The sequence below is a fragment of the Anolis sagrei genome, chromosome 6, assembly GCF_037176765.1.
Source record: "Anolis sagrei isolate rAnoSag1 chromosome 6, rAnoSag1.mat, whole genome shotgun sequence".
NCBI classification, from domain to species: domain Eukaryota; kingdom Metazoa; phylum Chordata; class Lepidosauria; order Squamata; family Dactyloidae; genus Anolis; species Anolis sagrei.
Window position 1 is genome coordinate 67648782 of NC_090026.1, and position 72089 is coordinate 67720870.

The 72089-nt window shown below is 39.7% G+C and overlaps 1 protein-coding gene across 2 annotated transcripts; it reads left to right on the forward strand.

Annotated features, from left to right (window-relative positions):
• Window positions 1-13920: 13920 nt before the first annotated feature.
• Window positions 13921-35975, forward strand: INHBA (inhibin subunit beta A). 2 transcript variants are annotated; one of them, XM_060781586.2, is made up of 3 exons: window positions 13921-14006; window positions 16091-16606; window positions 30531-35975. In XM_060781586.2, the coding sequence occupies exons 2-3, from the start codon at window positions 16219-16221 to the stop codon at window positions 31409-31411; spliced, it is 1269 nt and encodes a 422-aa protein (XP_060637569.1). In that variant the 5' UTR covers window positions 13921-14006; window positions 16091-16218; the 3' UTR covers window positions 31412-35975. The 2 variants fall into 2 exon arrangements, with proteins under 2 accessions (XP_060637569.1, XP_060637568.1); XM_060781585.2 differs by lacking the exon at window positions 13921-14006 and having other exon boundaries at window positions 15858-16606.
• Window positions 35976-72089: the final 36114 nt, after the last annotated feature.

The following is a 72089-nucleotide window of genomic DNA, read 5'->3' on the forward strand; positions in this document are numbered from 1 at the left end:
CATCAGGTGCTCTGCTATGGCTGACTTCTCTGGTTGGAGTAGTTTGCAGTGCCTTTCATGTTTCTTGATGCGTGTCTGGGCGCTGCGTTTGGTGGTCCCTATGTAGACTTGTCCACAGCTGCATGGTACACGGTAGACTCCTGCAGAGGTGAGAGGATCCCTCTTGTCCTTTGCTGAACGTAGCATTTGTTGGATTTTCTTGGTGGGTCTGTAAGTGGTTTGTATGTTGTGTTTCCTCATCAGTTTCCCTATGCGGCCAGTGGTTCCCTTGATGTATGGCAAGAACACTTTTCCTACATCCCGGCCATGAAAGCCTTCGACAATACATTAAACCCCGAAGCCCAAAAAGTCTGTTACATTTATTTATGGTACTTTTCCAGGTGTCAGAAAGGTAGTTTTTCCACTAGCAATGATAAAGAACAGCAAAGTGACAGTCATTTTATATAAAGTTCCCCTGGAAAATCATAGAACAAATGGACATGTGCCAAATTCCTTAACCAAACATCTTTGGTCTTTGGAAAAGTTTGTATGTAGATCTGAATATGAACTTTACAACTGTCCTCTATATTTGTTATGGGCAGTACAAAACACCTGGATCTGAAATATTCCCAAACTGCAGAGGAATTTGATTCTCCATTCAGATCTCCAACTCATGAATCCTCTCTAGTTCCTGTTAATGATGCTTTAGAGACACACAGTACAGAAATCTAGTTTAGCAAACGTTTTCAGATCCTTTTCTCTCTCCTAGAAATCCTCTTAGCATTTCTTGCTTCACTGAGCAAATTCCATTATGTGCATTCAGTCATATTGGCTTGCTTGGGCTAAAATGAGAATTCCAGATACTAATATGTGTTCCTGTATTTTCTGAATCCATTGGCTTTGTTGAAGCCCAGAATTCTAACCATTGTTACATTGATCAGAGGGCATAATAGTTTATTGATGCACGGATATGGACACACACACACACATATATATAGTCAGCTATATTTTTCTATTTGTTTGATGGAGTAAATCATGAGGATATAAAAAAAATCCACTGATGTGTTGAAGCTTCACATTCAACTTCTTGACATACTGATAGGGCTATAATACTGCATTTCAAAATTATGAATAAATATTGGAATTTACAGTTGCAAAATATTGACAGATATGTGTCTAATACAACTAATAAAAGAAGAAAATGGGGGTGGGCAGTGGGGGGGGGGCGGAGTGCCAACAATAATATCTCAGAACTTTGAAATCAACTATTATTCCATGCTAATTCACATAACAGTCATGGTTAGGTCCAGTCGGAATCTTCATAATTCGGAATAAATTCAGAAAAATTACCTTTTTGAAGTGATTTTGAACTTTTTTAGGAAACCGGAAGTCCCTTTGCCTTTCCGATGCTAGTCTCACCATTTTTCTTCCGACTCAGGAAGTGAGTCAGAAATTATTCTGGTTCCTGGCCTTGGCTCAAGCCAGAGAAGCCAGTTTTAATCTGGGAAAGGCTGAATTTGCTCTCTTTGCTTTCCCTGCTTCTGCCTCAAGCCAGAGAAGTCAGTTTTAAACCAGGGAAGGCTGAATTTTTTCCCTTTGCTTTTTCCACCTCTGCCTCAAGCCAGAGAAGCCATTTTTAAACCAGGGAAGGCTGAATTTCCTCCCTTTGCTTTCCCCATTTCTGCCTCAAGCCAGAGAAGCCATTTTTAAACCAGGGAAGGCTGAATTTCCTCCCTTTGCTTCCCCGCTTCTGCCTCAAGCCAGAGAAGCCAGTTTTAAACCAGGGAATGCTGAATTTCCTCCCTTTGCTTTCCCCGCTTCTGCCTCAAGCCAGAGAAGCCATTTTTAAACCAGGGAAGGCTGAATTTCCTCCCTTTGCTTTCCCCATTTCTGCCTCAAGCCAGAGAAGCCAGTTTTAAACCAGGGAAGGCTGAATTTCCTCCCTTTGCTTTCCCCGCTTCTGCCTCAAGCCAGAGAAGCCATTTTTAAACTAGGGAAGGCTGAATTTCCTCCCTTTGCTTCCCCGCTTCTGCCTCAAGCCAGAGAAGCCAGTTTTAAACCAGGGAAGGCTGAATTTCCTCCCTTTGCTTTCCCCGCTTCTGCCTCAAGCCAGAGAAGCCAGTTTTAAACCAGGGAAGGCTCGATTTCCTCCCTTTGCTTTCCCCGCTTCTGCCTCAAGCCAGAGAAGCCAGTTTTAAACCAGAGAAGGAAGGAATATCCTCTGTTTGCTTTTCCCCGCTCCTGTAGTAAAACAACTACTTCCAAAGTAAAGACCACCCAATGAAACAGGAAGTAACACTTTCAAACCATTAATGAAATGATTTGGAAGTCTTGGAAGTTTCAAAAAGTTTTGAACATTTTTTTCTGTGAAAATCGGAATTGGCTTTAGAATCCAACCACCCCTACATCCGAAATGAGTTTTGAACTAATTTTTTGGATCAAACAAGCCTAATAACTGTTGCTGTTCAAAGACAACAAACAAATAGATACTTTCAAAATTCCATGTGTAAATTGAGTGTATGAGAAATAGATAAGTCCTTAGATGGAGAAAAGAACACAAAACCACCAAGTTTTGTCCAATTAGTGTTTTTCTGTGTTCACATACTTTTTAAAGCTTATAACTCTATTTTCTGAAAGTGGAAGTTTTCAATATAGTTAATCCCATCCTTGGAAGCTAAAATCATCTATGTCTTCCATTTTCTAATGATCTCTAGTCTGGCTGCTTTAGGAATAATACTATAAAACATTTTGTGCAAGTTTTATATTAGGACTTTCAGAAACATTAATGGACTTCAGAGTGATTTAGCAATTTGCCTTTATCTAACCTAAAATATATAGTACCTCAGTCCAGACACAGACAACTTAGGGGCCATAAGACTTCAAGGATAACATGGTGCAGATTTCTGCATTCCCACTCAGCATTTCATGGAAGCCTCCTTATTGATCCTTTTTAGAGATGCCATGTGCATACTGCTTTCATTATTCTGTCTGAATATCCATTTGTATGGTGGAGAGATATCAAAGAACCAGTAATTATGCCACTTGAGACATCTATCAGCATGTTGTACATTTTGAAATTTGGCCTTTGCTAACATTCTGGGACTTCTGTACAAAAGGTTTCAAAAATAGTGACCCGGGCGGTCCTTGTTTCTACAAATCTCTGGCAAAGTTGGTAATTTGGTGATATCTGAAGCCATGAAATACTCTGTGTTACAGATACTTGAGCATGAAATAAGTCTAACATTCTATATAGCCCTTTGTCCTTCTGCTACCCTAAAATGTACAATAAAAGAGCAAGAAAAGAGGGACAAGGTGAAGCTTTTGGCCATATTATACAGGCAGTAATGGTTTACTGATTCAGAGATTTTTAAATTGACACTTTTTCTTTATTTTGATGGAGGTACTGTACTTTACCACATGATCGTTGCACTCCCTTTGGGGGGGGGGGTCACCTGCCTGAGCAGTTGAATCATCGAAGTGTAGCCATGGAGGGAAGAGGTGGGTGGGCTGGTGAGTTCACTTGTCACTCTTGGCAGAATCTGGCCAGCAACTTACACCACTCACAAAGTTCTCTTTGGAACTGGTTTTATTACTCAGATTTCCATGGTCCAAGAAAAAAGTCACTAATGGCATTCTCGTCCCAACCCCCCTGTTTTCTACTATCCGCACTACCCTGCCCCAGTCCCTTATCAAAATGTTCCCATGAGAAATGCATCCAGATGCATCTTCCACCAGCTGCTCCTGCTGGCCTCAATATGTCATGAAGATGATTTCTGGTGAACTTCTGAAATATCAGATATTAGCTCCTGACATCACCTGCTTGCCTGTCTCTCCCCTCTGAGTTACAGAACCTCTGTAGCTTGGAAGGGAGAGACTGACAGGCAGGCAAATTGGCCAAGACAATCCGCTGTAGCTCAGGGTTGAGAGGTGTTCAGGTGAACATGCCTGCCTGCCCACCTTTCCCCTTCATCACTATGAGCTGGCCCCGTTGCTCCGAGAAGACAGGTATATGGGTGGGTGAAATCTCACTCGCTTACGAGACTGCCTCCTTTGCATAACATTCACACCAGGGCCGTAGCCAGAAAAAAATTTCGGGAGGGGTTGAAATTTTCGGGGGGAGGGGGGTTTGAATTTTTTTGGGGGGGGGTTGAAAGTTTTCGGAGGGGGGGTCGAAACCTGCCTTCTACCTCATGCTGAAGCAAAGAGCACAGCAGGGGCAGAGCAGCCTTCAGTAGCCTGCAGCTTCGTCCCTGTCAACCACCTCCACCAAGTCTGGCCTCCTTAATGAGAGCATTCAACACCCCCCCCCCCCAACTTGGTTGCTTCACTACATCGGCTATTGATACAAGTAATGACAGTGTGAATAAATTGTCAATATTTGCCTGAGATAGTGCTTGCAGTAGTGGAGGGACTCTTAATTATTTGCATCTCATAGACTTAGCATGGGGATTTGGTTAGCCAGTTAAAATTCATGAGTAAACCAGTTTTTTAAAAAAATCTGAAACATTTCAGGGGGGGGGGGTTGGACCACTTTGACCAGAGACCACTTTGACCAGGGACTACTTTGACCATGGACTTCTTTGACCAGGGACCAGTTGATGAGGGACTACTTTGACCAGGGTTCAACCCCCCCCCCCCCCTTGCTACAGGCCTGATTCACACCCATGACTTATGTCTAATGTGAGGAATCCTAATAAACCAAAACAATGCCAGAAAATGTTTTTTTTTTTGGCCTGGCATTTTTATTTTATTTTAGTTGCTATAAAGAAATTATCATCTTGGACCTCCTCTTCCTTGGCCATGTCCTCTGCCTCTCCCACACCCTCTTCCAGCAACTGCTTCCTTTTTTTTGGATTTGACTTTTGGTTCAACATCCACCAAAAGGGTGTCCAGTGGCAAGCTGTCTGGCAGAATGAAAAAAAATATTTTTAAGTCTGATGCCTTAAACCCAGGTCTTATTGAAGGATGTAAAGGGAAAGGATGCCAGAAAGAGTTGTTTCTTAAGTTTGATGCCTTAACCCAGGTCTAGTTGAAGGATATGAGGAGAAGCAATCCCAGAAAAAGTGGTTTCTTAAGACGGATGCCCTAAAAATGTCAGAAAGGGGAGCCTGGGAAGTTCCCCCATTGTTGCCAATGGGCCGGGTCTTCCTGGAGCAAAAACAGATCTTTGCTCATTCAAATTCGGGATGCTCCCAAAAATTGATTTGGGGGGTGGGGACTGAATTTGGGACACAAAAAATGGAATGGAGCTTAACTGAATGCACATCCCTACATGTATACATAACTAGGAAACTTGGTTTTTGAAAAAGAATAATTATTGTTATTGATTGCCAAATTTATCCTAGGTAACTGATTGCTTATTATTATTATTATTATTATTATTATTATTATTATTATTATTATATAAAATCCTTAAGAAAAAAGAAAATGGTTTGATTTGAGGGGAAAAAACAGTAATAATATCTGCCAAAAAATGTCATGTTGTCACAAGTAACAAGTAGACATGCATTACATGAAAAAGCATATAATGGCTGTTATTCTTCTTTTGCTAAACGAATGATGCCATGCTTCATTATTCCAAAATCAAAGTGAATTTTTCTGTGCAGAAAATGCTGCTTTCTAGATCACCATTAGATGATGATGATACTACTACTACTGCTAGCACTGATATGATGTGAGCTTTGCATGAAATATGTTCTGAATGACAAATATTATTCTGAATCCAGTATTCTCATCACTGGTCTTCCTGACAGTCAAGACACAGGTTTCTGACCATTTTAAAATATGTTTGAATATTCTTTCAATCTCTATTGTGATCATACACATAAATTAGATGTAAGTATTCTGTTACTTGATTCACACATTTTGTTGGTGTTATCTAAAGAGCTTTTTAAGCCTTTAAATGATAAAGGGTGCATTATCAGATACTGTAAAAGAACAGTCTCACAGGAAATAGGCAAATCTCACCAGTACAATGTGATCATTAGTCATGGCTTCTAGGCATTTTTGAAGGAAATGTTAGTTTGAGCATTTTCTATTCTCTGGAGTTTTTTAAAGGGAAGAGAACAAGCAGAGTACGCTAATTTGTTTCCCCTTTATGAGAACAATACTGTTAAGACAAATTCCTTAAGTTCTTTATATTTTAACCATGAATCATATAGAACTCTATATAATTTATGAACTTTTTATTTCAAAAAGTCCTTTTCTAAAATGTCCCCTTGGAGTTGCAAATTGCATTTGTGTCATTCCATCTAAATGGAATATGCCATCTCTCATGTTGCTTGATTTACATCTCTCAACTTTTCTTTCCCTCTGAAAAGAAAACAATATATAGAAACTGGAATGCAAAAAATATGAGATGGGTCTAGATCAGTGGTTTGCAACCTGGGGTCCTCAGATGTTTTTGGCCTACAACCCCAGAAATCCCAGCCAGTTTACCAGCTGTTAGGATTTCTGGGAGTTGAAGGCTAAAAACATCTGGGGACCCCAGGTTGAGAACTACTGGTCTAGATCTACCTTCTGGAGAGAAAGGTTCTTGTGATGTAAAATGCCTTTTCCTGGTTTTGAGGGATCCCTCCCCCCCCCCCACTGTATCTCCTCTGTTCAACCTGATGCCTTCTCCTTCTCTGCAATGGGCCACAGGAGCTGTCATGGGTCATCAACAACAATAACAAACCTTTATTTATATACCGCTCTATCTCCCCGAGGGGACTCAGAGCAGTTTCCAAGTAACATCATCAATACATACAGAGTAAACAACATAAACATAAAATTAACAAAGCAATATAAGCATTAAAAATCACAATAGCACATATATATTTAAAATAATCCTGCCTGTTCAAGTCAATATAAAAAGGCTGGGCCAAGGCTAGTGCAATTTCTAGAGGCCCCGGAAAATTACATGCAATGCTATAGCAGGCAACAACAATAATAGATATAGTACATGGCTGTTCATTTCTGGGGCCTAATAGGAGGAAGTGACCTGGATAAGTGGTAGAAAAAGATATGGGGCTGAGCTGTTGTTGTTGTTCATTCGTTCAGTCGTCTCCGACTCTTCGTGACCTCATGGACCAGCCCACGCCAGAGCTCCCTGTCAGCCGTCACCACTCCCAGCTCCTTCAAGGTCAGTCCAGTCACTTCAAGGATGCCATCCATCCATCTTGCCCTTGGTCGGCCCCTCTTCCTTTTGCCTTCCACTTTCCCCAGCATTATTGTCTTCTCTAGGCTTTGCTGTCTCCTCATGATGTGGCCAAAGTACTTCAACTTTGTCTCTAGTATCCTTCCCTCCAATGAGCAGTCGGGCTTTATTTCCTGGAGGATGGACTGGTTGGATCTTTTCGCAGTCCAAGGCACTCTCAGCTAGTCATTCTCAAAGGCTTGTTTAAACCACCAGGTCTTCAAGCTCTTACAAAAGGAGGGGAGGGATGGGGCCTGTCTTATTTCTCTAGGAAGGGCATTCCAGAGGCGGGGGGCCACCACTGAGAAGGCACTCTCTCTTGTCCTCACCAGCTGTGCTTGTGATGGTGGTGGGAGCGAGAAGAGAGCCTCCCCGGAAGATCTTAAAGTTCACTCCAGATCATAGAGGGAGATGCAATTGCGAAGATAGGTGGGGACTGAACCGTTTAGGGCTTTATAGGTCATAACCTGCATCTTGAATTTGGCTCGTGTGCTGGATCTAACACTATATCAGGTTTCTAGAACTAAAATTACTTTCTCTAGATCCCCTGTTCTTTCATTGTCAGTGGTAACGTTGAATGAATTTATATTTTAGAATAAATTATCTCACAAGACTGAAGTGGGAATAAAGGAAGAAAATCATCACATGTGTTCCCAGGGACACTTTTGGAGAATTGAGACTCGTGCGCCAACTGCGACCGTACCTCGCGAAGGCTGATATGACCGGGGTGGTCCATGCCTTGGTCACCTCCAGATTGGACTACTGCAATGCGCTCTACGTGTTCCAACTGGTCCAACGGGCAGCGGCCAGGATGTTAACTGGGGCCCCTTACAGAGAGAGGTCAACCCTCCTGTTCAAGGAGTTCCACTGGCTGCCGTTTATTTTCCGAGCCCAATTTAAGGTGCAGGTGCTTACCTACAAAGCCCTGAATGGTTTGGGACCATCCTACCTGCGTGACCGCATCTCCATCTACGAACCCACGTGTTCACTTTGGTCATCTGGAGAGGCCTTGTTCGTGATCCCACCTGCGTCGCAAGCGCATTTGGTGGGGACACGAGACAGGGCCTTTTCTGTGGTGGCCCCCGACTCTGGAACACCCTCCCCAAAGATCTTAGACAGGCCCCTACATTGGCAGTCTTCAGAAAGAACTTGAAGACCTAGCTGTTGTGATGTGCCTTCCCAGATTAGGAAATTTCCAATACCAAGTCCCATAAGCACTTTACTAGAACTAAGATTGCTGCACACTACACACTGCACTTGCCCTATAATCCTACATACCTCCTGTCACATCAGCACTTTTAATCCTGTACCCATTACTCTGGCCCGGCCCAGTTTTATTGTGTCTTAGTGTATTGTTTATTGCTTGTTGTTTATATTGCTTTAATTGTTTTTAATTTGCTTTAGGTTTTGTATTGTTATATTGTGTGTTGAGGCCTTGGCCTTTGTAAGCCACATTGAGTCCTTCGGGAGATGCTAGCGGGGTACAAATAAAGTTTAATAATAATAATAATAATAATAATAATTAATATAAATGCAGATGAAGCAGTGAGAAAATTAAAATTGAAATTATTGAAATTTACAAAGCAACATTATTATTGGTAACTGGAAGACTATTTGTTGGTATATTCACAGTTCTGTTCCTGTTGAAGAACAGATGTGACTCATGAGAACCCCTGGATTTGGGGTTTCATCCAGCTACATATGGTTTCAATGTCTGTTCACCAATATTTATATGATAGAATCTCAACTGTATTAAATGAGCAGTGTTATCTGAATTTCTGGGCTGCCAAACAAATATCCACCATCAATCAGCTTACCTTTTCTGATTCAAAGAGGTAAAAATAGAGTCAGCTCATTAGTATGGTTTGGCAAAGCTTATTGGCAGCTGATGTGAAGGCTTGTTTAAATGGGTCCTTCCAGCTCATTGCCAGCAGGTGCTGCTGTAGGTACAGGAGAAAAAGACAATGAAATCCATGAGGGAAAGATGATGAGGGAAGGACGGGGGTGGAAAGGAAAAAATTGGAGAGAGAGCGAGCACGATAGAGATCGAGATCGAGAAAGAGGGAGAGAAAAGTGAACATGAAAAAATTAGTCATCAGATTTAGCACTCATTAGACATTTGGAAAAGCTGCATTCCAGCTCCCCGAGGGAATAAAAAGCATACTCTGAAACAAATAACAAAGCTCTTCCCCACCATTTATTTCTCTCCAAAAACATCACTTATCTTGTCCCTGGGATTGCCTGAAAAAATGCAGAATATTACAACTATAATCCTGGAAGCTATCCAAATAGCTTAAAGCCCTGGCACAGGGCAGACACAACCAGTTCACAAACCAGTTTCTGAAATTCGAACTGCAAAATTTCTAAAGTTAGTGCCAGATATAGGAAGATAGCTCAAGAAAGAAGTGAACGAGAAAGTAAGCTCTTTGGTTTAATTGTTCAACTTCCCATGTGTAAATTAGTTAGACTATCAGATGGTCGATGCTCCAAGGCTGCAATTGTATATTTTGACAATGGACCTCACAACATGGGCAATTGAAACATCCCAGGATGCTTCTGCCTCAGTTCACCAATGGAGACCCATGCCATCCATCAAACAATGTACAGCGATTTCAGGTCGGGCTCCATGGGCAAACTAGCATGGCAGCATGGTGGGATGTTGCCACCACCAACATGAAGGTCACCCCATGTTCCATACGGAACAACGGGGCTTGGGTGGAGTGGCAACATTTCCCCAGGTGGGATGAGGAAATGTCACCTGGCAGCCTGGGCACTGGGATTGCCACGCTGCCACCAAGATTTGCCATGGAGGCTGGTGAATCATGCTGCTGGACCTCATCCATGTGATGAGGTACTATTGCTACCACAATTGGGGGGGGGGGGGCAGCAGGGCAGACTTGCTCTCCAAAAGATTCTAAGTGATGATGAATGGTAAAAAATTTAACAAAAGCAGATGAAGTTCTCCCATTGCCTACCAATAAGATGTCACCACATAGTATTTATGATGGAAAGATTCTTGCTACAAAAATTAGACAGTTTTTTAAAAAAAATATTTACTTTATTTTATCCTGCCTTGCTTCTGATTTGGGACTGCGGATAGCTAACAATAAACATAAACAATGCAAATTGAAACAATATAAATGCATGGAAATATAACTATGAAAACTGAAGGGAAAAAACATTTGTGTCATTAAAACCATCAGATATTAAAATATCAAAATGCATTAAAACTCAACTCCCACCCCAAAATTTCTATCGCACCATCCTTACCAGCCCACACTATCCACACTAGTTGATCATTTGACCTTACATAAATACAGGTTGGGTATCCTTCACCTAAAATTTTTGATTTTTATTTTGGATTTATTTTTGGATTTTTGAATATTTGCATATACATCATGAGAGACCTTGGAGATGAGGACCCAAGTCTAAACATAAAATTCTTTTCTGTTTCATAGACACCTTATTCACATAGCTTATATTTAATAATTTTGTGCATGAAACAAAATTTGTGTACATTGAAAAATAAAAAAACTGAAGTGTCACTATATCGGCCATCCATTCAGCCAGTTTGGGATATAAGCCTAAATAATTAACATTGTAGTGAATGGAACCAGACTTAAGTCCTTGATATCTTCTATAGAATGTTTTCTGAATTGCTTGACAATTCGCTGAAATTATTACCAACGGCTGACAACTTGCGGTATCCCTTGTACTGCAAAATCCCACAGAAGCTTTCTTGGTATGATATATGAATGTCTGGCCGAGGTAGTGGTGGCGCAAGCAGGTTGGTCAACCTTGTGTGAAGATAAAGGAACGCAAAGTATGATCTTTGTTGTTGATTGTACAGTCTTCAGGGGACCCAGGTTTATTTATCTCTACTCCCTCAAATTTATCAGGTAGTTTAGGTATAAAAATACAGAAAAAATAACATTTTTTTTTACAAAAATCATTTTCCATCAATTTCCTTGAAAGTATGTTCCCTTTAAGATTTTCACTTGAAGTCATTTGTTCCAAACAAAAGTAGCAAAAATGCAATTTACCAAGCACTAATAGTGTAGATAGGAATATGAATTGCCCTGTCATTCATATATGCTCCTGTCTCCTATTCAGACATAACACCTGGAGTACCTAATGATCTTCTGATTCCAGTTTCAGGATACCCACTTCTCCTATATAATTCATGGGGATTTGTGTGAAGTTTGTTATATGCATAAGTATCTTAAGCCATTAAAAGGAAAACCAAGGCAACTATATGTTTCTCATTAGCCCCCAAATTACCCATCATGCTAAATTGAAGATTTAACCTCTCCATCTCAACCCACCACTACTGCTATCTTCTTTAAACAGGAGTCTGTGATGCTCAAACCAGTGGTTCTCAACCTGTGGGTCTCCAGATGTTTTGGCCTTCAACTCTCAGAAATCCTAACAGCTGGTAAACTGGCTGAGATTTCTGAGAGTTAGGTCAAAAAACCTGGGGACCCACAGGCTGAGAACCACTGCTCTAAGTACTCCTTACTATTTTGATGTTAATCAAGAGATGTTGCCTCCTCATTTATATCCAGTTTAATTCCCTTTGAGTATGTATGTTCTCTATTTATATTCCAGCTTCCTATTATTTAAGATGAAATAACCATTGCAGCTGCGAACGACTACAATAGTATAGCACATCATTGTACAGGAATAAAGTAACAAAAAAAGTAAAATAGGAAGCAATGAGTATTACAACCACAAATCAGATTCACAAATCAGATGCTAGGTTAGTCATGATTAATTCTCTGCTGATTTCAAAGCTTCCAATCTAAGTAACATTAAGTCCAGGTCAATCTCTTAAAAACAGTAGACACTGACTGCCACCCAGTCAGGCATGTAGCCGGGGGGGGGGGGGCTTGGGCGTCTTCAGCCTCCCCCCCCCGAAATTCTCATGGTGGTCCGCGAGAAGGCCTTACTGGTACATTATTTAAACTGTTATGTTTATTCATATCATGATCTGATCACCATGTTCAATATATCCCATATGCATGGGGGTATTGGGTAACGATACAAAAGGTTTGCTAAGGTAGACCCTCTTTCACTCAGACTCAGCCCCCCCCCCCCGAATCAAACTTAGCTCCCCCCGAAACAAAATCCTGGCTACGGGCCTGCACTTAGTGCACACTTCTTTAGAACTAAATCCATGATCTTGTAATGCCTTCTCAGATCGTTGCATTCAATGGGACTTACTTCTGGGCAAATCACACAGCACTGCAATCAAAACCACAACGAACATCTCAGTAAGCACAAATAGAATCAGGCTTACATCACCTTACATAGGAGCCCCCGGTGGCGCAGTGGGTTAAACCCCTGTACCAGCAGGACTGAAGACTGACAGGTTGCAGATTCAAATCCGGGGAGAGTGTGGATGAGCTCCCTCTATCAGCTGCAGCTCCTCATGCGGGGACATGAGAGAAGCCTCCCACAAGGATGGTAAAACATCAAAACATCAGGGCATCCCCTGGGCAACATCCTTGCAGATGGCCAATTCCCTCACCCCAGAAGAGACTTGCAGTTTCTCAAGTTGCTCCTGACACGTCAAAAAAAAATCACCTTACATCATTGTGATTAATTGATTTCAACAACATTCTGCTGAATTCTGCTCCATTAAATAAACCATATTTTATATATGAAATGCCCCAAAACTTTTATTTTTATTACAACTTTTATGAACACTATAAATAAAAGTTGTTATAGTGTAAATAGAAACAGAGGATGGGTGTGATATATTACATTGTTCTTTTATACAAGTATCATTATTTCAAGCATTTCTGTATTTAACTGCTTTCAAAAATGATACAAGTTAGGGAAGAAATAACCCAAAAACCAGAGTTTTTGAGATTGATTCTGGAGATTCTTTCTAAAAATATTATGTGAAGGAGAGAAAAAGTAGTTGAAGATTTGCTTCTGAGTGTGAAATAAAGTTAAAGATAGTATTATGAAATGACATAAAGTTGGTTTTATAACATTCTGTATTGAAGAGGTATATAAAGAAACATAATAATAATAATAATAATAATAATAATAATAATAGTACTTTATTTCTACCCCGCCACCATCTCCACGATGGGGACTCGGAGCGGCTTACATGGGGCCAAGCCCGGACAACAAAATACAGCAATAAAATCAAAACATATACAGCAAACAACAACAATATCATCAAAATAACATTAAAAGAGAGAGAAAAAATCATAAAATAAACATTCTAATAAACACAATCATAGTAAGGATGACAATGGGTGGGCCACATATTATATAAAACAGTTAACAAACTGTTAACAAACTATAATGAGATTTTAGGATCAGAGCATTTATATGGAACATCATAAATCTGCCTCTCTGTGCATGTATATATGTGTTTTCCAGCATTCTTGACATCCACCTCTTTGTCAAATTATGACTGCCTTTGATCTGATTTTTCCCTTCTTTAGATGTATTATTTTGAGTTGGTGAGTCCACAGCAAGTATAAATTTGCTCCAAAAAAGTACCAAAGTGGCCAACAGGAGTTACAGCTGAGAAATGTGCATTGTATGACAACCTTGGATGAATGTACATTGCTTAGTGTCAAGCAAGGCAAATAGAGCTTTCCATTAGATAACTGTCAAAAAGTATGTCTCACACAGGAAAATCACTCATATGCTGATGTAATGCACTATTAGCCAATCCAGTGCTCTCCTCCATCCCACAACACGACGTGTCATGTACTTACACATTACAACTAGAGTATAAAGCTTTGAAGTCTGAATTCCTCTAAGAAGAACTTGAAGTGTTTCTAAGGCTCTGTGAGAAAGACCTCAGGAGATTCAATCTTAGAAGGTAAAATCTAACTTTCCTGTTCTCTCTTTTATGGTTTTACAGTGTTTATGTGGAAAGGTTGTGCAAAATGTGCCCCTTACCCTGGAAATTATGTGAAATGTTCTATTATGATTAATATTGTGTACTTTGTTAACACTGATCGGAGATGTATTTTACAAGCAATGCTATCTATGTACAAAGAATTCCCACTGACAGAATAGTTGTATCTGCCTATTACGCACTTATTGGATACTCCAAACATTAATTCATCCTCTGATGAAGTTTCATCCCTGGCTGCACTTTAAAACATGCCGAAATTAAAGCTAATTTAGAATAAATGAAAGTCATGATGTTCATTAGAAGCACTGCAAAGCCTGTGTTGCAAGTCTGTTTATTTAATACATAATATTACCAGGGCTTCAAAAGGCAATCAGGTTTCCTAAGTTCTTAAGCACAGCAGTACCAAAACTTAGGAGAAAAGATCGATGGACATTTAAGTAGTCTATGTAAAGGCAAAAAATAAATAAATCTGCTTTCGTTCTTTGCTCTGCTTAAAAACACCTACTGGACAAACAATGGAAAATAGGAAAAAAAATAGTATGTAACTTTTCAGACTTCAAATTATTTTTCCTACAGAACTCTTTATTTCTTCAGCAGACTCTTAAGATGAGAGGGATATGCATGGTAGGGCCTCTATAATCGCTATGTTTGTGCTAATTTGAGAAACTTTCATTGTCATATCCCAAACAATGGGGAAGCATCCCAAAGTGATGGAATTGAACTTAGTATACTTCATATAAAAGCTTATATTAAATTAATTTGGAAGGGAAAGCAAAAAAAGGAAGGCCTCAAACCCATTTCTTGAATTTAAACAGAATTTAAAAAGTATTTGATTATGCTAGACAAACTTTGGCATACGTTGGTATTTGTGGTGGGGAAATACAGCTACGGCGGAAGTCCGTTTTCTCTTAACACGATCCTTAATTCTTTTTTAAAAAATCACACTTTTAATAAGTTCTATGAAAAAGAGCTTTTATTCGGTCTGAAGAAAAGTCAAAGAAATTTGACTCAGGTTTGAATTAAATAGTCGAGGTTTGCAATATCAGAAACCATCAAATTACCTGTTACAAAGGCGAAAACATCTAGACCAAGAATCAAGAATTTGCCTCAAGTTGCAACTAAGAAAGTGCCTCCAGGTTTGGCAACAGTCCATAGATTTGGCCACAGTTGTCAGAGTCTGTTGCAAAGTTCTGGGGCACGGAACCTCAAAATGAAACACAATTAGGTTCGGCTTTGGCCTTTCCGTGCCATGCTTGTTTTCTGGAGTTAAGAAATATCATACTTTAAGATCCCAAAGTTTTCGTTCATTTCCTCAGATCTCCTGCCAGTGCTGATAATCTGCAGCATCTAAAGAAATCTGGCTGAGTGGGATCTCTTCTCTTCTTCAATGAGATCATAATTAGGTATTTTTCTTCTAGTGCCCCTTTTCTGCCCAGGGCACAAAATAAGTGGCATTTGTTAACACCTATTTGGCACAGTAGTGCATAACTCACATGTAAAAAATGTGTTTTAAAGGTTGCTCCTTGTCCTTGATTCTCACTTTGCTCAGTTAACTTGAGGTAGTTTGGAAAAACTAGAAAGAGAAACAAAGAAAAGAAGCTACAAAAAAGAAAGAAAGGAAGGGAAGAGAAGAGAATGAGATTGAGAAAGCAGAGGACAAACGCTACAGAAGGAAAAAAAAGATTTAACAGGAAAGGTGGCTAGGGCAGAAAACATGAGCAGTGATATATAAATGAGACATGAGTGTGTGTGCTAGAATACAATTCCAGCATAAGGAAAGCAGCTTGTCAGAATATGGGCTGTTCCTCCCCCTTCCTAATCATAGCTTTTACTCACAGACAAAACTCCCTCCCTCTCTCATTCACTCACTCACTTTTAGGCCAATCGGTCCTCCTCTCTCTCTCTCTCTTTTTCTCAGTGTGTTTCTCCCACTCTGAGACAGAGTCAGAACTCCTCTCACTGACAGCCACAGACCTCTATAGCACTTATTGAATTAGGAGGGACCCTCCAGACAAAACTTCACAGAAAACTTTTTGTTCTTCCAGTGAATTTGCTGAAGAGGAAGAAAGGAAGCAGAAAGACAACAAAACAAAACAAACTGTGCATGAAGTAGTGTTGGGAGAAGAAAAGCAGTGCCTTTTAAAAGGGAATCACAACAACTTTTGCTGCCAGGATGCCTTTGGTTCTGAAGAGAGGATTTTTCTTGGTGCTTTGCTGGATTATAGTGAGGAGTTCTCCTACCCCGGGATCTGAGGGGCATAGCTCCGTCACCGATTGCCCATCCTGTGCCCTCTCCATGCTCTCCAAGGATGTGCCCAGCTCCCAGCCTGAGATGGTCGAAGCGGTAAAGAAGCACATCCTGAACATGTTGCACTTGCGGGACAGACCGAACATCACTCAGCCAGTACCCAAAGCTGCACTTTTTAATGCAATCAAGAAACTCCATGTGGGGAAAGTAAGAGAGGATGGCAATGTGGAAATTGAGGATGACATTGGGAGAAGAACGGAAATGAATGAACTTGTGGAGCAAACTTCGGAGATCATAACATTTGCAGAATCAGGTGGGTCTTAATAGGAGCATCGGGGTGAGGGTGCAGAGAAAGACTCAACTTAAATAGGTCTTTGTCAGAACTGCAATTAACTTGCTTTTCTTTGCAACAGTAATAATCTCTGTGAGGTTACAGGTTGAGAGAAAGGAGAGGGTGAAAGCATGAAGGAATGTGGGTCTCTAGAATTTAACCTTGGCTACAGATGAGTTGCTTCCACTTACTAAACCTAGCCAGGCAAAGAGGTGGGGGAGCTTTATACCAATCTCAGGCTGAAATATTGAGTAGGAGGGTTATTCTTCCTGCTATGTTTGTAAAAAGAACAGATAAATGTGAGATTATTGGTGCTGATAAATAGAAATGAAAGCCAGCGAGGGAAACAGATGAACTACAGAGGGTCTTTACAACAATCTGGGCAAAGCCAAATAGTTAATTTTCCAAATCAACTCACTGTAAAACCTGACAAGTTGAGAACATACATTTTCAAATAATTGTTCCTCAATTCACAGCAAATATTTGTGGCAGTAAATGTGTTAACAGCTACTGTCAGAAAGCTTCAATAGTAACTGGGACAAATAGTTGTAAGCTATCCAGAATGTAATGCTGACTTTTGTACACTGGAAAGAGGAAAGAAAAGAGGAGAAGAAAAAAATATAGTATTCTTAAGAGCTCCTTGCCAAAGAATGCAACCTCGGTAGGGTATGTTTTGAGCAATCTAATTAGTTTTAAAATTAAGAAGTAAACCTATTTTCATATAGATTCGAATCCAGTAACACTTCAGAAATATGTCCTAATGCTTCACTGATTATTAAGTTCACCATGAAATAATAATAAGGGAAGATCTCAGAACTAATTGGTATATTATAATATTCATCATAGATACTTATTTGCATATATATGTATACATGTGTGGGTGTGGGTAGCATATAAACTGACATATGGACACTTACATTTACCTGTCTATACCAATAGCTATATAATCTAGAGATTCAAAGCCACTGCTGAAAACTTTCTAGAGGTTAATTATGTTGCCTAGTTAAAAACATTTTTCTGCTGCCAAGACAGCTTGCAAAATTGTCATTATTTTGTTCAGTCCAACATATGGTAGGCAAAGTATGCACAGGCACACTGAGCATTTTTGTTTAAAAGTTTGTTGCAGTAATATAAACAGTTAAGGCAACTCTCGGAGTTTCTAGTTCTGAAAACCTGTTGACTCAGATGTTCTGTTTGCAGAAAAAGACATGCAGAGAAACATGTATGGTTTAAGAGCAGACATTCCTGCTGCTAATTGCCTGAGATTGCAATGTAGAAGGAGCTCTGGTTGTCTATGTTTAGTACTTCTCTTTAACAAATCAGTTATTATCCCAGGGAGAGGGTCATCATAAAAAGCAAACATAATATTGTACAGTTTCTCTTTCAAAGGATGGGTGGGCTGAGTACCAATGAACCTCATTTAAAGAGGGAGCATTCAGAAGTAAAGAAATGGCCAGATCATCTGATGGGGATGTAGCAGATCCAATTTATTGCATTAGTCTCTCCAAGCCGGAGGGAAAGACACATGCAATGAACGGTGGTTTCCAGATCCAGTGAGCTCCAGCAAGTTTTCAGCTTAAAGGAGGCTCCAAAGACAAGTGTGACATGCTTAAATGGTGTCACAGTCCAATTGGTTTGCAGTATCACATGATTAATATTAGCTGTGCCATTGCCCAGAAAGTGGCCAATAGTTCGGCTACTCATTTCCTCCCCTACAAGCTGAAATATTCAAACTACTATATTTTCTGTTGTTGAAACTTTTGATGACAACTATATCCATTTCACATTTATCCTTCTATAAGAAGAAAAGATGAGAGACCAATATAACCAATATACTGAGGTCGTTCCTACATTTTGAGTCTATCTTCAGTCCCCTGAGAAATCCTTCTCAAAATACATATTACAGTTTTCCTTCTCTTCCGTGTATTCTTTATACTGAAAGTAATTTTTGGTCAAAAAGAATATATAAAACATGCAAATAGTACTATTCCAAGCCATTAAAGGCTAATCAAAACACACAAATAGTACTATTCTAAGCCATTAAAGTCAGTTGAAACATTCACACCTAGCTCCAGCAGACAAAAGTCCTTTGTCCCACCCTGGTCTTTCCACAGATATATAAACCAATTTTCCTACTTCTAACAGAACTTATTACCTCTGAGGATGCTTGCCATAGATGCAGGCGAAACGTCAGGAGAAAATGCCTCTAGAACATGGCCATATAGCCCGGAAAACCTACAACAACCCAGTACTATTCCACTTTGACATCTTACAAATGAAAGGGCCAGTATCTTTGGTTAGGACTGCTTTGGATATATGACTCCCTTGAATATTATTTCATAATATATTCTTCCACAAATCCAAGCATTTTTCTCTTTACCTCTATTCACAGTTCTCACATTATTTGTGGCAATACTAACGCAGTGTTTTTGAGTCAAATATGGATATGAGTTCCAAAAAATACGGCTTTATTTTCATTGCCTCTTGAGAAATAGAAAAATCTAACAATTTGTCAAGCAGGTTGACAAACATCCATGGAGGTCAATGTGTCCAAAAACCCATTCCGGGATATGTCTCACTTCTTTTTGAATCAAATAGTCCGGTATGGGATTTGCTTTCTACTCTATCCAATGGAGTGCTATACATATTGCTGTTCCTCAAAGCAACCATAATCTTATAGGGAGGCAGCAGAGAATCAATGAAAATGAATGAAGAGCATACTCTTCAGGTTTGTCGACTGGATAGTATTGAAAATAGAAGCAGTCTAAGATATTTTCCCCTCAAGAGGAGGGACTTGATCTAATGTAATTGTCTCATTGTTCTCAGGATTCAGTATATTCACTGAAATTATGCAGTGCAGCTTTTGTAGTCAATAAAACTAGAAGGATCTGATAAATGGTGAGTATTGTTTGCAGACCTCCTTTCTGTGTTTGGACTTAGAAGGATTAGAAGGCAGGCGAGGGAGGGAGGACTAGATTGCAGCATTCTGGAGGATGCTGGGAGTGGACAATAGGAACAAAGGGCCAAAGGCTAATATACTGTAATGCAGGTGTTCTCAGACCCAGGAGATCAGACAAATTCTTGGCAGGTGCTATTAAAATTACAGACAAGCCTTCTTGAAACCAGTATCTGCAAAGAGATTTGTAGTGATGAGGAAAATGGGATTCTAACAAGCGATTATAAATGGTGCAGAAACACTGATGATAATACAGTCAATGAAATATAGTTGAAAATGGTTTACTGCTTTCTATTAGCAGAGAAAAAGCATATTTAGAATAGTTTTGGTATCAGACAAGTCTGTACATAAATGGTCTTTGGGGATAAAGAAGGAATAACATAATAAAATAATGGATTATCGCAAAACAGCTCTTGGTAAATGCATTGTATTGACCATGTTTTTTTTTTTTACTGTCTTGAGACACTTAGTAGTCAGTGATTGCAGTCCAAATAGTATGTATATTTGCCAACAGGATTGCTAATGGATGAAGTGGCTCCTTTCAACACTGCTACATTGGTAGCAATCTTCCAGCATCTCAATTGACGCTAAATAAAAGGCTGTACATGACAAATACTAATGCAGAGAACTAAGTAAGGAGGAGGAGGCAGTGTTGACATTCCAGGATTGTGATCAGTGGTTAGTCAAGACGGAGTGGAAATTGTAATCTAGGCTTTTGTTGGCTAAAGCTGGAACCTAAGCAGGTTCAGAGATAGCTAAAATACCATTGCTTTTGGTAGAACTCACAGTCAAAGAAGTAGATTCAGTCTCTCTTAGGTATCCATTTTTAGTTTCATAATATTTGAGTGCATGAATTGAAAAGTATATTATACACATATTTTAAACGAACTCGCAGTAAAATAATGAGAAGGGATAGAGTTGAGATTATAATTAAAGCAGCTAGAATAGAAATTTCATTCATTTTTTAAAAAAAGATGGGGGTTCATTTTTCTGTCCTGAATATAGAAGGACATAGCCACAAGAGGGCACACGCCAAAGGGTTTTCCCACTCTTTTCCCTGCAGGTTAACCTTGCTTTAAGTTTCTGTTTCACCCAATTGGCTCTGAAGCAACAAGATTACTGTGCTTATCTATTGTTTGTTTCTTTGGCCGTCTTAATGGCTTCATCTAGCATAACTGGCAGAAATTCGCCAGAGTGGTGAATTGAGGAAAAATGTGCTCAACAGAAACAGGGCAAAAGAGAAACAGAGAGACAGAACGAGAAGATAAAGTGAAAAGACCCAGAGGCTAAAAGACTAGACATTTATTAAGGTCAGACTGGTAGTGTTTTTTTCCTCTCTTTTCTTCCTGAGACACCGAGAAATGTCTCTATAGTTTATAGGTGAGACTGAGAGGTGGACTTTTTTTGTTTTTTTGTTTTCCGAAAGCTTTCTTTGGTTTCATTCTTAGAGGGGGATGTATTTCAATCAAAAAAGACAAACGTTCTTTCTCAATCCAATTTCTTAAGACATGATTTAAAGCTGTTTGTTATCTCAAACTGGTTGTTTTATACAAATTTCAAATCATATTGGCTACTAGTACTATGTACAAATACTATATAAGTATATCCAAGCAAGAATATATGCCGATGCATGCAGGAGCGGCTCAACCCATTATGCAAAGTAAGCATTTGCAGTATAGCTGATTTTGCCCAGGGGCGCTCTTGAGGCGCTCTTGGGGGAAAATAGACCTTGACATATGCAAGCTGTAGTTACTGGGATGTTCACCTACAATCAAAGAGCATTCTGAGCTTCGCCAATGATGAAATTGAACCAAATATGGCACACAGAACTCCCATGACAAACAGAAAATATATATCAGTGATTGGTTGGGGGGGGGGGGGGCGCAAACATACTGTTTGCTTACCATTGAAAATTACCTAGGGCCGCCTCTGTATGTACAAATACTATATAAGTATATCTGTGCAAGAATATATGCCGATGCATGCAACTTATAACACACATGCATGCTTGTGTATCCATAGAGAGGTTAGTATGCCATTGCAGGTACACATCCACAGTGTGAAGGATAGTTGGAATTGTGTCCAGGAGCCAAGAACATTTTCCACTTCCGAACCTCTGAGAGGTTTTCTTACTCTTGGCATTTACATATTGCCATATACAAACTAGGAAGATGCAACTTTCTGCCCCGGAGTGGTAGAGGCTCCTTCTTTGGAAGCTTTTAAACAGGCTGGATGGCTATCTGTCAGGAATGCTTTGAATGCAAATTTCCTGCTTCTTGGCAGGGGGTTGGACTGGATAGCCCATGAGACCTCTTCCAACTCTATGATTTTATGGTGGTTTGGAACTCTTGAAAGATTCTCCTTTGGAAAACAACTGATGGTTCATGAAGCAGACCTTGCATGGGGCATCCTGTTCATGCTAGCAGCTTAATTCTACAGCATTAATCTGAAAGTACTAAATTATCTACAGCCCTATTGGTAACTTTTCGGTTCATTGGCTCTGAGAAAGAAAGTGAGGTCTACAGAGCACTTCTTGCCTATTCCACCATCTTCAGTTGGTTTCTGCAAAGATAGAACAAGGACTGAGATGGAGTGACATTTAAAACCCAATATACCACATATACTCGAGTATAAGCTGACCCGAATATAAGCCGAGGCACCTAATTTTACCACAAAAAACTGGGAAAATAGATTGACTCGAGTATAAGCCGAGGGTGGGAAATGCAGCAGCTATTGGTAAATTTCAAAATAAAAATAGAATTAAAATAAAATTACATTAATTGAGGCATCAAGAGGTTAAATGTTTTTGAATATTTAAGATAAGACTGTCCAACTCTGATTAAATCATTCTGACCTTCTTCAATGTAAATGTGCTTGTGTATCCTTCCAATAAAAATCAATAGATTAAAATAATAAAGGTAATAATAATAATAGAGTAATATAATGGAAATGTACTATTCACAATAATAATAAATAGAGTAAAATAATAAATGCAATAATAACAACAATAATAAAGTAAAATAATAAATTTAATAATAATAATGCATTTATTATGTATTTATAACAGAGTAAAATAATAAATAACCTTGACTCGAGTATAAGCCGAGGGGGACTTTTTCAGCCTAAAAAAAGGTCTGAAAAACTAGGCTTATACTCAAGTATATACAGTAATATCCCTTGGGTGAGAAACCTAACCTCACGGAGGCCTGATATGTATTTTTCATTGCCTGTTTTTTCATTGCCTGTTTCCTTCCTAGCACTTTGTGAATACCAAGGCTCTACCAATCCTTCTTAGGCCTCATGCCCTTTTGCCATTTTTCAGTTTTGAAGAACTCCTTTCACCTTTAAGAGCTACATTCAGAGAAGAACATTATCCAGAGTAATTGCACGCTTTCAGATACAATGTGCATGTATCTGAAAGCATGATGGCCTTGAGTGAAGCAGTAACAACCACAGAAAAACAAGAAGATAATTGCAATATGGCAAAATGGGAAAGAGACTGCAGTATGGGAGGTGAACATAGACGACCTATGTTGGACACAAAGTAAATGTATCATCCCATGCATGGTTAGTTGCATAATGCACTCATCTCTCTATATGTTTATCCATCTAGAGCAATGGTTCTCAACCTGGGGTCCCCAGATGTTCATGGCCTTCAACTCCCAGAAATCCTAACAGCTGGTAAACTGGCTGGGATTTCTGGGAGTTGTAGGCCAAAAACATCTGGGGGACCCCAGGTTGAGAACCACTGATCTAGAGAGAATAATATTAACCTAACCTCCATCAGTATACAAACACAAGTCTGCAGTTGTTGTTTTACAGCTGTTCACCTGTGTGTACCTGTGGCAGCCTGCACATTGTCTTTTAGTTTATTTTTGTTTTGTTGTCTGTTCCAGAGCAGGAGACAAACACTTTGTGAAATGTGGTTGGACTAGGAAGCCTGCTTTTCCCCACTGTTGTTCAGGGCTGCTGGTGACAGTGGCAATTAAAGGACATCTGGTAGGCCACACAAGTCCTATCCTTTGATGGAGTGAGGGGTGATTCTATACTTATGAAGATCTAGATTACGTGATAGGAAATGGGATCCAAGATCTAAACACAATTTAAACTCTTGTAGTTGAGTGCATTGAGCTCAAGATTTAATGTTAAGGAGGTTGTCATTTAATGGGAACAATATCATGGAGCTCTACATGATGATTCTGAAAAAGTATATTGACAGATACCTGGTGATGTAACAAAAAAAAAAAAAACAACAAACAGATTCACCCACACCAGTGTTCAATCTTTTCTTGAAACTGGTGCCTTCTTTAAGGCTGCAACTCTAAAAACTCCATCTAGGAAATGTGCAGACTGTTGCACTGGTAATCTTATCAATTTGAATAGGCAGACAATCCTGAGCTCCTGCTTCCATTTATAAGAATTATCACCTTTAGGCCCTATGTATACTGATTGTTTATATTGGTGTGAGTGTGGATCATTCTGCAGGTAGCCACAAAACATGAAACTGATCTGGTTTAACCTTGAGGAAACCACTTAATGCAATGGCACACCAGGATAAAATATCTCAGATCCTGCACCAGGGTTTAGATTTTCCCCTAAGTTCTGGCAGTGCAGATACTTGCTGCCAGTTCCTATGCAGAATTGGCTCTGGGAGTCCTGACAACCATCATGCTCAGGCAACCTGGAGATGAGGGATGGCTGTCCCTCCCCACACCCCATCACTGCCAGCTACAGCAGTGACAAGGACATCTACCTCTCTTTTCTTATTTATTTATTTGTTTATTTACAGTATTTAAAATCCACCCTTCTCACTCCGCAGGGGACTCAGGGCGGATTACAATGTGAAATACATGTGAAACATTCAATGCCACAGACACATAACATATATAGACAGACACACAGAGGCTATTTAACATTCCAGCTTTTGATGAGGATATTCTGGCCACCAGGGGAGCTGTTGCTTCACCGTCCATTTGTGACACTGATGAAGTACTTCCTCATTCTTTGCATGCTTGCTGGAGATTTTTATGGCATTGTAAATTAGTTAAATTAGCCTCCCCGCATATGCGGTACCTAAATTTCCTACTTGACAGATGCAACTGTCTTTCGGGCTGCAAAGGTCAACAGCAAGCTACACAAATTGGTCAGAAGTTCACTCCAACCCGGACTGGCTTCGAACTCATGACCTTTTGGTCAGTAGGGATCTAAATGCAGCTGACTCCCAGCCAGCTGGCCCACAGTCCCAGTGCCCAAGCTCCTTTGCCAGTTACATGGCACAGATGAAAGAGGAGAGAATACCGAGCATGAGACGGGTTGCCCTGAAATCACTGTAGCTGACAGTGACAGGGAGATAGAGGGTAGCATTTGAGCCCCTACCCAGTGACACCAAACAAATGTTGGTGTTTCTATCGTCCCACATTATGTGGCTATATAGAATTCCCTGGAAGCTGGGGCAGGAGGTTACAGCAACAGACCAAAATCAGGAGTCCCACACTGATTTGCCAGTCTTTCCGCATAGAGAAAGCACACTTTCATGAGTAGAAAATCCACCTGTGATTCAGAGCATTCAGATTTGAATTTATTGACATAGCTAGATTTGAGGGTAAAATCATACCCACCAAATGTCCTAGTTTGTTTGTGGCAGTCCTAATTAATCCTCTTGTTATGCACTTTTTCAGATGTTTTTAAAATGTTCCAGTTTCTCAGTCCTCTTCAAACTTCACGACTTTGTCCCGGTTTACATCTGTTACTGCAAATTGGGTTCAAAATGTGAAAGTAATTTGTACTCATTTAATTCATTAGGGGAAGAGGAGAAGGAGCAGGATCTTGCCCTTCCCAATAGACTCAGACAAAAACAACTGCTGCAACTTCTCCATTGCATGTGTTCTTCATTATTAATAACTTTTCAATTTCGAACACACTCTGGTGTTACTTGGCCATTCATGGTTTTTATCTGTAAAATGTTGGAGGATGTTACTAGTGGAGTATATGTCCTGCAGTTATTCTCTTGGGTATAATGCAAAATACGGCGATGGCCATCAGATTTCCTTATGATATAATGAGGTAGAATTTCCATGCATAACAGGTATCCCTTTTCAGACTTCTTTTCGTACTTTCCATTCAAATGCAGTGCAATTATGGCTGGATTTACACTGTCATATAATGACATTTGGATCTGTATTATACAGGCCCCATCTACCTTGTGATATAATGCAGTATGCTATAGAACCAAACTGCATTGTAATGGGTCTTCACTGACCATATAATGAAGATTGAAACTGCCTGATATGAGATGGTGCCTGAATAATATGGATCCAAACTGCATGATATGGCAATGTAGATCCAGCCTAAGGCTTCCAGGCAGAGGCGGCCCTAGGTAATTTTCAATGGTAAGCAAACAGTATTTTGCCCCCCCCCCCCCCCCCACAATCACTGATATATATTTTATGTTTGTCGTGGGAGTTCTGTGTGCCATATTTGGTTCAATTCCATCATTGGTAGAGTTCAGAATGCTCTTTGATTGTAGGTGAACTATACATTCCAGTAACTACAACTCAAATATGTCAAGGTCAAGAGTGAAAATAACACTTGGGAGGAGACCTATACTAACTTGAGAGTAAGACCACCTGAATTCAATAAAACATATTTCTGAATGTTCAGATTAGGTTACCTTAGTGTTAAACCTGGCAAGTAGAGCAATATAACTACTTTTTGAGATAATTTTGAGCATTCAAATTTGAAGTTACATAGAAAATCTTCTGCCAGCCTTTCTTTGCTCTCTAATTTGTCATTATGATTCCCTTTTGGGTTTTTTCCGTATTTGTGAGAAACTGCTGAATATTTTTAATGATTACAGGGAAGAGGAGGCTATTGAAGTGTTCACTAGACACTTCAACCTTATCGGTGCATGATATCTTCTATCAGCCTGTACTGCCAACTTGAACTGATCAATACATGCCTCTTTCTTTACTTGATACTATTTCAGAAGAATTCATACTAATGGAGCTTAACTCCAATAATGATGAAGACATCTAAAGTCAAGCAAAACCATCTAGGAGTCAGAAACAATGTTCATGGCATGGGAGACATTCCCGCATCTATAGGAAAGCCATTATTTCCCAATATTCTCTCTTGTTACACAGGAGACTAGGACACTGAATTCATTCGGGGTAAAACAATATAGGTGGGATGAGTACTGGTGGACATTTATCAGGAGCAAACCAAAGGACATGGTTGTCATTTGCAACAACAGTATCCTAATAAGGAACAAGTATTTCCCATTTAATTGAAATATATTTATTTTCAAAACCCATCCCCCAAACAAACAAACAAAAAATGGGTGGCCCAAATTTGTTTGCTACCCAAAGTCAGGAGTGGAGGATATTAGGGAACTACATCTAGATGGTATTAGTGAAACCGGCTCCCGCAGTACTGTTGTATGTGTTCTCACATGTGTATAGATGGGTCCTTTACCAGATAAAATGGGAAGAGGGGTTTTTTTTTTGAAAGGATTGTCAATGAATATTTAGTTTATATGACAAATAATCTATAAGGAATGGCTGGAAAGTGTTCTCAGATGAAAATGGGTTTCATTGGAGTTGCACTTTTTACATGTATAGTTTGAGCCAAATTCTTTTTTTAACTACAGTGGAACCTCGAATTAAGAAAATCCCAACTAAGAGTGTTTTAAGTTAAGTGAAGTTGCTTGGTCCGGGTTTTGTTTTGACATACAAGCAGCATTTTGAGTTAAGAGCTAGCACCAGAGGGAGTGCTAGCATGAGAGTACAGGGCTTTAGGATTTCAAGGGGGCATCTTTTGTACCTTGTGACTCCGTGGATTGTGCTCTTGTCCAATTTGGGAGATTGTTGTTCGCTTTGCTCTTGTCCCTTTGATTTTGTGTGGTTTTTATACATGGTATGATTGGCTCCATGAAGAGAGAGAGAGAGAGGCTGGAATGAGTATGATGCTTTTGCCTCTTCACTATGTGCTTCCTTGCCCCAACTTTGTGCTTCTACCATTTTAAAGTTGGTCTTTCTCTTTTTTTGTTCCACATGAATGTGCATTTATACAGTATTTGTTACTTATAAAGTACATTTTATTATTTAAAAACAAAAAATGGCGGGGGGGGGGGGTCAGGGGGCTGCAATGGATTTAAAGCCTTTCAATGCATTTCAATGGGAAATTTGCTTTGAGATAAAAGTGTTTTGAGTTAAGAGCTTGGTCATTGAACAGATAAAACCCTTGAATCAAGGTATCACTGTAGTAGGAAACAAACAGTATTCCTTGTAGTGTGGAAATCATTCACTTACAGTGGAGTAAAGAATAATTTAAAATAACAATGAACAGGTAGACATTTTGAGTAACATGCCTCTTTTAGGCTAAGTGGAATTTACCCCCGGTATATAGGGCTCCCTGGTGACACAACAAGTTAAACAGCTGAGCTGCTGAACTTGCTGGCCGAAAGGTTGGTGGTTTAAATCTGAGGAGCAGGGGTGATCCCCCCCTCTGTTAGCTCCAGCTTCTGCCAACATAGCAGTTCGAAAACAGGCAAATGTGAGTAGATTAATAGGTATGACTCCAGCAGGAAGGGAACAGCGCTCTATGCAGTCATGCCAGCCACATGACCTAGGAGGTGTCTACCAAGAATGCTGGCTCTTCAGCTTAGAAATAGAGATGAGAACTACCACCCAGTGTCAGACTCAACTAGACTTAACATCAGGGGAAGCCTTTACCTTTACCTTTTTTTAATATAGAGTTAATTCTACTTTAATGGTGGGAGAGACTGCCAAATGCTTGGATCTGTTTTATAAATAAATATTAATAGTTCTGTATTCAAGTAAAACAAACAAAATTGAAGCTGACGATTTTTCTCTCATCTATGGGCATGTTTACACTGATCACTTAGGTTGCTTTGGAACCAATTTGGGAGAAACCAGTTTCGCTTGGTGGGTGATTACATTGACATTAACCAGCAGGATGGTCACAAACCAATTCCAGTTGAAATGGGCTCTAGCATAAGAGATAGAGGGAAAGCAGGGAACATGACAGAATGGAGGTAATCAATTATCTGCTGCCCAGCTTTTGCCTTGGGTCCTTTCCCCTATTATACATTACATTGCAATAGGCAATGGGATGCAATCCTAATAAAGACATATTTATGAGTATCTTCTACATTAACGTTGGCCTAAGACCCATTTAACTAAGTAGGTAGGTCATCTATCTGAATAAAGTGTTTATAAGGCTATACTACATGTCAAAAACAAGAACAAATTACTAGAAATCCCAAAAGAACTGTTGCCTTTATAATTTGAAATGATTTACTAGATATCCAAGGTTCACAGCAACCATCCTGCCACTGTACCTACCTTCTGCCCCTTCCATCTTCTTCTCATTTGCATAGAAGTATTTCAGTGAGCTTCTAACTTTCTATTTCTTGCTTTCTCTCATTTCCCCCTTTTCCATCTGGGAGCACCTAGTTCTGATTGCAAAAGCCTGGAGAGAAAAACTGAACTTAACATTTTTTTTCCTGAAAATTGAGTAATGATGAAATCCTACTTGTCACAGAGTTTATGGTATAGCTTGGGCCTGTTTTCACTACCACCACTGTATTCTGGAGCCATCCACTCTGGCTCTGTGCAAACAGGTTAGGTTTAAATTACTCGGGAGTTGATCAATTTTAATGCAGTCAACCAAGCAGCTATCTTTACTAGTTCCAAGACAGTAAAAATATACGACTAGTAATCAATACATAATAGGTTAAAAATAAATTCACCTGGGCAGTAGCACTAAAATGGCTAGTAGTGCCACAACTTTATTGAAAATATATTCTGTTCGATTTTATATTGTGTTAATTTGCTTTATTTATTTTATTTTGCTACTGTATGTATTTTATTTTGACGTAATTTTTGATGTCTGCATTCTGTATTTTATTTTTCTGTATTGTATCTTTGGCCTTGGCCTCATGTTAGCTGCCCCGAGTCCCCTGTGGAGAGATGGTGGCAGGGTATAAAAGATTATTATTATTATTATTATTATTATTATTATTATTATTAGAAACACAACAGGATGAGTCCACAGCAGAGACTCTGCTGGCTGTTGAATTGGATCACACGTTGGACATTTCCCAAGTGTCTAGGACTGTGTGATGTATCAGTGAATAATGTGTGCAGATCCCAGTAAGGTAGCCTTCTGCAGCTGACAATTTTGTCAGCACTGATTGTGTTTAAGTGGAGGCCAAGGTCTTTAGGCACTGCGCCCAGTGTGCTGATCACCACTGGGACCTCCTTGACTGGCTTGTACCAGAGTCTTTGCAGTTCGATCTTTAAATTCTCATATCGTGTCTGCTTTTCCAGTTGTTTCACTGCAATCCTGCTGTCACTTGGGATTGCAACATCAATGATCCATACTTTGTTTTTTAACACAATTGTGAGATCAGGAGTATTATGCTCCAAAACTCTGTCTGTCTGTTTTCAGAAGTTCCAGAGGAGTTTGGTGTGTTTATTCTCTGTAACTCTTTCCAGCTTGTGATCTCACCAGTTCTTTGTTACAGGCAGATGATATTTGTGGCACAGGTTCCAATGAATCATCTGAGCAATGGTGTTATGCCTCTGCTTGTAGTCTGTCTGCGTGATCTTCTTGCAGCAGCTGAGGATGTGATCTATTGTTTCATCTGCTTCCTTGGAGAGTCTACATTTGGGAGCTGTTGTCGACTTTTCAGTTCTGGCTTTGATGGCATTGGTTCGAATGGCTTGTTCTTGGGCTGCCAGAAACAGGCCCTCCATCTCCTTTTTCAGAGTTCCTATTATTATTATTATTATTATTATTATTATTATTATTATTATGGCTGGCAAATGTCTTTTATAGTTTAGAACTATATTAGAACTAGGAACACATTAACTAACATAAGAAATTTAATTATTTCCCCCCATATTTATATTTTTCATATTATAGGTCCTGCCAGGAAAATGCTGCATTTTGAAATTTCCAAGGAGGGCAGTGAGTTATCCGTGGTGGCTCAAGCTGACGTGTGGCTCTTCCTCAAAGTCTCCAAAGCTAATCGGACAAGGACAAAAGTGACCATCCGGCTGTATCAGCAGCAGAAACTGCCCAAGCGCAACTCCCAAGTGGTGGAAGAGGATGTCGGCCTGAAGGGAGAAAAAGGTGACATTCTCATCTCCGAGAAGGCAGTAGACACCCGCAAAAGTACCTGGCACATTTTCCCAGTCTCCAGCAGCGTTCAGCGCCTCCTTGATCAGGGAAAAAATTCTCTGGATGTACGGATTGCTTGTGATCAGTGTCAAGAAACAGGAGCCAGTCTGGTGTTGTTGGGCAAGAGGAAAAAAAAGGAGGAAGATGTAGAAGGGAAAGAAAAGGATGGCAGTGAAAGCCCAGCGGAAGAGGAGAAGGAACAATCCCACAGGCCTTTCCTGATGATGCTTGCCAGACATTCAGAAGATCGCCAACACAAACGGCGGAGGAGAGGCCTTGAGTGTGATGGCAAAGTCAACATTTGCTGCAAGAAGCAATTTTTTGTGAGTTTCAAAGACATTGGCTGGAATGACTGGATCATTGCCCCAGCAGGCTACCATGCTAACTACTGTGAAGGAGACTGCCCCAGCCACATTGCGGGTACATCTGGCTCAACCCTCTCTTTCCACTCCACTGTTATCAACCACTACCGCATGAGAGGGCATAGCCCTTTCTCCAACCTCAAGTCATGTTGTGTACCAACCAAGCTGAGACCCATGTCCATGCTCTATTATGACGATGGGCAGAACATAATTAAAAAGGATATCCAGAACATGATTGTGGAGGAATGTGGCTGTTCATAGATATGCCTACATGCTGCAAACTCACATTCATTAGGGACTTCTTCTTTTTTACAGATTTCAAGAAGACAATTTAAATTCATCTTAAGAAAAGAGACCAAGCGTGCTCAGCATTTCAAAATAAAACTATCTGGTTTCTAAAATCAACATATCCACTATTCACACAAGAGACAAACAACGGAAAGACGAATGGCATTCGCCAGGGACTGAAGGAGAAACATTCAAAAGGTGTGGGCACAAGCATTTTCTGTCTTATATGCCCCATGCTTTATTACTTAGCATTTTCACTTGTGTCAATCATAAGAGGAAGTATGTCTTCCTCTGCTACCATAACTATGCATTCAAGTCCTGACAGCAGCACACATAAAATGCTAAAAGTCTGCAATTTGGATGCTAAGTCCAAAATGGTATTCGTTCCCAGAAAAGCCATGTGTATGAACAACACTACATTCACTGGCACTTTTACTTCTGTCAGTTTACCAAGGACACATTGTGTGTGCCCATGTGTATGTGTGTACGTTTCTTATGGCATATGCACACAGAGAGCACACTTGCGAGTGTGTGTGTATATATTTATATATATATATAGGTAAAAGGGACAATAATGCGCAGGTGTATTCACCTTTATCTTCTGCACTATTTTTGCAAAAAAAAAAGTTTTTAAAATTATAAAGAAAGAAAGAAAATACAAAGTTACATTTCGTAAAGGTGCTTATGACATTAGAACTATGCAACCAAGTTGGTTTGAAACTGTTTACCTGAGAGAGAAATGAAAAAAAAAATACCCAGAATTTTTTTTAAAAAAATGAAAGTAACATGTTTAACTTTTTCTTCAATAAGAGATACTTGAAACGGAACATGTTTGTCCAGCTACTGGAGCCAAACATTTCTATATTTTTTAAAAAAAGAGAAAAAAAAGAGTTTTTTTTTTTAAAAAAATGCTTACTATTTGCACTACAAAACTTACGTTCAACCTGTCTAATCCTTATTTAACAATTATTTGGGGTGGGGGAGGGAATGTGGTTGGGTTGGAAGGGAGTCAAGAGCTGCACTTATTGTGAGCTATACAAAAACTGCTACAGCACACAAAAATAGTTATTTTTATTATTATAATAATTATTATTTTATACCTTTAAAAGATAGATGTGTACACCAAAGACACTTGTGTGAGCCTCTAAACAGTCTGTTTTTAGCTCATGTTATTCATAGGTTAGCATCTGGCTTAATGGTCATCAGCAAGGCTGGCTGCATTGAAACTGATGGAGAAGGTTACTAGAGGAACCTGTTTGGAGTCCTGAACATAACATCAGAGTCTAAATTTGGTTCTGTGTTTCAAACATCCCTAATCTGTCGGGGTGCTTTGAATCAAAGTTCTGTTTCAGGCCAAGAATAGTTCAATTATGAATCCTTTGTATGTACAGCAGCTGTACACTCATGGAAAGCAACTTCCTGTAAGGGGGGAATCTATATTTGTATATGTATGTATATATACAGTTTAAGCACTTCAGGCTACACTTTTAATGTTCTTAAAAACAATGAATGTTTATGTGCCAAGCACAGTATATTAAATGTTTTCCTTTTTTCAGTGGAGGAAATGGATTTAAAGTGATACCACTCTCCATAAAAGGAATGCACTCTCCTGCATAGACATGACTTCAATCTAGTTCTCACCAGTCCTGAATCCTAGCCGAACCCAACTTTACCATAGCAGTATCTACTAATTTGGGCATTTTAGATATATGCAAGGCGTCCATTATTCCCCATATCTAATTAGTTATGCAAATCTCATTTATTCATTTATTCAAATTGGGATTAGAAATTGAATTTGTGCCAGTGTGGGCTAAATCTTAAATATTCTTGATCAATAATGATTATTGTAGGTTTTTCCGGGCTATATGACCATGTTCTGGAGGCAATTTTTCTCCTGACGTTTCGCCTGCATCTATGGGTTGCCAGAACATGGCCATATAGCCCGGAAAAACCTACAACAACCCATGGATTCTGGCCATGAAAGCCTTCGACAATACAATAATGATTATGTCCATTTATCTGAAACTAAACAAGCAAGCAGTAAGAGCAAGAGATTTTGCACATTACCTTGCTAATGTGCATAGTGTTTAGATGATGCTGGAGAGCAGTGGTTCTCAACCTGGGGTCCCCACATGTTTTTGGATTTCAAATCTCAGAAATCCTAACAGCTGGTAAACTGGCCGGGATTCCTGGGAGTTGTAGGCCCAAACACCTGGGGACCCACAGGTTGAGAACCACTGCTGGAGAGCATGCACAACGAACAATCACAATCAAATAATGTGTGTATTGCTATGTTAATTTAAGTAACCCACTAGGTTACTATGATATCACCCAGGCAGTAAATAAGATTTATCTGGCAACTAAAAATATTGAGTTAGGTCTGTGATCGACCCATATGGTTAGGGCAACAAGTAAAATCTCCATCTCACCAAAGTGTGCATTTTCAATGTGAATTAATTACAGATGTTCACTTATATAGACTAACCAGACAACTTTTATTAACCCCAGTACATGTGATTTTCAACTGTAAAAGAATTACGAAATCAAAGCATTGGTTTATGCTGAACATTCATGACAGAATGAGAACTCTTTTTATCACATTTTCTGTCGAACCCTGATTCGATTTATGTTGGGAGCAATATGCAAACAAATAGATTATTCTTATAGTACACTGAGATCCCATTTGTAATGATAGGGATAACATGCTAACATGTTGTCGATCACGAGGATAGGAAACAGGCTTTGGTCTGCATTTATCTGCAATTTGGGAAGGCAAAGGAATCTCGAAAAGGGAGTGACTGAACAATTGGAATTGTAAAATGCTGGCTTCGTAGTTAAATATCCATGATTTTCTGAAATTCAAGCATCCCTAAAATTATTTGATTATCTTTAGCATTTACACTTAAGAGTGAAGTTCAGCACAAATTTTCCACATCACAAAGATTCAGAGATAAAGGTAGCACATTTTCTGGAATGCTCTTTTCTCTGAAGTTCAATCACAGACAATCTTTCTCAGAGATTAGAATAGGCATGCATATAATTTCCACAATAATTTGTGAATGTTAAGCAGTTCCAAGAACTTCAGTACACTTGCCTACTCAAGGTCACCAAGCAAGTGTCATCAAGCTCATGGAGCTTGCTCTCAGGTATCTGGATTCTATGAATATATATATATATATATATATATATATATATATAATCTCAATATATCACATCACATGAAGGAACAGTCAAATTAGAAGTTGTCTAAATCAGGAGTAGAGAAAGACAGAGATGTAGGCCAGTGTAGTGCAAACTGCAATAGCCAACGTAGAGTTTCTGTTTTAAAAAATCCAGATTTTAATTAATACACAACTTGTTTAGGTAAATGACTCTCTCTCAGCCAAACCTACCTCATAAGGTGGTTGTGAGATTAAATGAAAATAAATGTAAAGTTTGCTCTAAAAGTAATTATCAGTAACATTTGTATGGCCAAATTCAGCACTAACTGACCACTTCCTCACTAGTTAATCACATGCTTATTGCTGTTTCATTATTACAGACAACAGCATTGACAATTTCATGCTAGCAGAAAAAAGTAGTTGTATTAGTTTGGTTTCAGAAATATTTGGAAAAAAATCAATTTTTGTTGCAGTTGAAAGCAACAGCTTAATCCATTTTCTTGAAATATCAGCCTGATTTAAGAACCAGACATACAATTGTCTGTGCTTTGCGATCATTTCAATCTATTCTATTTGTCTAGATTCTGCAGTTGTTTAAAAAAAATACAGAGTTAAGTTGCAGTGGATTATTTTATGATAAACACATTGGAAGGAGTTATATAAATTAAAAAGTAAGTGCCTCTTATCCCTTTCCAGTAGCATTCATTTTCTTAAATTCTCTAAAGTCAGGCATAGGCTTTTGATTTGTAGTCATTCAAAGGAGAGGAGGCTGGGAAAGTATACGAATGAATAAAATATGAAATTTGGTACATTAGTCAAGAGTGACTGTACTTCCAGAAGAACAACAAAAAATTGAAAAAGATAATCTGTTTAATTAAATGAGTATGTTCTCAAAATAGAGTTTGAAATTGCTCCCATATTTGACAAGTTCTTTAGGCCAAAAAGCCTTGGCAACACAAGCCCTTTTAGGTAGCAATTCAAAACAGAATAAGAATAGTGTCAGGGGTTGTTTTTTGTCATTGTTGTTTCTTAAAGTCATTCTTTTGTTCAGCATCTGCCACTTGCATTGTTCCAGTCATTCAAAATGCCATGTCCTCGGTTACTGAGAAACGGAATATCAGATACTAACTCTGCTTAAAAACTGGATGGTGTGAAAAGTGCAATGATGCCTAGTGGATTTGGATAGATTAATGTGAGGTTTACAAAGGCATGGTTCAGGCCTAATGCTGTGTCCAGTCTTCTAAAACATGTTCTTTCTCTCTGGTTTGGACCAACTATGATTTATACATAATCTGAAATATTGTTATCTCCGATATGGAAGAGGAGTGAGGAATCTGAGAGGTTCCTAATCTCCTAACCATGGTTAAAAACAAACAGGCAGCATTAAGCATATGCCAAATAAAACAAGAATAGTTGGGTTGTTGTAGGTTTTTTCGGGCTATATGGCCATGGTCTAGAGCAGGGGTCCTCAAACTAAGGCCCGGGGGCCGGATGCGGCCCTCCAAGGACTTTCACCCATCCCTCGCTCAGGGTCAACCTGTCTGAAATGACTTGAAAGCATACAACAACAACAATAACAACAACAATCCTACTCATCAGCCAAAAGCAGGCCCACACTTCCCATTGAAATACTAATAAGTTTATATTTGTTAAAAATTGTTCTTCATTTTAATTATTGTATTGTTTTAAAGTGTTTTTTTTGCACTACAAATAAGATATGTACAGTGTGCATAGGAATTCATTCATGTTTTTTTCAAATTATAATCCGGCCCTCCAACAGTTTGAAATACTGTGACCTGGCCCTCTGTTTAAAAAGTTTGAGGACCTTGGTCTAGAGGCATTCTCTCCTGACATTTTGCCTGCATCTATGGCAAGCATCCTCAGAGGTAGTGAGGATGCTTGCCATAGATGCAGGCGAAACGTCAGGAGAGAATGCCTCTAGACCATGGCCATATAGCCCGAAAAAACCTACAACCACCCAGTGATTCCGGCCATGAAAGCCTTCGACAATACATTAAAACAAGAATAACCTGCAGGTGCTTATATATAACCCTCTCTAAATTTTAATGACTCTAGATCTATAAATAGTCCGGTTTCAGACATTTCAAAAGGAGAAGGTGCAAAGTCTTGATTTCCATAAGAACAGCTCAATAGCAATTCTGATGTTGCAATTACATAAGTGATTTATGTCAGCACTAAAACACGTTATTAATTGAAGTTTAAAGACATTATTTTTTTAAGTTCAGTAAAATCCCAGTCACCAAGCTCATGCAAACATGCCATTTCAAAAGTAAAAGAGTGATGCTTGCAAATACCTTTGTGTAAAACCAACAATTTAAAAACCTATACTTCCCATAACTTTAGTACTTATACCACTGAAATCAATTTAACTAAATTGATTTTTTTACAGCAAATATCTAATGTAGCTCATAAGACAGATTCCGAAACTCTGTATTTATACTAATACATTTATGTACTATTCAGTATAAGAAGTCTCCAGGCCAGAAACCTTATGAACATCATTTTACGCTTAAGGCAATCTACATTTATATCATATTTTTGTTATTTATTTTTTTATTCAGTATTTCTTTGTTAATTTACAACAGTTTAGTTTTGTATTTAAACTCACTGAAAACAGAACTTTGACAATGGACTGAAGTACATATGTGTGTGTGTATATGTATATGTGTGCTTGTATGTATATATATAAACACACACACACACATCTGCCCCAATCCAGCAAGAGCTGTTTCTGTATGGGAATTAGTTTCCATCAGAGGATTACCCCATTGGATATTACGAGAGAGAAACATGTTACATTCAGTATCCAGAGGGATGCATCTTTGGTGACACTGTTAGCTCTCAAAAGGCTGGGAAAAATGAAAGAAGATATTGTAGCACAGAACCAAGGACCTCATCACATTAGTTGCTCTAACATGGAAGACAGCGGAGGGATTTGCGGGGCATCCTTGAGGCAACAAGAGAATCCATTGCCGCATGCCCCCATCAACCGCAGTGCCACCTTCCCCATCACATGTGGCGGGGAGTGTCACTGCCTGGCTTCTCCTTTTGTGCTTGCTCTGTTGCTGGCAATGAGAACATGGGACACCTCCTGTGTTCTCATCGCTCCATCCTATGATGCTTTCAGCATAGTTTGGGGATGGAGTTTAGCCAGAAGTAGCTGTGCATAGTTTGATGGGACCCTGTGGGCTCCATCCCTAAACCGTGTGAAAGCATCCTAGGAAGGGTTACTTTGCCCATGTGATGAAGTCCCAAGATAGATCCTAGTGCATAATTCTGCACGTGAGAAGCTCTGGATTGCGGATATATGTATATGCGTATGTATTTGTGTATATATCAATATGTATGTACACAACTACATGCAACACAGCTGCCAAGATATATTGATACTTTGTTGGGCTTTTTTTAAAAAAAGTTTTATTGTTATTGGTTACTTTTATTTTGCATACTACATGCAGTGCTTTAACCAATGTTCATTCGGCTAATGTAATTAAAGTTGTTAATTTATATGAGTACATTTCAAATATGTCATTGTTTTCTTAATATTTATTGTGTAGAAGGACTGGTAATTTTTTATTATTTACAGTATGTTTTAAGAAGTAACAGTTTGATATGTTCTCCTTCTTGTTTGTTAGAAGTTATTTATTTTCATAGCATTCCGTCTGATATTTTATACCTGGAAGGCATGCAATCTATACTTTGTACAGTTAGCAAGACATTTTCATCAACTCCCAGTAGTTTCTCAAATAAAAGATATGTTTGGCACAAAGTCTTAAAAAACCCTTTATGTTATTGTTATTGGTTTGACAGAAGTAATACCTTGGAATTGTTGTCAGACTCATTTATTCCTATTGGTTTTGTATCTAAGAAGACTGAATCTGTTCTCCGTCCAACTGAGCATTCCTTCAGCAAATGTATCACAAAGATGAATGTACACAACCAGGCATGTAGCGGGGGGGGGGGGGGGGGGGGGGGAGGGGGGGGCTTGAGGGGCTTCAGCCCCTCCGAAATTCTCATGGTGGTTCATGAAAAGGCCTTACTGGTGCATTATTTAAACTGTTATGTTTATTCATTTCATGATCTGATCACCATACTCAATATATCCCATATGCATGGGGGTATTGGGGTAATGATACAAAAGGTTTGCTAGGGTAGACCCTCTTTCACACAGACTCAGCCCCCCCCGAAACTCAGCCCCCCCAACCCCCCCCCCCCCTGAAAAAACTCAGCCCCCCTCCAAATCAAAATCCTGGCTACGGGCCTGTACAAACGGGGACAATACCTGAAAATGGATCCTGTACATCTGCCTGTGAAATGTAAATGAGAAAACTATAGTTTTCTTGGAGCCTTTGCCATATGAGAATATGTTCAAGATGCTTGCATGAGGAATTTACATTGTCTCTCCCCCAGCACTAGAGATGGGAAGGCCTGGAAAAAATTGAAACATTGAGGGAGGCATTTTTTTCCCCATTTTTCCACCCCCTCCCCAATATTTATGTCTTTTTTCCAAGTCTTTCCATCTCTACCCACTACACACATTTGTACATTGCTCTTCCCTGAAAAAAAAAACCCACCCAAGCTATACCTGTGCTTTCAGGAAGAATTGAGAGTCAGTCCACAGAGCCTTATTTTTATGACCTCAAGATTTCTAATGATCTTCCACAGAAGCTCCATAAATATATTGAACAAAATAAACTACAGCTTAATGGCCAAAGGAGAATACATGATCTGGTCCCATGGCAACATAGTGCCTCCTACTGTTATCTGCTGGAGTTTGTCCAAGAAGATGCCATGATTAATGGTATTGAGATCCTTTGAGAGATCCAAGAAGGTTATCAGGGAAGCACTCAACCCCTGCCTTCCATTGGATGCAGTCAGAGTAATTGAGGTCATGTTGTGCTCTGGCCTTAAATCAGACTGAAATGGGCCCAGGTAACGTTTCTTGCAAGAATTGTTGAAGTTGTCCAATTTTAACAATGTTCATTATCATGAATGATTCTATTCAACAGGAGATGCATCAATTCATTTTTCATGTCTATAGGTATCTTCTAGGCCTGGGTAACAACGGAAAAATTTGTTTCTAAAATCGATTCGTTTTTTGGGGTTTTTTGCGTTTCGATATTTAAAAGAATTCCGAAATTTTCCTTAAAAAAAGTTCGATATTTACGAAATTTCGTAAATGGTAAAAAAATTACAAAACAATAATGAAACAATAACAAATCGATTCGTTAATGGCGGACGCGATCGCGCAATACGCTAAAAAAACTTCTGAAGCTTCCCTCTCCCTCTGTTGTTGACTGTTGGTGTGATATTATATTTTTTTCACTAATTAAACAAAAAACAACTATAAAACTTGCCCCAGACATGCGGAAATAATAACGAAACGACCTCAAACCAATAACAAAACGAATACATAACGAAATACGAAGCATTTACGAAACGAATTGAAAAATTCATTTCGTTTTTAAGTTCCTCCAGAATGGTTCGTTATCGCTTCGTTAACAAAAAAAATAACGAATTTTTAATGAATTACGAATTAACGAAACGAAACCGCCCAGCCCTAGATCTTCCCCTGGCAAAGTGAGGCATTTATAATCTCCTGGACCTGCCCAGTCATACTAGATTTTATTAATGAAAGTGGGCAAGCTCACACATAGTGGGAGGGAATAATCCAAAAGTCTTGTTCACAGCATCATGCCAAATCACCTGAAAAGTCCCATAAGGCCTGATCCAATGGACTAGAAGATACTTACATAGGTTCAGCAATAACCATGGCATCAAGCTACAGTTAAAATTCTTACTGTTAATAACCCAACGATTTAAACTGTGAGTTTCAGTTTGGTGGAAACACAGGCACTTTAATACAAAACCACTCCTGGGGTTGGATCAGGTCTGTAAACTATGTAACCTACCAAGTCAAATGTAGCCTTTGAAGCATGAAACCCAACATGGCATCCAACTGGGGTTTGATTAAGGCATTTTGATGTCTGTGGAATGGGATTCCCCTTTGAACACACAGCAACTGTCTGGGTTGCCAGTTGAATACCGTCCATGGGTCAGTATTCTTTGTCATACCTGGCAGTAATGGACCATTCAGGCAGAGGCAACCCTAGGTAATTTTCAATAGTAAGCAAAAAGTATTTTGGCACCCCTCCCCCAATCAATCACTGATATATATTTTCTGTTTGTCGTGGGAGTTCTGTGTGCCATATTTGCTTCAATTCCATCATTGGTGGAGTTCAGAATGCTCTTTGATTGTAGGTGAACTATACATCCCAGACATATGTCAAGGTCTATTTTCCCCCAAGAGCGCCTCAAGAGCAGCCCTGGGCAAAATCAACTATACTGCAAATGCTTACTTTGCGTAATGGGTTGAGCCGCCCCTGCATTCAAGGGATAAAACAAACCGAATGGCACACTCTTTCTTCCAATGGAGGGGAAATGCCTGTTGATTCAGGAGCAGGGATGGAAAGAATAGTCAGAATTCTCCCCAAATTTTACAAAAAAAGGTGTGTAAACATGTCAAGACGTCCCACTGAAAAAACTGCCCACTGGTATGTGTTTTTCTCCTCTGTGTGAAAGTGAAAGTTTTGGTTTAGGGGAGAAAAGGGGGCCTTTGCAAAATTTTCACTATGAAGTCCTGAATATTAGAAATAATCCAAAAAACATAAAAACATTCATTTTCTCATCCATAATGGAGAAACAATTGGAATGCTTCCAATTTCATTTGCAAGAATTAAAGAAATGAAGGCTTACATTCTCATTTTGAAAGAACAGGTAAGGAATTGGATTGTTGTAGGTTTTTTCGGGCTATATGGCTATACGGCCATGTTCTAGAGGCATTTATCCATTTATCCAGAATTTTCCAAAACAAAAAACAAAACAAACCAAACAAAAAAGAGAATGCCTCTAGAACATAGCCATATAGTCCGAAAAAACCTACAACGACCTAGTGATTCTAGCCATGAAAACCTTCGACAAAATAGCTAAGGAATTGCTTCAGCCGATTCCCAACATCTGCCTGTGGTAGCTGTTTCACTTTGGTGACTGGTAGGGCTTTCCATCCCACTAAGGACTCAGAAAGCACCCTAGGTTTCTTGTCTGTCGGAGATGTCATAAATAGAGGTATCTATTAATGCCAGACTGCTTTCTCCATTGTGGTTCCCCATTTGGGAAAGTCTAGTTTGTGATGTAATACTTGAATCTACTGGATCAATTTAACAACTATGATCATTATGTTCTTTTCTCATTAGACCAAGGACTGAGACTTTGAAATCTGATGTAACATCATGGATAATGAACACAGTCTTGCTGGTGATAAATATTTATAAAAATGGGAGATGGGCATTAGATTATTACCCCAACACACATTCTTAATCAAACACAATGATATACTGAAGCAATTTATAGTTTCCAAGATGGCATGTTCAGAATATATATTTAAAACCACAAAGAACTGAAGCTGTTTATGCCCATTTATCCAGCATTTTCTGAAACAAACAAACAAAAAAGAAGTATATTGATCAAATGATATTATCTATTTGTTTGTTAGTAGAATATACTATGTTTTCTACTTCCATTTAACTGTTTCCCTAGCAAGCCTCTGGCCTTATCATGGATGTCATATAAATGGCCCAAAGTGACTCTGAAAATTTATTTGATATCCATAAAACAATAAAACGAATGCTATAAAACAGCAAGAAGGCAATGTTATGTTCTCGTCCTCAGAATGCTACATGTCTTCTGCAGTTTATTGTCCTTGATTACATTCACATCAAAATACATTTCTTCACCAGCATTACTGCAGACATGAAAATTGGTAAAAAAAATAACACTATGTAATGTTCATACTTAAATGTTCATATTTATGCTAAACACTTTTAGGTTAAAAGTAGATATTTATTATACTTGTATTAATCCTAATTTATCAGTTAATTTTTCATACATTACAATACTAACAAATTTAGCAAAAAGGGGGCAAAGAATCCTGTTTTTGTTCATTCATTCAGTTTTTTCCGACTCTTCGTGACCTCATTGCCCCATGGATTTGCCACAATGTGTGGCAAATCCCCCCACTGCTCCATGCATTCATATCTCAGTGCGGCAAGGCCCTTGGACATGGAGCAATGGATTCAAATTGCAGTAAAACAGATTATATCTAAACCTTAGGAAGACATTTTTGACAGTGGAATATGCTGCATTGGAGAATGGCAAAATCTACTTCTCAGGAGGTTTTTAAGCAAAGTCCATCCGCATAGAACCATAAAGTTAGAAGAAACTACAAGATTCATCCAGTTGAATCACCTGCTAAGCAGAGACAGCACAAAGTACTCCTGACATCTATTGAGAATGATTTGATTGTGTGTTCCTTGATGGCAGGGGGTTGGACTGGATGGTCCTTGTGATCTCTTCTAACTCTGTTATTCTCTGGTTTCCAGTTCTCAGAAAGAAAATCCTGACCCTCAAATTGTATCAATTTGGGCATAATTCGTTACTTGCAATTAATTCTTTTCCCCAATAAGTCATGTGCTAGCTATAAAAGTAACTTTAATATGGATAATGTTACTTTTTGTGCAGTATCTGTAAACTTAGTACCACATGGCCGAAGTGATGACTTATGTGTTGTCAGTGGGTAAAGCAACAAGATGGAGAGCACAGTCCACCAGAGTGTATAATTCAGATTTTTTTAAATAATAATAATAATAATAATAATAATAATAATAATGAGCTATTTGGTTACTTTTGGAGAATTGTAAAATTAAATACTTTTTTAAAAACCTGCACTTTTCAAGCTGAGTAGTGGTCCTAGGAATAACTTATAATAACAGGTACTTTGTAAAGTAATTTTCAAACTCTGGCATTATACGAGCAAAGTCACCTGAACATTATCTTAATGGGTCAACATTAATTGAATATTGAAGAAAGCACATACTGTTGGAATAAAATAGCAAATGAGATAACTTACTTAATCTTTTCAGGCTAACTTTGGCAATATGATGACATCCTTTATTTTGGTTTGAATAAAGATAAAAGGAGATTGCTAAATGGGAAAGTGACCACAGATCTTCACATCCACAGGCATGACTTCCATTTTGCATGGTCTTTTGGTTTATGAAACTTGGAGCATCCTAAAAAGTATGTAGATTTGGGGACACACAGCTGTTGGCTTTGATCTATACATGGTACACAGCCATTGCAAAAAAACCCAAAACAAAACAAAAAAGCAAGAACAATATCGAACGAAAGAAAATATGACCATACAAAAATAAATTTAAATAGGCATTGACCCAACTAATACAGTTCGAAATGAGACTGAAGTCCATATACATAAGTTCATATAATAATAAAACGTTATTTATATAATAATAATATTATAACACTTTATGCCTGGCTCGAGAGCAGTACGTATGAAAAAGATCTTGGAGTCCTCGTGGACAACAAGTTAAACATGAGCCAACAATGTGATGTGGCGGCAAAAAAAGCCAATGGGATTTTGGCCTGCATCAATAGGAGCATAGTGTCTAGATCTAGGGAAGTAATGCTACCCCTCTATTCTGCTTTGGTTAGACCACACCTGGGATATTGTGTCCAATTCTGGGCACCACAATTCAAGAGAGATATTGACAAGCTGGAATGTGTCCAGAGGAGAGCGACTAAAATGATAAAAGGTCTGAAGAACAAGCCCTATGAGAAGCGGCTTAAGGAGCTGAGCATGTTTAGCCTGAAGAAGAGAAGGCTGAGAGGGGATATTATAGCCATGTATAAATATGTGAGAGGAAACCACAGGGAGGAGGGAGCAAGCTTGTTTTCTGCTTTCTTGGAGACTAGGACGCGGAACAATGGCTTCAAACTACAAGAGAGGAGATTCCATCTGAACATGAGGAAGAATTTCCTGACTGTGAGAGCCGTTCAGCAGTGGAACTCTCTGCCCCGGAGTGTGGTGGAGGCTCTTTCTTTGGAAGCTTTTAAACAGAGGCTGGATGGCCATCTGTCAGGGGTGATTTGAGTGCAATATTCCTGCTTCTTGGCAGGGGGTTGGACTGGATGGCCCATGAGGTCTCTTCCAACTCTTTGATTCTATGATTCTATATACCATCTTATTTCCCTAAAGGGACAAAATTTGCAAATATTCAATACCGTACAACAAACATAAGTAAATACCCATTCCACCAAAATCCTAAAACAAATACACATTTATACCAAAAGTAAGAATCATTAAAACAGATGATAGCATATAAAATTAACAATATACACCGTCCAGTTTCACTTTCCCCTCTTTGCTTTTATGCTTGGGTAAAAATCAAATCAGATATTTCATTAAAATGCATTTGCGTGTTTTTAAAAATGAAAATTCCAGGTGCCATTGATAGTGGACATTATTGGATTTGCAGCAGGGAGGGTACTTCAAACTCTTCTCATACTATAGCTTTCTGAAATCCTAAGAATGCCAGTTGTAGCTCCACAGGAACAAATATTCATAAGTCCATAGAAAAGGAAGAAATTTAAGCTCCTCATCCACTGAAACCTCAAAAATCATCAGCACCCTAAGGCTGTTATTTGCATGTTAAAACCCCAGAGGCACACATATATTAAGTACTAATATTACATCTAGCTTGGCCCACTGATTGTACATTCATCAGAACAAGAACTTTGTTTATGTTACTTTGTACAAGCGATATATATAGACAGAATAATAATAGGTGGTGTCCCGTATTTGGGGAATTCCTCTATAATCAGCAATTGAATCCCCGGAATGGGGGGCAGGACAGCCGGAGACTGGCAATAATGGGAAACATGGTGGCTGATCTGCGGCTGTATTCGACTGCCATGAGATAAGAGCACCCACATGCCACCCACCCCCCAACACCCCCTTTAGCCTTGCCAGAACCAATCAGAAAAAATCATGCAGATCTTTTTTTGCTGGCATTTGAGAAGGAGAGATGTGCTAGGCATATAAGGTATACAGGCACCCCCAAGTAATAAACAAGATAGATTCTGTAGGTTTGTTTTTAAGTTGAATTTGTATGTAAGTCGGAACAGGTACATGTTTAAAGTATAACTCCAGCCAAATATATATATAAAGCTTTGGATAGCATAGGGTTTGTTTTGCTCTCTGTGCCCCTGTCCAGAAGATTTTCCTTCACTTTCTGTACCTGTGATAACTGGATTTTGAAAATTTTGACTTGTGGAAATAAGGATTGGCGATAAAGCTTTAGTTGAGACACCTTTTCTTCATGAAGTGAATTTCCCTTTATAACGAAAACATCAATACTGATCCTGGAGGATTATTGTTTTTCTAATACAGTGTTTCTCAACCTGGGGGTCGGGACCCCTCTGGGGGTCGCGAGGGAGTGTCAGAAGGGTCGCCAAAAACCATGTGGGAAGTTTGGTTCAATTCTATCCTTGGTGGAGAACAGAATACTTTGATTGTAGGTGAACTATAAATCCCAACAACTACAACTCCCAAATGTCAAGGTCTATATTCCCCAAACTCCACCAGTATTCACATTTGGGCATATTGAGTATTTGTGTCAAGTTCGGTCCAGATCCATCATTGTTTGAGTGCACAGTGCCCTCTAGATGTAGGTGAATTACAACTCCAAAACTCAAGGTCAATGCCCAGCAAACCCTTTCCATATTTTCTATTGGTCATGGGAGGTCTGTGTTCCAAATTTGGTTCAATTCCGTTGTTGGTGGATTCCAGAATGCTCTTTGATTGGAGGTGAACTATAAATCCCAGCAACTACAACTCCCAAATGGCAAAATCAATCCTCTTCACAACCCCACCAGTATTCAAATTTGGTTGTATTATTGGATATTTGTGCCCAGTTTGGTCCCGTGAATGCAAATATATCCTGCATATCGGATGTTTACACTACGATTCATAATAGGAGCACAATTATAGTTGTGAAGTAGCAACGAAAATAATGTGATGTTTGGGTGTCAGTATTAAGGAACAGTATTAAGGGGTCGCAGCATTAGGAAGGTTGAGAAACACTGCTCTAATATATCCCACCACTGTTCATCAATTATAACGAAAAGATCACACATACGAGGGAAGAGATCTCAAAAATACTACAAATCCCACAACCCCCGATCTGGTGGGGATATGTTTCTTGGCATGGAGCATTTAAAAGATTGATGAGGTAACGTATATAGACTGATTGTAGTTGCTGCCACCACCCAAAGAATACTAAAGATGTTGTTGTCCCTGAGGTAAATCTTCTTATCCACCAACCCTCCTTTACCGGCTCTCTTCAAAGTGACTGAAATGTAAGGATGTTAAAATTCACTGGAAATATCCTAATAGAATGAATCACTGCTGAGGCTGTTTAAACAGTGAACTAGCGATTAAGTTTATTAAGATATTTGAAACAAACAACTGTCTTCTTAATGAGGCACACAAGCTTAAATGGTTACAGAGCACAATAATCTTAGTGGTTACTAGAATAGGTTTCTGAACTTAAATGTGAGCTAGATCCCTCACTCTACCCTGGTCTAGTAGCAGTGAGTCCCTCAGACAAACCAAACCCGGATGTCCCCAGAGTAAATAGCTTCCCTCTTAACAGAGTTCACTACCAGCTAATCTACTCTGACTTCAGAGAGTAAAACACTTGTGTTCTCAATCCAACACAAGCCCACAGGTTTCTACTTTGACCCTTCTGGCCAAATAGATGTCGAATCATCTGCCCCAAAACTCTCTGTCAGTAAAAATCTGTGCTCACCCAAAGCTCTGCCACCCTCTCCCTTCAAAGCCAAATTCCTCTTCCCCCTCTGTGACAAGTTGCCAGCTTATTCCTCTCTCCGCTAAACTCCTCCCATTCTTCCTTAGCCAATACAGGGATAGCTCCAACTCCTCCCACTATTCTATTCTATTCTATTCTAACCCTCCTAAGATGTCTGTCTCCCTGGATTACCTTCTCACAATGGAGGCCGGCTTACTGACATCTAAGGCTCCTATTGCGGCCTACGAGGTAAGGATCATCACACCCTTCCTAGGAATAGATTTCTTTCACTTCCTGTTGTCTCACCCCCATTCTTAACTTTGAGTCATTTGTTAGTCAGTTGTTTGTATATGTGTTAGACTTTGGTCCGATCTTCAAGGTCCAATCTCCATTATGTACATATACAAATTCAGGTATTAAAAAAAAGAAAGATAAAAAAATCATAAAACCTGAAAGTCAAAACATTCCAGGTAAGGTGATGATTTGTGGATTTGATCTAGCTTTAATACATTCATTTACTAAGATATGTGATATTAGATTAATATATTTCTTCTTGGATTTTTGCTTTTTATTTTAGTTTGGAATGAGGAATCAGCATCTTTTTTTGTTATGGTTATATTATGTTAGTGAGTTTTGTGTTAGTATTAGTCAGAGTGTATTTAATCTAATATATGCAAGGGTCTGGTTTTTTAACACAGAATAAACTTGCACTTGAACTATTTTGTCCAATGTTTAGTTTAGTTTTGTTCGTGTTTACAGTGTTAATTAGGTCATTAGTTATTTTATGTTTATTATTCAAGATGAGTAATATCAGTTGGTTTAATAAATATATGTATTGTATTTGTGTGTCTTGTTATGTTTCCTTTTTTTCCTTATATATTGTATTATTGAACAATTATATAACAAATAAACTTTTTGGCAAAAGCCTGAATAATCAAGGATAAAAGCCATTCCAGGCCATCTCAAGTTTTGACTACCAATTTCCATTTCCTTCCCTGTTTCCCTTTCAAATGACTAATATGCAAAACTGACCACAATTTTGAGGGGAAACCCTTTATGAATTTCCAAAAAATCAATCATCCATATTCAAAACACTGAAATGCCAATATCTGAAAGTCTAGAAATTTAATTGGATGATCTTTTTTAAAAACAAACAAACATGGAATCTATCAATTTAAACAAGCATTACTGCTCAGGGCAGGAATGAGGACTGAGAAAGAAGATGTGAGAAATGAAAGCCAAAGCAGCAGTTTTCAGAGCTGATTATCTGAGATGTATAGTCTGGAAATTATACAGCCAACGTGATGTTTCTAGTCATCAGTCTTCTCTCTCTGTAGGATTTTTGGCACAACAACGATCATTTTGTTTCAATTCAGATCCAAAATATTTTCAGGTTTAAATGATCTCAGGAATAATAGCAGTCACACAATGAATTAACTGAGCATCATCTTTCCAAAGTGAAGAACTTTCAAGTCATGCTGAGTTCAATGAGAGTTCATAATTTTGTCCCCTCTCCACTCTAATGTTGTTGTTGTTACCACCAATAATGGACTCAAGTCAACAACATATCAAAAACAACACAAGTTAAAATAATTTAAGAATAGAATATAATAAGATTAAAAACAATTAAAAATTTTGTTAGCAACAGTAAGAACTGACTATGGAACAACAGACTGGTTCAAGATTGGGAAAGGTGTACACAGGGCCGTAGCCTGAAAAAACTTTCGGGAGGGGTTGAAATTTTTGGGGCGGGGGGTTTGAAAGTTTCACGGGGGGGGGGTTGAAACCTGCCTCCTAGCTCACGCTGAAGCAAAGAGCACAGCAGGGGGGAGAGCAGCCTTCAATAGCCTGCAGCTCCGCCCCTGTCAACCACCTCCACCAAGTCTGGCCTTCTTAATGAGAGCATTCAACACACACACCCCACAATGACAATAATAATAATAATAATAATAATAATAATAATAATAATAATTAATAATCCTTTATTTGTACCCCGCTACCATCTCCCGGAGGACTCGGTGCGGCTTACAAGAGGCCGAGCCGAAATACAACAGTAAAAACAACAACAACAATACAGCAAAATAACTCAAAAACAAGGCAATAACATTAACAACACACCATGATGCAATTAAAATCTGTGGCAGGGCCAAATGTAATAATTAAAATTAAAAAGTGCTGGGCATGACCAGGTGAAAAGGGTAGGTGTTTGGAGGGGGATGGGCATGCAGTTATCCTGGCTGGGGCTTGCCTGATGTCCTTAGGGAGAGAGTTCCAGAGTCGAGGGGCCACCACCGAGAAAGCCCTATCCCTTGTCCCCACCAATTGCACTTGCGATATAGGTGGGATCGTGAGTAGGGCCTTTTCAGATGAACGAAGAGATCGTGTAGGTTCGTACACAGAGATGCGGTCACGCAGGTAGGCGGGTCCCAAACAGTGTGAATATATTGTCAATATTTGCTTGAGATAGTGCTTGCAGTTCTGGAGGGACTCTTAATTTTTTGCATCTCATAGACTTAGCATGGGGATTTGGTTAACCAGTTAAAATTCATGAGTAAACCAGGTTTTTTAAAAAATCTGAAACATTTCGGGGGGGGAGGGGTTGAACCCCTAACCCCCCCCCCCCTCGCTACAGGCCTGGGTGTACAGCAGGGTTGTATACTCTCACCCAACCTATTCAACGTGTATGAAGAATGCATAATGCGATGTGCGGGGTTGATGAATGCAAGGCTGGGGTTAAAATTGCTGGAAGAAACATTAACAGCCTTAGTGTTCTGTCACGCAATGGGCCTGTAATAATTGTCTTTTGAAATAGGACGTGCATCTTATGCCCAGCGGGAAGCCAGGGCGCCACGAAAGAGGCCCTCAAGGATTTTCCTGAAGAAATTGTCTTTAGATGGCTTGAAAGGTTAAACAAAGTCCTTTATTATTGAACAAATTAAACAGATATTTCTCAAATCTTTAATGAGTCAAACAAATGCTTCAAGGTTTTAAATCAACTGGTGGCTTCCTTAATCTTGTCCACAAGGGACAGGCAACTGTCTTCATTAACTGTTCTTATACTTTGAGAGGAAAACCCTTTTTTAACCTCTCCCAGGCTGTCTATTATCTAAGTTTTACTGATGTGGGAACTACAACTGGATCCAAACTGCGTCTTGGGCACTGAGTAGACCTACCAGTAAAGGCTTGTAGATTCTCCAACTGGAGTTCTTTGGGTCTGTAAAGCTGTTTTCCCTCTAGAACTTCTTGAGACTTTAGGGCTGTTTCCCTCAGATGCTGTAAGGTTGAGAGGCTGCAAGCTCCCAGCCAGAGCTTTGGGAATTTCCTCCCGGAATGTCTTCAGAAATGAAGCTTTCCTGCAGGTGAAGCTTGTCCACATCCTCTAACTTAGCTTTCCTCACTAAGACTAACTAAAAATGATCCCCTCTTCCCTTCCCATCTCCCTGGGAGAAGGGGCAGATCCAAACCTAACAATGATAGACAGGTGGCTTGCCCTATGACTGCAATCCAAAGGAAGCCACCTTTTTGCAGAATCCCTGAAACTTTGGAATGCATGCAAACATTTAATAGAAAGAAAATAAAGTTGGAGCTTCTGGTACAGACGTACCAGTACACATGGGTATGCAGATGATACCACTTTGATGGCTGGAAGCAAGAAGGAGCTGAGGAGTCTTCTAATCAAGGTGAAAGCAGAAAGTGCAAAACCTGGGTTGCAGTTAAACATCAAATAAACCAAGATTATGGCAACCAGACTGATTGATAACTGGCAAATAGAGGGAGAAAACATGGAGGCCATGACTTTGTATTTCGAGGTGCAAAGATTACTGCAGATGCAGACTGCAGCCAGGAAATCAGGAGACACTTACTTATTGGGATGAAGAGCAATGACCAATCTTGATAAAATAGTGAAGAGACATTATACTGACAACAAGGATCTGCATAGTAAAAGCAATGGTATTCCCCATAGTCACCTACGGATGTGAGAGCTGGACCATAAGGAAGAGAAGGAAGACAGATGCTTTTGAACTGTGGTGTTGGAGGAAAATTCTGAGAGTGCCTTGGACCACCAGAAGATCCAACCAGTCCATACTTCAGGAAATAAAGCCCAACTTCTCACTGGAGGGAAGGATAGTAGAGGCAAAGATGAAGTATTTTGGCCACATAAATGAGAAGACAGGAAAGCTTAGAGAAGACAATGATGCTGGGGAAAATGGAAGGAAAGGGGAAGAGGGGCCGACCAAGGGCAAGATGGATGGATGGCATCCTTGAAGTGACTGGCTTGACTTTGAAGGAGCTGGGGGTGGTGATGGCTGACAGGGAGCTGTGGCATGGGCTGGTCCATGAGGTTACAAAGAGTCGGAAGTGACTAAACGAATAAACAGCAACAAGATCATCTCCATTTCTAAGCTAAAGAGCCAGCATTGTCCATAGACACCTCCAACGTCTTGAACACCTTTTATTGAAAAGGTTAAGCTGCATCCTCAATATTTAGAGATTTTGAAGCTACTAGTAATTATTCTGAAATCCTGGATTTAATAAGGACTACCTCTGATGTCACAAAATGTAGAAAGGAGACCTATAATGTGTTCATTTCACTTCCCACATTACATTATATAGCAGTTCTGTTCATTGGCACTTTTTGTGAATTTGCCATTTTTTCTGCCCACCGATTGCATCTAGGGAGAATTTCATGAGAAGGATGTGTGTAGTCAAAACACAAATTTGCTTATGTTATTTCAAAATAAGCAGCTGTGGCATTCAGTCAATTTTGAATGCCCAGAACTATCACCACCAATTACTTGTGTGATTAGGTTGGACTCTAAATGGATACCCAGGGACTGATTCACTGTCAGTAGAAACCTTTCACAGACTCCTGTGTTTCACGAATGCTAGCCCACTCAATTCCACTTTCTTAATTTTAGTAGTCCTGAACTAAAGATGTAAATCATTTCCTACAGATGCTGCACCGTTTTTTTCTTTGCTAGCAGCTGTCATGCAGCATTAGGCTGTATTCCACATGCATGGAAGGAAAAGGAGCGCTTGGGTGTGACAAACCCACTCAAACAGATTTATTATGTTGCTTGGCTGATAGGAAAATTCATCTTTCAACACAGTGAGTACGAAATGTCCTGCTAACCCAAACTAACAGCACTTTGGTAAAATGTGAAGAATGTAGCATAATATATACACACCAGGAAGCTGAGATGTTGTATTTTCAGCTGGATCAACCTACATCTTTGGAAAGGAGCTTTTGTAGGTATTCTCTTTAGAAAAGCACCACACAGAAATTAAGTCCAATAGTTATGGCACTAGGGAGCATCCAGACTATTTTCAAAGACGACAAAGTCCAAGGTTTTGTTCCTGTCTTTTCTGATCTTATTTTGGAGATTCACGCCTGTTTTATTCATCCCAGAATATTTTCTGTTCACTCTCAGTATGATCAGGGACCTTTTAATACTGGCTGCCCAGGTTGGTTTATAGCAGGGGTCCTCAAACTTTTTAAACAAAGGGCCACGTCACAGTCCCTCAAACTGTTGGAGGTCCAGATTATAATTTGAAAAAAAATATATGAATGAATTTCTATATCTTCTTTGTAGTGCAAAAACACTTTAAAACAATAAATAATTAAAATGAAGAACAATTTTAACAAATATAAACTTGTATTGTCAAAATTGCATTCATTCAACATGTAATAATAAGAGAATTACAAGAATGAAATATACAACGTAAAGAAAAAGAGCTAATATGCTTTCCTAAAAGGCCAAAAAAGACTGTGTGGAATTCCTCCTTGGGAGTGATCCTGGACTCATCGTTGAGCCTGGAACCCCAGGTCTCAGCGGTGGCTGGGAGAGCTTTTGCACAATTAAAACTTGTGCACCAGCTGCGCCCGTACCTTGGGAAGTCAGATCTGGCCACGGTGGTCCACGCTCTTGTCACATCCCGGTTGGATTACTGCAACACACTCTACGTGGGGTTGCCTTTGAAGACTGCTCGGAAACTTCAACTAGTCCAGCGAGAAGCAGCCAGATTGCTCACCGGAGCGGCGTACAGGGAGCACACCACCCCCCTGTTGCGTCAGCTCCACTGGCTGCCGATCCAATTCCGAGCACAATTCAAAGTGCTGGTTTTGACCTACAAAACCCTATACGGTTCCGGTCCAGTGTATTTGTCTGAACGGATCTCCCTCTACATCCCATCTCGAAGTTTAAGATCTTCTGGGGAGGCCCTGCTCTCGACCCCACCACTGTCACAAGTGAGGCTGGTGGGGACGAGGAGCAGGGCCTTCTCAGTGGTGGCCCCCCACCTGTGGAACTCACTCCCCGGGGAGATTAGATCGGCGACTTCCCTTCTGGCATTTAGGAAAAAACTGAAGACCTGGGTGTGGGACCAAGCCTTTGGTCATTCTGACAACTAACTTAAGCATCTGACGATAGTCAAGGACAAATGGAATGGAATGGATATATGGACTTTGAACCCTGAGCATGAGATTGTTTTATTATTTTAATATGTATTGATGTTTTAATTTAACTGTTGAATTGTTTTGTATTTTGTATTGCTTGTCAATTGATTTGGGCATCTAATTGTGCCTCCTCTGTAAGCCGCCCTGAGTCCCCCCCGGGGTGAGAAGGGCGGGGTATAAGTAAGTGAAATAAATAAAATAAATAAAATTTATTCGCATGGTGTTTCCAATTGTTTTCTAGTTTAATAGTTTTCTATGGCACTAGATAGCCCTGCAAACTACAGTTTCCATACAAGCTCTTAGGTTTTCTTCTTTAAAAATATACTTGCTTCTGCATTAGACATTCAGCTACAAATCCTGGAAAGTTCAGAGACAAGTGTGCTTTGCACAGAGAACACAAACTATCAGAAAAAGCAAAGAGCTCGCCTATTGAAAAAAACATACTAGGATAATATCTAAAATCAAGGCATTCCTCCAACATTATCGAAGTGGGGTAGGGATGGAATACTTCGTTTTCACCACTGCTTTTCAGAAACCTTAAATGAGAATTTCCCATATACATCTAAACATTTTTCATTTCCCACCCTTTAACCTGCATGTACATAAGTTTCCATGTCTGTATGGAAATCTTACCCCCATTGAAATCAAATTGGAGAGAATCATACAGAGGAAGTGTTTTGTAATCTTTGTCAGTAGCAGTTAAAACAATATATGCACACCAAAAACATTATTGGGAATGGGGTTACTGGCATAAAACAGTCAAAGGCAAAATTACTGTCTCCACTTCTAAACAAAATATATTTTTTAAAAATCCTGCAGAAAGAACAGCAAATTATCACCATCATCATCATCATCAACCGAAGAAGATTAATCATGGATGGTGCAAAAATGAATAACATATAACTGTATCCTTTCCAGTAAAGGGAATATTGTTTGCCAATTAGAGTCTATATTAAGTAATATTTAGTACATCGCATAAGATCATATCAGGTTAGTCCAACCGTCCTCTAAACTGGTTGCTTCAGGCCCCAAATACGTTAGTCAGGAAGTTGACTCATGATGACTACACTGCTACCTTGGAATCTTCAAGCCTGATATGTGCTTCAAAGTCATTTTATCTGTTATTCTGTTCCTTTTTTTAAAAAAAAAAAAATCAATTACCTTTACCTTGGTTCTGCATGCAGTCATGCTCAGGATATTTTTTACATATGGCTCATCATGTCTTGACAACCCTTCCTATGTGTTTTTTTTTAATTATTTTGATTACGTGTGTGTGTATGTGTGCATGTGTGTGTGTGAATGTATGTATATGTGTATATATGGAAGTTCGAATGTACCTTTGATTAATCGGTTCACTAGACAAATTGGCCCTTCTACCCATAACTTCGCTCAGCGAAGGAAGATAGATGCTTTTGAACTGTAGTGTTGGAGGAAAGTGCTGAGAGTGCCTTGGACAGCAAGAAGATCCAACCAGTCCATACTTCAGGAAATAAAGCCCGACTGCTCATTGGAGGGAAGGATAGTAGAGGCCAAGATGAAGTACTTTGGCCACATCATGAGAAGAAAGGAAAGCTTAGGGAAGACAATTGTTCAGTCGTCTCCGACTCTTCGTGACCTCATGGACCAGCCCACGCCAGAGCTCCCTGTCGGCCGTCACCACCCCCAGCTCCTTCAAGGTCAGTCCAGTCACTTCAAGGATGCCATCCATCCATCTTGCCCTTGGTCGGTCCCTCTTCCTTTTGCCTTCCACTTTCCCCAGCATAATTGTCTTCTCTAGGCTTGATGTGGCCAAAGTACTTCAACTTTGTCTCTAGTATCCTTCCCTCCAGTGAGCAGCCGGGCTTTATTTCCTGGAGGATGGACTGGTTGGATCTTCTCGCAGTCCAAGGCACTCTCAGAACTTTCCTCCAACACCACAGCTCAAAAGCATCGATCTTCCTTCGCTCAGCCTTCCCTAAGGTCCAGCTCTCACATCCGTAGGAAAGCTTAGGGAAGACAATGGGATCGTGAGTAGGGCTTCTCCAGATGAACGAAGAGATCGTGTGGGTTCGTACACAGAGATGCGGTCACGCAGGTAGTCGGGTCCCAAACTGTGAATAAATTGTCAATATTTGCCTGAGATAGTGCTTGCAGTTCTGGAGGGACTCTTAATTTTTTGCATCTCATAAACTTAGCATGGGGATTTGGTTAACCAGTTAAAATTCATGAGTAAACCAGGTTTTTTTAAAAAATCTGAAACACTTCGGGGGGGGGGGGGAACCCCTACCCCCCCCCCCCTCGCTACAGGCCTGCACATTAGGAACCCGAGAATACCCAAAGAAGACTTCAGGTGCTTGCACAAAGGACCAGAGCAAATGCTCAGATGAACTCAAGCATCCTGGGTTTTCCTGGGTTTAATATGTTACATTGCTTTGTCAATATGTAATGGTCACAGATGGCAATATTAGTCATGAAAGAACAAAGAAGCCAAGTTCATAGCCAAATCAAGGCAGGGAGTGGGGAAACAGAGAGGAACAAACTTGTGCAGGAGACAGGCCTTACTTTTGAAGCTCCTTAAACACTATCAAACACCTTTACAAGATCCACATGTTGGCAGAAGCTGCTTTTGAAGGCTGTAAATCTTTATGCTGGCTGACATCCATTGGGAAAGGCTGAGGCAAAAGCTGCAGTGGAAAAATGCTCAGAAGTGAATGGGGATGCTCTTAATTTAATAATGGGCACTCGGCCCACAAATCCTCATGCAAAACAGCAGTGGCTTCCCCTCTTTTATTAATTAGCTGTGCAGCCAATTTCCAGCAGGAGGCTTAAAAGTATTTACTATTTATCTCCATCTTTGCATCATTTCATCAGCCTCATTAACCACTTGTGCACATATTGCTTCCTTTCTCTGTTTTAGACGCTCAGGAAGGAGCAATTAGGTTTACAAAGGAGGAAGTTTACTGAGGAATCCACAAGGAATAAAGATAAAGAACCAACATTTCTTTCTAGATAAGGAGCATTTGCTAGAAATTCAAAAGGAAACAGGACTTGAGTTGGATGTAAAGTGACCAAGATCCCAAATTCATTGAGTTGTTAGCGTTTCCTTCCCTCTAGCCCCATGCCATTTCACAAATTGCTTGTGGGAACTAGCTCCATTTTAAAACACATTTCAAATTCAACAGAGATGGCTGTAATTTTATATTGTTATGCATTCACATGTTTTATGTAATTAAGATGTTGTTGTTTATTGTTTGCATTTTTGGTTTGCGTTTTCAGTTTTACTCTGCTGTAATTTGTTGTTTGGGCTTGGCCGCATGAGTCCCCATTGGGGAGATGGTGGTGGGGTATAAATAAAGATGATGATGATGATTATATGCCAGGAGGACTGTTGGAGCTGGATAATTTCAGCCCGGTAAGTATTTAAAATTTTAAGTCATTGGAGGGGGGGGGGGAGGGTTGGGAGGGGGTGAGTACCATCTCACTGCTCTGGGCTTTTGGAAACTCAAAGAAGCAAGATGGCAAATTGGGACTGACCCTTGGGTAGTCCCGGAACTTACTGTGGGTCAGTTCCCACAGGCCCAATACCCCATTATATTATTTCAGGAAGGCCTGGATATAATGGTGTGAGGCGTAACATTGCACATGACTGAATATGTAATGCCACACCACATATGTAGTTTTCTGTCGCCACTTTAATATCTGGGACGTACTCTGTTTCTGTCCTTTTACAGGTGCCTTTCTTCTTGACTCAGTGAGGGGGAAAAGAATTTCCTTTCTAAATCCCTTTACCACCTTGGACTGCTGCAGTTTCCCTTTTAAATTGGCTGGGGCTTTCTTGTGAGCTGTTAAACCTTTGTGCTTTATATCACATGCTTGAGACACTCCGGTAAGCAACAAAGTAACAAAGTTTATAACTTCTGGTTCCAGTGCTTTATAGTTACATTTATGTTTTGTTACAGTCTCGAGTCTTACATTCAGTATCATTCACTCAGTTAACTTTTCTTCCTCACTGTCTCACATCAACAAATATGTTACTTTCTTCATATTCCCTTGGCTGAACTATATTCTGACTTAGGTCAAACTGGCACCTTCTTATTTTTCCTTAAACCTTGAGCTCTATTTTCCCGACTGCTTCTCTCTAACCGAGGTTTCTAACTGCTCCCCACTTTTTTTTTAACTGACCAACTCTAACTGCTTCTTTCAAACTTGACTCCGCCCCTTTAGAATGTTCAGTTCTGTAACTGCCATTCTGGCTCAGCAGCCTTTTCAAATACTGGCATACTCTCATCTGCATACGACCAATCGGCTTCACATATGCAAATTAATCCTGCCTTCACTGTTGCTACCCTATTTGAGCCAATTCTTCCCTATCAGCCATATTGTAACCTAGAGCTACACACCAAAAATACAACATAGATCATAAAATTCACTACAAATGGGGTATCAAATTCATTCCAAATTTGCTTTTACCTGTCATTTGAACATTTCAGGTAAAAGCCCTACAGATCCTGCATTTTGAGGCTTGTCTGGAAGGGCCTTCAGTTTGAAGCCACTGAAGATGGAGGGAGGAGGAAAGAGAAACACTGATTTTTTTAAAACAGCTGAAAAGTAACAGTTAAATCAGAACACGCTTTCAGGAATCTACTGCAAAGAGCTTTCAAGAGTATGTTTTAGGGTTTTTTATATCCTGTATTAAATGAATTTTATATAGTTTTAATTCTATATATTTTGTAAATGTTTTGCAAATGACTTTAATTTATATTTTATTGGTGTTGTCACATATTGTTAATGCATTCTAGTTTTCAATATCTCTCAGTAACCTTCCAAAGTTACTTGAAAGCACATGACAACAATAACAATAATAATAACAACAAAGTTGCCTTAGGTCTCGATACTGAGAAGAATGCATGAATAAATAAAAGTGAGTTGGTGTGAGAGCTTATTCCTTCTCCACATATCATGAATTTCTCCAAAATTTAAGATCGTCAGAGGAAGCCCTGTTGAGAATATCACCACCTGAGGATTGGCAAAGCTCCTGATGTTTCGTTTCTCAAATGTCCTCCCTATACGCTATGATTAGTTCTTTATATTAAGGAAGGGTGTAAAGGTGAATGTTTCCAACTTGCTTTAAAGTACTTTGCAGTGGCTGATAGCATTGGTTGCTTTAAGCAAACTGGAAGATTAATATTGACCATACGTTGTCCACAATGGAGAAAATGCTGGCAAAATACACCTTATGAGTATAGATGTTGTGTTTTCCATCTCCCTTCAGCATGTGTTGAAGGGCTGCATTTCCTTGGTTCACAAGTCAGATTTTTAAAGAAAGGTTTTTACTGATGCGGCCTGACTTTAATTTATAAAATGGTACATTTACATTACGATGATTAATGGGTAGGAGTTAGCAGCAAAAAGCTACAGTCACCCAACAGATGTCACAAGAGCTTGAGAACATACAAGGAGTCAATCACATGAAAGGATTCAGTGAATTTGAAATCTGGAGTGAGGATGCATTTCTTCTCAAGGTCTGGAAACTTTAAGAGCATTTGGCAGCTCTTTGCTCTACAAAGATAACCAGAAACAGTAAAAGGATTATCATGCAAAATATCACATGAGCTTTTCTGGAAGACTCATGGTATTTCTGCAGCTTGGATGCATTGATCTGAAGATGATTTTGCTAGAAAAGCCAGATGCCCATAGAAGATACTGAATGCACTTTTCTCTCACACACAAAACCCTACAGTGGATCTATGCAGAAGGCCTTATAGTGCTAGCAATTTTAACAAAAACAACAGCACTATGATGCTAAAATATACTATATACATACTGGTAAAGATAATTTGAAATGAACAATGAACCATGTAAAGTAAAGTAAATGTGGTAACAGTGATTCAGTCTACAACAAATGTGTCCTATCATGAAATAATAAAACCCTATACGGCTCTGGCCCAGCTTACTTAGCTGAATGTATCTCTCTTTACGTTCTACCTCATAATTTAAGATCTACTGGGGAGGCCCTGCTTTCGGTCCCACCGGCGTCACAAATGTGGTTGGTGGGGACGAGGGACAGGGCCTTCTCAGTGGTGGCCCCCCACTTGTAGAATTCGCTCCCCAGTGAGATTAGATCAGCGTCCTCCCTCCTCACTTTTAGGAAAAAACTAAAGTCGTGTTTTTGGAGCCAGGCTTTCGGCTAGTGGACATAGCAGCACTTAGACACTGAACTGGGCCACAGGGTTATGACAATTGGAAACGGATATGTGATTTTGATTAGGCGATTATGTTAGTATATGAGTATGTGATTTTAAATAATGTTATTGTTAATTTTCTATGCATTTGATTTTATGTTGTTGTATTGATATTATGGCATTGAATTGTTGCCCATGTAAGCCGCCTTGAGTGAGAAGGGGGTGAGAAGGCCGGGGTAGAAACGATGTAAAATAAATAAATAAATGAATAAATAAATAAATACAATGTTGCTGAATATAGAGTGCTGCTCTTTAGGACTAAAATCTTTTCCACCATGGTTTGTAGCAAGTGGAGTAAGATGAGTAGCAAGAAGAAAATGGGGAGGAGATCGAAATGGAGGCATTGTAGAAGCAGCTAAACAATAGCACAATAGATTAATCTTTTGGGACAGTTGGTGGTTACAACAAATACAACAGTATTTGCTAGCTTCTATCTACAATATACCAGAACATCTTGCTATTTAGCAACAGATGGGAGAAGTCATGAGTGCCTCACCCCACAATTCATCCAGGATATAAAATAGTATAAATTCTGTTCAAGGTCCTCCCAGAGCATTAGGGACTGTCAAAACCAAGAGCGGGGAGGGGGCTTGCCTTGCTCCTCTCCACTGTAGGGCTCCCCTAACCTCACTGCCAAATCTGTCAAATGTACACATGTAAAAATCTCCAGCAAGCATGTAAAGAATGAGGAAGTACTTCATCAGTGTCACAAATGGACGGTGAAGCGAAAGCTCCCCTGGTGACCAGAATACCCTCATGAAAAAGCTGGATTATTAGATAGCCTCTGAATGTCTGTCTATATATGCTGTGTGTCTATGGCATTGAATGTTTGCCATGTATATGTATATTGTAATCCACCCTGAGTCCCCTGCGGGGTGAGAAAAGTGGAATATTGTGTAGAAGTCATCGATACTATGTATGTGTTTAAATGTTAGAGTATATGTTTGTGTTTGTAACAGTAGCTAAAATTAGAGTTATCTGGTTTGAATCCACAGTGAGCATTGCCAAGGAGATCGGGCAGGCTAGCTCAGGAGAGTGAGAAGTTGGTGGAGCCAAGCAGGAAAAGTTATGTGCGTCTTTGGAAAAGGGGCAGAGAGTGTGGAGGCTTAAAAAGCCTGGGAGAGAGGTGTGTGTGAGCAGCTGGAGGTTTTTCAGTCTAGAAGGGCTGAAGAGAGAAACCTGACCAGTTTCTTTAGTCAAGGAAAACTAAAGGAAGCTTGTTAAGATCCTTAGTCAAGGAAGGACTAGAGATCAGAGATTTGATCAAAGAAAGATCAAATTGGTAGGCTATTCATAGTAGGAAACATTGTTCACTAAAGAGCTTCACCTCAGTAAAAGTTGGCCACGAGCTGTGTTATTTGAAAGAGTGGACTGTATTAAAACCAAGTGATATTCAAAGTTCTATAAGTTATTTAACAGCCTGCAACCATACGCTTTGTACACAATAAACTTGTTATCTTTTGTTAAAAATCGTCTCATCTCATCTAACCTGTGTCTGTAGAGCCAGATCTCATCGGTGGTACCTCAAATACCTCACGTTGGTGGCAGTTACCTTAATTTACAAGTAATAATTGGCCTCCTCTATAATATATTCTTATACACAATTGAGGCCTGAGATTAATTCCCTCCATAATCATCCACACCTGTACAATTGGTTCGCACATCTTCTCAAATATAAATATTGTAAATAAGTAAATAAATAAATAAATACAGTCAACATGTACACTATTGGAAAAGTCAATCCCATATTTTGAAGAGAATTCAAACTCCAAAAAATACTTGTCAAATGTTGTACGTAGCTTTAAGATAGAACAGATTAGCATTTAATGGCTAGAAGAAAGATGTTATTTGAAGGTAACAGATATTAAATACATTGCATGTAGATACTAAGCAGATGGCCCATACTTACTGTTCCATGTTTCAGGGATGGGAAACCTCAAGGAGCAGAATATATTTGGTCAAGAGAATGACAAGGCTTTGCCTATACTATTTTATTTCAGCTGCCTCTTCCACATTTCATTTCTCAGAAGGTGAATCTACCCATCTGGAACAACTTACATGTCCCCATCCAAACATTGTTGGCCTGTTACTGAACAATACAAGGTCTTTTTTAAGACTGGGCTTGTTGTTGTTCATTCGTTCAGTCGTCTCCGACTCTTCGTGACCTCATGGACCAGCCTACGCCAGATCTCCCTGTCGGCCGTTACCACCCCCAGCTCCCTCAAGGTCAGTCCAGTCACTTCAAGGATGCCATCCATCCATCTTGCCCTTGGTCGGCCCCTCTTCCTTTTGCCTTCCACTTTCCCCAGCATCATTGTCTTCTCTAGGCTTTCCTGTCTCCTCATGATGTGGCCAAAGTACTTCAACTTTGTCTCTAGTATCTTTCCCTCCAGTGAGCAGTCGGGCTTTATTTCCTGGAGGATGGACTGGTTGGATCTTCTCGCAGTCCAAGGGACTCTCAGCAATTTCCTCCAACACCACAGCTCAAAAGCATCGATCTTCCTTCGCTCAGCCTTCCCTAAGGTCCAGCTCTCACATCCGTAGGTTACTACAGGGAATACCATGGCTTTGACTAGGCGGATCTTTGTTGCCAGTCTGATGTCTCTACTCTTCACTATTTTATCGAGACTGAACATTGCTCTCCTCCCAAGAAGTAAGCGTCTTCTGATTTCCTGGCCACAGTCTGCATCTGCAGTAATCTTTGCACCTAGAAATACAAAGTCTGTCACGGCCTCCACGGTTTCTCCCTCTATTTTCCAGTTGTCAATCATTCTTGTTGCCATAATCTTGGTTTTTTTGACGTTTAGCTGCAACCCGGCTTTTGCGCTTTCTTCTTTCACCTTGGTTAGAAGGCTCCTCAGCTCCTCCTCGCTTTCGGCCATCAGAGTGGTGTCATCTGCATATCTGAGGTTGTTAATGTTTCTTCCAGCAATTTTCACCCCAGCTTTGCATTCATCCAGCCCCGCACATCGCATGATGTGTTCTGCATACAAGTTAAAAAGGTTGGGTGAGAGGATGCAGCCTTGCCGTACGCCTTTCCCAATCTTGAACCAGTCTGTTGTTCCGTGGTCAGTTCTGACTGTTGCTACTTGGTCCTTGTACAGATTCCTCAGGAGAGAGACAAGGTGGCTTGGGATGCCCATCCCACTAAGAACTTGCCACAATTTATTATGATCCACACAGTCAAAGGCTTTAGAATAGTCAATGAAGCAGAAGTAGATGTTTTTCTGAAACTCCCTGCCTTTCTCCATTATCCAGCGGATATTGGCAATCTGGTCTCTCGTTCCTCTGCCTTTTCTAAACCCAGCTTGAACATCTGGCAACTCTCGCTCCATGTATTGCTGGAGTCTTCCTTGCAGGATCTTGAGCATTACCTTACTGGCATGAGAAATAAGGGCCACTGTACGGAAGTTTGAGCAGTCTTTCGCATTTCCCTTTTTTGGTATGGGGATATAAGTTGATTTTTTCCAGTCTGATGGCCATTCTTGTGTTTTCCATATTTGCTGGCAAATGGCATGCATCACCTTGACAGCATCATCTTTTAAGATTTTAAACAGTTCAGCTGGGATCCCATCATCTCCTGCTGCCTTGTTGTTAGCAATGCTTCTTAAGGCCCATTCAACCTCACTCCTCAGGATGTCTGGTTCTAATTCATTCACCACACCGTCAAAGCTATCCTCGATATTGTTATCCTTCCTATACAGATCTTCTGTATAGTCTCGCCACCTTCTCTTGATCTCTTCAGCTTCTGTTAGGTCCCTGCCATCTTTGTTTCTTATCATACCAATTTTTGCCTGAAATTTACCTCCAATGTTTCTAATTTTCTGGAAGAGGTCTCTTGTCCTTCCTATTCTGTTGTCTTCTTCCACTTCCATGCATTGCTTATTTAAAAATAGTTCCTTATCTCTTCTGGCTAACCTCTGGAATTGCGCATTTAACTGGGCATATCTCCCCTTTTCACGGTTTCCTTTTGCTTTCCTCCTTTCTTGGGCTACTTCCAGTGTCTCAGCAGACAACCATTTTGCCTTCTTGGTTTTCCTTTTCTTTGGGACGTACTTTGTTGCCACCTCCTGAACAATGTTGCGGACTTCTGTCCATAGTTCTTCTGGGACTCTGTTTACTAAATCTAGTCCTTCAAATCTGTTCTTCACTTCCACTGTATATTCGCTAGGAATGTTAGTGAGATCATATCTAACTGGTCTGTGTATTTTCCCTGATCTCTTTAGTTTTATTCTAAATTGGGCAATAAGAAGTTCGTGATCTGAGCTACAGTCAGCCCCAGGTCTTGTTTTCACCGACTGGATGGATGTCCGCCACCTTTGGCTGCAAAGGATGTAGTCAATATGATTTCGGTGTTGACCATCTGGTGAGGTCCATGTATAAAGCCGTCTTTTAGGTTGTTGGAAGAGAGTATTCGTTATACACAGCGAGTTTTCCTGGCAAAATTCTATCAACCTGCGTCCCGCTTCATTTTGTTCTCCCAGACCATGCTTGCCTGTGATCCCTGTTGTCATTTGACTTCCCACCTTGGCATTCCAGTCTCCTGTAATGAAAATAATGTCTCTTTTTGGTGTATTATCCAGTAGTTCCTGCAGATCCTGGGCAGGACTGGGCAAACATTACCTTTTCATTCTCCACCTGTTTCCTTGCAGTAACTCTCTATGAGCACACAGCACACAGCTTTAATTGCCAGTATTCCACTTACACAGAGAGTTTCTGTACCATAAAGCATATCCCACCAGGAACATCTAAAGTTCAGTGGGTCTTCCATACTTTAGAGGGGATGCTGCTGCTTCCTCTCTGCCTCTTCTTTTTAAAATGAGAAGTAGTATTGCCTCTTCTGGCAGGTCACCATTGGGATGGGGAATCAAGTGGTGAATCAATAACAGCTTTAGCTAAAGATAGCATGTCTCCTCTGAATGAATGCCTGGATGAGGTAATGAATTCAGATATGACAAAGGTGCTTGCCATTAAGGATCTTAACCTAGAGTTGGAGATGTGTCAACTAGTCCTGACTGAGGCTACGCTCCCCCTGGAAGAATGTGTTCACAGCTTGGGAGTGGCTGTCAGGAAGGCTTGTTATTACCAGCTTCATCTCATATGCCAGCTGCACCCCTTCCTAGAATCAAAAAACCTAAAGATGGTGGTGCACACAGTGGTACCCTTAGGATTGGACTTCTGCAATGTACTGTACATTGGGCTACCTCTATACCAAGTTTGGAAACTCTACTTAGTTCAAAACATGGCAGCTAGATTGGTCACAGTAAAATCTAGGAGTGATAATATTATAATAAAATCACTCCACTGAGTGCCAATTAGTTTCCAGGGAAAGCACAAAGTGTTGGTTTTGACCTTTAAAGTCCTACATCAGTGGTATTGAAACTTTTGTCTTCCAGTTGTTTTGGCCTTCAGCTTCCAGAATCCCTGAGCATTGGACAAGCTGGCAAGGGCTTTTGGGAGTTGGAATCACAAACACTTGGAGGACCAGAGGTTGGAAGCCACTGCCCCTCATGGTTTAGGTCTAGGTTACCTATAGGATTGCCTTTTCCCATATAATTTGTTCCATACACTTAGGTCCTCTGGAGAACATTTACATCAGCTAGCCAGAGACTGAATGGTAACGGTCACCGATCGAGTCATTTTACACTGAATTTTACATTTAAATTCAATATTATTGTAGTTTAAACTTTGTATTATACACACACACACACACACACACACACACACAAAGTTTAAACTACAATAATATTGAATTTAAATGTAAAATTCAGTGTAAAATGACTCGATTGGTGACCATTACCATTCAGTCTCTCTCTCTCTCTCTCTCTCTCTCTCTCTCTCTCTCACACACACACACAATGATATTGTGTTATATCTAGGTGTTTTAACTGTGTTGTTCCCCTCCTTGAACTGTGATGATTGGTGGGTAACAAATAAATTAATATTGTTATTGTTATTGTTATTGTTATTACCATTATCATTATTATTATCATTATCATTATTATTTGAAACACAACAAGATGAGTCCACAGCAGACAAGATCACTATGCTGCCTGCTGTATTGGATCACATGTTGGACACTTCCCAAGTGTCTAGGACTGTGTGATGTATCAGCAAATAATGCGTGCAGATCCCAGTAAGGTGGCCTTCTGCAGCTGGCAGATAATAATTTTGTCAGCGCCAATTGTGTTTAAGTGTAGGCCAAGGTCTTTAGGCACTGCACCCAGTGTGCTGATCACCACTGGGATCACTTTGACTGGCTTGTGCCAGAGTCTTTGCAGTTCGATCTTTAAATCCTCATATCATGTCAGCTTTTCCAGTTGTTTCTCTTCAATCCTGCTGTCACCTGGGATTGCAACATCAACAATCCATACTTTGTTTTTTAACACGATTCTGAGGTCAGGAGTACTGTGCTCCAACAAATTTGGAAGTCCCAGAGTAGCTTGACATGTTCATTCTCTGTAACTTTTTCTGACTTGTGATCCTACCAGTTTTTTGTTGCAGGCAGATGGTATTTGTGGCACAAGTTCCAATGAATCATCTGAGCAACGGTGTTATGCTTCTGCTTGTAGTGTGTCTGCGCAATCTTCTTGCAGCAGCTGAGAATGTGATCTACTCTTTCATCTGCTTCTTCCTCCTCCTCCTCCTTCTCCTTCTTCCTACATTTACAGATGTTGCCAATATTTCCCAACTGTGATATAAAAGATCAGCATGTTTGAAATGCCACAAGACTAGCATACTGCTATCTTCCCAATGCTCTGCTCTAAAGATTTCTGAAAGAGAGGTTTTTGGGTGAGAGGGCATTCCAAAGAACTCTACAACTTCTCTTCTCCTATGGAAAATGTTATAATAGGAATGTGGCTTGAACATCTCTCATACAGCATATTTTCTTAGAGTGAGTATGCCTTGCCTCTTGGTGCTTAAAAAAGTCATACTGGCAACTCTAATATCATGGCAAATATGACAGTGATAACTCAATGTATTGTCGAAGGCTTTCATGGCCGGGATCACTGGGTTGTTGAAGGTTTTTCCAGGCTATATGGCCATGTTCTGGAGGCATTTTTTCTCCTGACATTTTGCCTGCATCTATGGCAAGCATCCTCAGAAAAATTGCCTCCAGAACATGGCCATATAGCCCGGAAAAACCTACAACAACCCAGTGATAACTCAGCTCTTCAGAGTGGTGGTCTTGGTCTGTGGACGCCTGAGAAGCAGACTGGCTTTGGCCAATTCTGCAGTAGAAAAATGTCTAATAGAGCTCTCTAGAGAGTCCTCATGAGTTAGGCAGCTTTGAGGATTGCCTGCACCATAGTCCCACAAAGTCCCATCAGAACAGGGATGAAAAGGAATGGTGTGAGGGAACGGAGGAGGCAATGGTGGCTGGAAGAGCTGTCCTCCTGATTCAGGTTGTTGTGCCATAAGATACAATTGTTTGTGCCTATTCCTTGTTTTGAGAGGCGAGTTGAACAGAACCAGGACCAATATTTGATCCGGAAATGTTTCCATTTCATGAGCTAATGAAATGGAATCAGTTTCAAATAATGTAAAATGCAGCTCTACTATCCTATGCGATTGTTCCCAGAACAATATACTATTAAAATATCCCTGGAAAGGTTTGAAGCTACAGTGTGATAAAAAAAATGTATACTACTCTATTGGGTTTCCTCAAGTCTGGTTAATTTCACAGAAATGAATTAGTAGGATTACAATGTGGTGACAGAACATATCAGGAGAATTTATTTTGGTGATCTTGGAGCCCATGTCTCTTGAATTAGAAAAGATTTACTTATGACTTCTGCTTAAGCTCTCAATTAAAGTGACAAGAGGAACCATATTTACTTATTGTTTTAACCAAAGCAACAGGTTTGTTCTGTGCTACATAGCCCCCACCTGCACACACACAGCATTACTGAACAATTTATATCCATTGTTACATGTCTTGATAATCACTCGGTTCAATGTATCTACCATCAGGGCAGGACTGAACATGATGAAAAAAGGGATAGATGATGACAATTATGAGATGAAATCCAATATGAAGCAGGTTGAAAATTTTGAGTAAAGCAATGGTAGAAGATGGTGCCTTTCTCTGATCCCACTGGTTAATATCTTACATTATGCTTGCTTAATGTAAATTTACACAGCACTGGGACTGTGGCACAGTTGGCTGGGAGTCAGCTGCATTAAGATCACTACTGACCGAGAGGTCATGAGTTCGAAGCCAGCCCGGGTTGGAGTGAGCTTCCAACCAAAATTGTGTAGCTTGTTGTCAACCTTTGCAGCCCAAAAGACAGTTGCATCTGTCAAGTAGGAAATTTAGATACCACTTATGTGGGGAGCCCCCGGTGGCACAGTGGCTTAAAGCTCTGGGCATGTATGTTTAAATGGAGAATTGGGGGGAATTAAAGAATAGAGTGGCTTTGAGTCCAATAGATCCAAAGCTGTCTTTGGTTCACCCCAAAACATTTTTTTGCTAACTGATCGGGGAATTATCAATTTAGCTAATCATAATGTCCACCAGCCGAGCAGTTCAAAAACATGCAAATGTGAGTAGATCAATAGGTAAAGCTTCAGCAGGAAGGTAACAGTGCTCCATGAAGTCACGCTGGCTACATGACCTAGGAGGCGTCTATAGACAATGTTGATTCTTTGGCTTAGCAATGGAGATGAGCACCACCCTCCAGAGTTAGACTTGACTAGACTTAATGTCAAGGGGAAACCTTTACCTTTACCGTTACCTTCCTGCTGAAGCTTTACCTATTACCAAACGCATCTCCCCTTACGAGCCATTGAGGTCCTTGAGATCGTCCGGGGAGGCCCTGCTCTTGGTCCCGCCTTTGTCACAAGTTCGTCTGGCAGGGACAAGAGACGGGGCCTTCTCAGTGGTGTCCCCTCGGCTATGGAACACCCTCCCTAGAGAGATCAGATCTGCTCCCTTCCTCTTAACGTTTCGGAAGCAAATTAAAACATGGCTATTTGAGCAAGCATTTACAAGTGCAGAGTTAACGGATATAGGTAACTGATATAGGAAATCTGACGACTTGGCGATGGAACTGGACAATGCTTGATAATAAAGAGAAGCTAATGATGTTGTTTTTATTGTATTTTATGCTGTTCTAATGTTTTAACATGTATTATGTTTTTCCATCTCAACTGAAACAAGCGGTGGTTCGTCCACTCCTTTAAAAGGAAGACCTGGCTATTCTGATGTGCCTTTCTGGAGTAAGATAACCCCCAGCTCTAAGTCCCAAAAGCACTTTATTAGAGTTTAAGACTCTCTGCACATTGCACTTGCTCAGAAATCCAATGTACCACCAGCCACACCCAGCACTTTTTAACCTGTACCCATCACTGGCCCGGCCCTGGTTTTATTGTGTAATGGTGTAATGTTTGTTATTGCTTATGTTTTAATTTTTTAATTTGCTTTGAATTGTATTGTTATTGTTTTGTTGTTGTTGTGTTGAGGCCTCGGCCTTTGTAAGCCGCATCAAATCCCTTGAGAGATGCTAGCGGGGTACAAAGAAAGTTTAATAATAATTAATATACTGTTTTGTTGGAAACCGCCTTGAGTCGCTGATAGGCTGAGAAAGGCGGTTTACAAATACCACAAATAATTTTTTTTTTTACCTAATGTCCGTTCTGGCTGCGGTTAGTGAGAGCTATTTTCCTCCAGTTATTTATTACACTATCACACATTGCTATAGAAAAAAATGCAATATACCACATTTAATAATTGTGTATTTAACGCCTTTAAAATACATTGGCCAATCACTTCTGTGCAACCCATTGCCCTTTGAAATATTGTTACCATGCTTGGTTGACTGTAAAATTAAAATTGTATTTCAATTTCAAGGAATATTTACTCCCATCCGTAATCTGAAATGTACTGAGAAGTTCTAAATGAATCATAAGAAAGACTATTTTTAAAAGAGCAACTGTAACAACAGGTAGTACAACCTTCCTACTGAGACTAAAAATATTCTTGATTAAATTCAGCAACCTGAACAGCTTCTTCCTCCTTCTACCTTTCCCTTTTCTTACATTTGGTGTCACCGCTATATAATACCAATTAGCAGTGACTCAGATAAAAGGATTAAAAATATTGTTAGGGAAACTGCACTGTGTGTGGGACGGGGGTGGGAAATACCAACTACTTGTGCATTCAGAATGTATTTAGATAACTATATTGATTCATGGGTTCTACATCAGGAGATGATGTGCGGAAATTTAATAGGGTTATCTCATGTGGATTTTGAAAGGCAGATTTAATCTCCCATTTAACATTCAAATGATACATTGGGGAATCAGTCTGAGGTGGGTGTGTAACAGGGAAGACTAATGTAAGGTTAAGACCTCCTCCCTCAAACTGCGCTTACAATGCTTTTCAAGACACTTAGACTATAAACCAGACAATATAAAACTTTGAAGCAAAGTTGGAGGCAGTTAGGACAGAATAACACAGGATCAATCCATTCCTAGAAGCAATAGTAATGTAGGTGCCAGGTGAAAATGGTTCCCTTTGCCCTGACATTTATTGGATTGTAATGTACTCTTGCTGCTTTTATGGATTTTTACTGCTCTGTGGTTTCTGTGTTATTATTTTAATGTGATTTTATCCTGCCTCTGCTGCCTTAGTCTCTTGTCAGTTGCTTGTATTTATTTTCATTAACACTGATAATCGCTTTGACAGAGGTTTTTGTTTTATTCTCATCTGGAGTAATCTTGTAGGATTGGACAGTGGTTGGAAAATAGTATCATACTCATATAAATGTGTTCATAACATATACCACATATCTATATCTATATCTATATCTATATCTATATATAAATGTTCTGTGCATAATGAGTACCTTAAAAACAAAAGAACCAATGAACGAAGACACACCAAATTTGACAACAAAACGTCTCACAACACAAGGAGTGACCATCACTCAAAAAAATATATGATTTTGTCATTTGGGAGTTGTAGTTGCTGGGATTTATAGTTTACCTACAATCAAAGAGCATTCTGAACTCCACCAATGATGGAATTGGGCCAAACTTAGCACACAGGGCTCCCATGACCAACACAAAAAACTGGAAGGGTTTGGTGGACATTGACCTTGAGTTTGGGAGTTGTAGTTCACCTACATCCAGAGAGCACTGTGGACTCAAACAATGATGGATCTGGACCAACTTGGCACGAATCCTCAATATGCCCAAATGTAAACACTGGTGGAGTTTGAGGAAAATAGACCTTGTCATTTAGGAGTTGTAGTTGCTGGGATTTATAGTTCACCTACAATCAAAGAGCATTCTGAACCCCACGAACGACAGCATCGGGGAAAACTTCCCACATAGAACCACCATGACCATCAGAAAATACTTAAGGCCATCCAATCCAACTCCCTTCATCAAGGCAAGAAAACACAATCAAAGTCCTCCTGACAAAGAGCCATCCACCCATAGATAGATAGATAGATAGATAGATAGATAGATATGATTCACACACAGAGATATATATATAGTATCATAGATTTGAAAGGGACTCCTAAAGGACAATGATATATTGAATGTTCCAGGGTGGGCAAAGTAGATACTCTTCACATCAACACTGACAAAGAAACAGCAAGAAATACTGTTTACCCACAAGCATAAAGAAATTATAAATATTAGAAACCAACACTTTCTCATTTTATTTTCCAGATCAACAGACTGGGCCACAGCAAAGCGTGGCAGGGGACAGCTAGTATATAATAAAAGTATGTATGAGGCAACTTTCTGACTGGCTCCCACTTTCACAGACAACTGCGACCAGCACGGGTGACGGACCTGGATCAAACTTGGCACACATAACCCCCATGACATACTTTATGTCCTAGTGAGGTTTAGGGGAGGATGGGCAATGGATTATGGGAGTTGTAGTACTTTCAAATGCTTTGTTCCTACAGACCACTGTGGCCCCCAGCAAAGTCCGATAATGACCAAAGTGACACACAGAGCCCCCATGACCCACTCTACATCCTGCTACAGTTTAGAGGAGGGTGGGCCATGGATGATGGGACTTGCAGTACTTTCACTGATTTC

Bases quoted from the DNA above. Each gene is read 5' to 3' on its own strand.
- INHBA (XM_060781586.2), top strand. From the start codon at position 16,219: ATGCCTTTGGTTCTGAAGAGAGGATTTTTCTTGGTGCTTTGCTGGATT. The intron at 16,607-30,530 runs GTGGGTCTTAAT...TTCATATTATAG, and splicing joins CATAACATTTGCAGAATCAG to GTCCTGCCAGGAAAATGCTG.